Source organism: Enhydra lutris, unplaced genomic scaffold (assembly GCF_002288905.1).
Source record: "Enhydra lutris kenyoni isolate GAN:26980312 unplaced genomic scaffold, ASM228890v2 scaffoldscaffold48, whole genome shotgun sequence".
NCBI classification, from domain to species: Eukaryota; Metazoa; Chordata; class Mammalia; order Carnivora; family Mustelidae; genus Enhydra; species Enhydra lutris.
Window position 1 is genome coordinate 8,381,573 of NW_019154132.1, and position 72,089 is coordinate 8,453,661.

Genomic DNA, 72,089 nt, shown 5'->3' on the forward strand with positions numbered 1-72,089 from the left:
TTGAATTAATTTCAGATTTATTAGAAGAGTTAGAGTACAGGCAAATCCCACATGTGCTTTATTCAGCTTCTTCTAGTATTAACATATTTGTCAAACAAAACACTTAGCAAACTCAGAATTTGGGACTGGTTTGACATTATTGACTAAACTACAAAGTTCAGGGGCGCCTGGGTGGCTCAGTGGGTTAAAGCCTCTGCTTTTGGCTCAGGTCATGATCCCAGGGTCCTGGGATCGAGCCCCACATCGGTTCCCTGCTCAGGAGGGAGCCTGCTTCCCTCTCTCTCTCTCTGCCTGCCTCTCTGCCTACTCGTGATCTCTGTCAAATAAATAAATAAAATCTTTAAAAAAAAAAAAACTACAAAGTTCATTCAGATTTCATGAGTTTTTTCACTATTGTCTTTTTCTGTTCAGGGATCCAAGGCAGCATACCATTATGCCTGTCCTGTCTCCTTGCCTTTCCCCCTTTCTGTGGCAATTTCTTTCATTGGTCCTCGTGAAGTTTGCTCCTTCTAAAGAGGACTGGTCAGTTATTTTGTAAACTCCAAAAATTATCCTAGAATTCTTCCTCTCCTTTCCAATTGCATATTCATCACCTCCTAAATATCTCTGATATTGGTTCCATTCTCTCCAACACCAATTTCTGAGTGCTTATTTAGTCCTTATAATTTCCTACTTGTACTTACTTAAATACCACTTCTTAGAAAGTCTTTCTGAACATTTCATATGTATTTAAATCACAGAAATTATTGTCACATTATATAAATGTTTATGCCATAACTCTAGGCCTGCGTCTCTCTTGTGGGATAACTGAGTGAGGGAGCTATGCCATTTATATATCCTATAAATATTCTAGGAGTCTTTCAAATTGCTCAATATACATTTGTTGAATGGATGAAACAATGTGACATTTGGGTTAACAGATTTCATTAAAAAATTACAATTTTCTCATTGCTTATTATAATTGCAATTGTAATAATTGTAGTAAGTGAATATCTTCTCATACTTTTCAGTGGAAGCGACTGAATGCTTCTCATACTTTTCAGTGGAAGGGATATGTGGGTTCATGGATTGTTATTTATTAACCTTTCTGAAAAGTCGTTAGTCCAGATGGCACTATTAATATGAACCAATGTCACTTTAAAATAGAACATGAACCATTTATGACCATCTCTGCTTTCCAGGAAAAGTTTATGTTCATGTGGTTTTTTTTTTTCTTTTTAAGATTTTATTTATTTATTTGGCAGAGAGAGACACAGGGAGAGAGGGAACACAAGATGGGGTTGTGGGAGAGGGAGAAGCAGGCTTCCTGCCCAGCAGGGAGCCCAATGCAGGGCTCAATCCCAGGACCCTGGCATCATGACCTGAGCCAAAGTTAGGCACTTAACAACTGAGACACGCAGGCGCCCCTGTTCATATGGTTCTAACGAAGCCTTCTGAGATTATAGCCACCTCATTTGAATATTCATGTCTATTTGGAAGATAAGTCAAATCATACTACTATTGAAGTTGTATGTTTAGAAAAGCTTAATGTTATTTGACTTTTGAATATTATAATTTCAAATTATATACTACTTATTAACAAAACTGTCATAAGAAAGAAATTTCAGTTCTGTGGTGAATAGGTTTTGAATTATCCATTTTTCAATGTGGCAGGTGAAATACAGTAAAATCAAGCAACTGATGTTAAATCCCATCACATTCCTCACAATAATTCAGAAATATTGATTCCAAATTCTAGATTCTTGATTTTTCTTTTTTATGGTGATGACATTGTTTTGAGCTAACATAGAGGAGTCACATAAAATCATCAAAGCATAACTTCTGATCTGGCTTTTATGTGTCATATTTTTGAAATTCTCGTTGTTGATGACCTTTAATCCCTACCCCAGCTTTAGACTTAGTCCCTTCGGGATCTCCTGTTTGGAGAGACAAATGGACCTTGGAGTTCACAGCTTAGCAAGTCATATTCTACTTAGTTTTCCTCTGATCCTGGCACCTACATTCTCTATTTTTTTCCCTTGTGATTCAGCTTCTACCATGTGTTCTACCTGAGTGATGTCTTCTCAACCTTGACCATACTTTCTTTGGCTGCGTGCTCAATATTTCTACTAAGACTCAAATTCTGACTAGTCCTTTGAGTCTATCCCCCACCTCCTCTTGCCCGTAAAACTTCTCCCTGTGTTTGAGTCCTATTACCTGCTGGTAGTCTACTCGAAGTGCCTACTTGTAACGTTAGGCATCTCACTGATGAGGAGGATTTACTTAAGCAGGGGCAGCAGGAAGAAAATCCCTTTTTTCACCACTGCCCAGGCATCCCTCTAAAGCCTAGTTGAGCTGGCCAGTCTCCTGAGATGGGTTAATAGGTAAACCAGCAGAATCGTCCATAGAACCCCTTCCTTGGAAAAAGTCTTGCTCAATGTTAAATGGGCCAGAGAAAGAAGGCAGCATTAAGTCCTTTGGAGGAGGACAAAGAAACAACGGAGAGGATACCAAGCCTCATCTGGTGGTGTGGTGGCTAGAAAGAGTAGAGTTTCAGGAATGGGTTGTCAGACAGGCATTAGGATCCAGAGTAAAAGACACTTGGATTTGGGTCTATTCTGTCTCTTATTACATGTAAACTTTACGTACATTTATCTTGAGGAGGCCTATTCCAAGTCTGTACAATGGAAATGATCTCTGCCTTTCCTGTCTCCCAGGATTTTGTACAAGTGATGATTCCTTCACTGTGCATTAGACAACAACACAACTGGAGAATCTTATAAGGTATATGAATCAGTATCGTCTCAAATAATCAAGGCTTTAGGTGTAATAACGTTTTCCAATTTCAAACAATTATGCATATGTATTAAAACAATCTTATCTAATATAAAATTTAAGATTGACTGATTTCTATATTTCCATTACTTAGTTTTCCTTCCAAAATATTTGAGATCTTTAAGTTGTTAAGCATTACAAATCTTACTGCTCAAATTTGAATTTTTCTCAATTTAAATTGGTAAATGAGCCAGTATTTCTAAAATAAATTCAATCAAAATAGCAGCCAACCAACTATTATTTATATGAGTTGCAATGGCAAATTAGAGAACCACTGCAAGGCAAATCAGTGAATCAGTAAGACAAGTAAGAACTTTCTAATTAGTTTTGGCTCCTATCAAGATGGTGAACTAGCATAGACTGCTGGCTTCTTCTAAAACAACCCTGGGGAAATTACAGAAGAGAGAGGCAGATAGATAAACATACGGATTCTAAGAAAAAACAAAAACAAAAGCAAAAAATGAGGTGTCCTGGGGTGACTAAGACTGTTTTAAGCCTTTCAGTATGAAGGAATAAAGAGTGTGTGTGTGTGCGCGTGCACGTGTGCGCACAGGATGGTGTGGGAAGGAGGGGGGTGCATTGTGTGTGGGGGCAAAGTGTGCAGGGGAGAGCTGTATGTTGGGGAGTGGGGTGTAGTAGATAATGAGAAGGCTTGGCGGGGGGCAGCGGGGAGGAACAGGAAACAGCTAATGCCTATACAAAGGTGTGTAATCACTGTAAAACAAACATCAGAAACAGCATGATTCAAACAGAGAACTCAGGAATTTAAAATAACCATGATAAATATAATAAGGGAAAATACTGCTAACATCAAGCAAAACCAAGAAATCATTAGAAAAATCCAAGTGGAAGTATTAGGTATGAAAATGTAATAGTTGGAATATAGAAAAACACCACCACTACACTGCATGGGATAAATAGTAGGTTGGGTAGATGAAGAACAAGTAGAAAGATCAGACTGAGAGTGTCTCTGAGCCAAGAAAGAAAGAATACAGTAAAGAGAGGAGTAAAGAGAAGGAAGCCGTGAAAGAACAGCTCAGGGATATGTGAGACAAAAGCAGAACCGACATCACTTTTAAGAGCCCTAGAGGGAAGGAAAAATAAACTATTAGATCTTAGAAACTCTGTAAATAGACAAGCCCTCAGAATTAAGGGGAAACAAACAACACCCTCCCCCCCCAAAAAAAAAACTGCTCATGCCTGTGTTTTATGAGAATGGCGAACTGCTAAGAATGGAGTGATTAATTAAATATATGCCAGTAAGAGTAAATTTGAGAATTTATGAGATAGCAGGGACACTGAAAAATGAGTTTCTTTATTCAGCGTATGACTGTCAGCTGGTGTACGGCACCATTTGAATGAGTCCCATGACCACGCACTAGCTCCATGAACCAGCCCCCCAGCCGCGGCACCACACTCCTCCGGTGCAAGCCTCTTCTGAATCCCACAACAATTCTTAGTGGTTTAAAGATAGGCTTGAGGGACACCTGGATGGCTCAGTCACTTAAGTGCCTGACTTAGTCTCAGATCATGGTCCCAGGGTCCTGGGATGGAGTCCCCGGTCGGGCTTCCTGCTCGGAGAGGAGTCTGCTTCTCCCTCTGCCTCTGCTCCTTCCCCCTCTCACGGTCTCTCTCTCTCTCAAATAAATAAATAAAATTAAAAAAAAAATAACAATAGGCTTGACTGGCTATGGATGTGTTTGTGGGCATTTTACAGTAAACTACCCGCACCCCCACCCCATCCTATTAGAGCAAACCTTAAGATCAGATGTTGCTATCAACTTCTTTGATTTCATGAGAGTTGTTCAGATACGAAAACAGTCCTGATAATGTGGGAAACAAAGGCAAAAGAAACGTTAAATTTCATTATTACTTACAGCCCATTTACAAATCCTTGAAACAGGCAGAGTGACATTCCTCTAGGAACTCAGTTGCCTTGTTGTTAATATTTTGCTAAGGGCAAAAGGCAATCTTAGCCCAACACCCATGACCCTCTAAGTCTACTTTAACATATAAAAATTCCTTTGGAAACTTCCTTTATCTCTGTCCCCCAAGAAAATATGTTGGCCATCATCCCCAAGCATATGACCCACCATTATATATCTGAAGGGTCTCATGACTAAGGTATTATTGGACAGTAATAAATGATAGCTAGCCACCTCAAGGTCCTGGAAACCTTGCTTCCAAAATTCCTTAGAGACTTATGCTATTCTTAACCCCCTCCCAAAATGAATGTAAATAATCAGCTACGCCTCATGACCCCAGTGCAGCAATTTCTACCCACGGGTCCTGTCCCTGTGTTTTAATAAAACCACCTTTTTGCACCAAAGAAGTCTCAAGACTTCTTTCTTGGCCATTGGCTTCGACCCTAACATCTTTCCTACATCACTAAGATTGGCATATACTGCATACTAACATTATATCAATTAAAATGTGGTTAGAAACTAGAGAAAAGATTACCTGAATTTCTCAGTCATCCCTAGGTAGGGGTGTGTGTGTGTATGTATGTATGTTATACATACACCCACACATACAAAAAAAATCCTATGCAATTAAAATTAAGATATATGCTTTTTTCCAAAACATATAAAAAAAATCAATCCGCAAATGTTTATATTTTGTTGAGTCAGAAATAAAGCACAATATACACTTGAACTCATCTGCTTTTTATTATTCCTTTCATTGTGACTGGCATTAGGAGAAAAAAAAAGGGAGAGAGTCCTGCAAGGAAATCTATAATAATGACTCCAAGGTCTCATTTCTATCATTATCTATTGTGAATAATTATCCACATTTTACTTATTTCATCTATTTAAATCTTATCAATTGTGTTAAACTGATTAAAATGGACTAATTAATTATGTTTTAGAAATTTGGGGGTATCATAGGATTAAGATATTTAATAAAAACATTTTTGTGATTAAAGTCTCAGAAGAATCCCATAAGTGTTAAGTCCTACTTCCCAAACCCCTTGTAATACACAGTTCATTCTGAAGCAGGAGTAAATCACTGAAGTGAACATTTTCTTCATAATGTCACTACAAAATATCATAAAAAGTATTCTAACTACATGCCATGAAATTAAAACAACAGACCATGACTGGTAGGAAATTATAGGTTTATCTTAGTTTTGTGAAGATTTAAAAAAAAGTAACATTTATGGAGAAAGTAATGAATATTAAATCTTTCATACACCTACAATGATTAAAGAACTCTTTTCAATTATGCTAGCAACTCTGCAACATGGTGAGATCTTTGGTCGGTTTGAACAAAGAGAATGAGAGATGTTAATTAGTGTCAGGTCACACAGAATGGAAGTTTGAAAAGCAAATGGAAGGGAATCAGGTGGAAGTTGTTCAAGGAGTTTAAGATGTTCCAACACCAAAAATAGGACAGGGATCTGGTACTCCAAGACTCTGATACTCAAGTGTGGTCCACAGACCAGCAGCAGGAGCATACACAATCCTATCAAATTAAAATCTTTTTAAAGAAGATCCTTGGGTGACTCATATGCGCATTTAAATTTTGGAAACACTACCACTATGGGGAATTATTTTACAACAATTTAAGGCTAGTAAGATATCTATGACTGGAAGAAAACAACATAGTTTCAACATAGTTTCATGTATTTTTATGTAGCAATCACAGTAAATCTTCTTTAGAATGGGTATTCCTTAAGAGTGTTTTTTTTCTGTTTTGTTTTGTTTTTTTTGCAACCTCAGCATCTGGTATAATGCGTGGCTCATATGTGCCCAGTGAGAATGGGTGAGTAAATTATGTTAAAGCAAAAATAGAGTAGTCAAGTCAGTGACGCTACACTCTTTGTTAAAAACATTAAGATGGTTGGCTCAATGGGCAAGTATAAGAACTTTTAATAGGGACCCATGGAAAGCAGAGTTAATGAAAATAGGAAAAAAAATTTTTGCTCAAACACATAATGGTAAAAAAAAAAAAAAACCTGTCATCTGCTTATTTAGGAAGTAAGCACACAAAGGTTTTGGGCATCATATGCATAATGTGATAATTTGATAATTTTAAAGGGCAAATGTGATACTGGAATGCAAAAATATTTTCATTATGCTAAGCCCTCTTATTGGCCCATTATCCTGGTCAAATTTTTCTAGAATTCCATGCTCTTTGCTCAGGACGAATCGAGAATGTGAAGTGGATTTATGATAAAAATCACTTGAGAAAATTAAAGAGACTGAGAGGATAGCCCAGAGAATGCTCACAGTATTTTAAAACATCTGTTCACCATAAAGCCAGCAGTGCAGTTCTGAAAACCCAGATTCGGTCTAGTTTTGAAGGCAGTTTCCAGGAGACTGTCCTCAATTCCAACACCAGCTGCAAGCTCTGAGGATCCCAGGCCACTTTGTTACCAACAGGGTACAAATTGGGCAGTCCCCACTATGCCCTCAGGGTCAGGTTCTAGGGTGCCAGAATAATTTACAGAACTCAGGGAAGTGCTATACTTTGTTATGAAGTTTCCGAATCAGGACAAGACATAAGAACACCCGAGGGTGGGGTCTGGGTGGGTTACAAACATTAAGCTCCCACGTCCTCAGGACACATCACCCTCCAGGCACATCAATGTGGATCTCCAACCTGAGAAGCTCTCCTGAGCTTTCCTATGTCATTTTTATAAAGCCTCACTACAGACCCTTGATGGCTGAATCACTGATGACACAAACCCTGTTCTTCTCTGGAGGTTGGACTGACATCACGAAGCTCAAAGCCCCAACTCCACAGCTGGTCATTCCAGCATGGCCAGCCCTTACTTTGGAACTATCTAGGGCCCCACCATGAATATCAAAGACATGCCTGTTACTTCGGAAACCCCCAAGATGAGAAGGTCCTTCCCAGGAACCAAGGAAAAAGGCCAGCTAAACTCTTTATTATACAAGTTGGCCTTACTGAGGATTCTGGCTAGGCCGGCTTACGTCCATCCAGGTAAAATCTAATACGGTAATCCACGGGAGACCACCAGATTCTTCTACTGTTACTTTGTTGCACTGGTTATACCAAAAAAGGGGATAGAAGATGGCAGAATTCAGAACATATTGTCCAGTGTAGTTTTTGGCCTAATAGTATTCTTTGATCACTAGTCGTGTATAACACAGATATTTACTGGGTGCCTACTCTGTGACAGACACCTAATATGAACACTGCTGAAGAAACAATTTATATGTACAGATTGCTTAAACAAAGACATGTATCTGCATTTAACTAATGTTCCAATCAAATGATCCTTGTCTATTCATTAATGTCTCACAAACTCTTTACTAAAAATATTTCATCATCTATTATGTTACTTTGGCCTACTTCTGTGCTCATAGTGGGGTATGGTAGACAAAAAATGCACTCTGGGGTGTGACCGAACTGGGTCTGAAATCCAGTTAATCATGAGCTAGTAAGTACTTACTCTGGTCCTCAACCTCTGTATCTGCAAAACCATGAACATAATCACATCATCTTAGAGAGGCTACAAAGTTGATTAAGAGCCTGACTCTCAGAGTAGGCTGCTTGACAGCTCTGGTTCTTTCTAGCCATGTAAGGTTAGCAATTGTCACCTAATCCCACTGGCCACAGATTCCTCATCTGTAAAATGAGGGCAATACTTGCCCTCATAGAGATGTTGTGAGAATTAAATAATTTATTGAATATTTCACTTATAACAGTGCCTGGCACCTAATAAGCACTTAAATTTTAGTGATTATAGCAATTACTATTTTTAATTCCCTTATTAATTATATTTATTATATTTCTGTTGTGATCACATAAGATTTATGAATGCTATTATAAAACGTGACACAAAGTATATATTCAAATGTTGATTTCCTTTACTATAGCAATTATTGGGTTTCACACTATTCATTAAGAGTACTCCATGGACACAAATAAGTGAGATGAGGTTCACCTTCATTTGATGGGAGGTTAAAAAAAAAAAAAAAGCAAATGGGAGTATAAACGGTTAGGCTGGCAAACCAATTTTTGAGCAGTGTTAAACTGCTTGAAAGTGGGGGGTAGGAGGAAGAATTCTTAATAGTCAAAGGTTAAAAAAAAAAAAAAGTGTGGGCATAAAAGGATGCTTTGAAAAGTTAACATCATAATCTTTTATCAAGAACCTGGAAAGGGGTGCCTGGGTGGCTCAGTGGGTTAAAGCCTCTGCCTTCGGCTCAGGTCATGATCCCAGGGTCCTGGGATCGAGCCCCGCATCTGGCTCTCTGCTCGGCGGGGAGCCTGCTTCCTCCTCTCTCTCTGCCTGCCTCTCTGCCTCCTTGTGATTTCTGCCTGTCAAATAAATAAATAAATCTTAAAAAAAAAAACAAACCTGGAAAATCGTTTTTAAAGCACAAATCCTTACCATTTTAAGAGTTTAAGAAGGCATAATAAAGTACCAACTAATATTTCTTTCATTTCAAAATATGGAAACATAAATATAATCACCACTTGGGGAAAAATACCCTCACAGTATTTTAATATATGACAAACGAAAATCAGTCAGAATTCCTTATGCTAAATCTTTAAATTATTATAGGCTCTGTTGTACCCACGTATTCACCTACTAGTAAGGTCACCATCGGAATATAATGGAATTTTAAAAATGACATTAAATATTCCAAGTATATCATACTCACAAAATGTAAGTGATATCACTAAGAAGGCAGAAACTAAGCTGTTTTAAAACCAGAATCACTTATACTGAAAATGAAGATTGAGATGATTTTTTTAATACACTGGAAGCAATTCCAAACCTCACTGCTAAAACATTAAGGGCCAAAAGCTTTATGAGTTTTGACTCAAAACTGCAGACTACCTATTACACAAATTTGCTAAAATCTACTTGTGTTTCTTACATTTACCCTATTTAATCTTCAAGCTGTCAAATTAAAATTTCAGTTTTATGAGAAAAACTATGATAATTTTATTATTTAATTATAATTTAAGACATGAATTATTTTTTCTTTAATTAAAAAACCCAAATCATTAAATCTTTTAGCACTTCTTTGATGGATAGTAACAAGTTTTTGTGATACATACTTACAGGATGCAGGGTGATGATTCCTTTTGTTAGACGGTCTATATTCCACAGAAAACTTAAATCATGGTTTCTCTAAAGAATACTTTTAAATGATCAGAGAAAAGCCTAAGGTTTGAAGTTCACATAAAGCCTTACTACCAAAAAGCCTTTACTTCCCTCTTCATAACAAAAGGGAAAGCCTTCACTTCCCTCTTCATAACAAAATTCTAACAAGATATTTATTTAAAAAAATCACAGAATAATTTTTATTTATAATGAAGTTATTCTTTCTAGACTTTAAATCATCTGTTCACTCTTATAACAGAGAATCATTTAAATAATACCACCAAAATGAATGAAGACCAAACAATCTAAATTGATATTACTATATCAATTTCTTTGAAATGTCATAATGATATCCAATTAGTTTTGCAACATGGTCCATTTCCAGTGAAATTCTCAACAGAATGCTAAGAATTAGTACTTCACACTGACATTTTATTCTAAGGTGTGGCAGATGCTCTCTTGACTGCTTCAGAAGTCAAACAGTTAAACAAGTGCTCTGTGAAAGAGGCTGACTTCATAGCTGACCCATCCACAAACGGAGAGCACACCTTCAGATCCTTTGGTTTTTATAATAATCCCTTTGGAAAATTAATTATTTGATGATTGTTCCCTTAGAATTCTATTTTAAGTAGGATGAATTACTGCCTATACAGTTTGTGCCAACGTCCTTGACTTCCTCATTTCCACTGTTTTGTTTATCAGATCATATAGTGATGGCAGTCTTATTTTATCCATATTTTTGCTGTAAACATTGAGAAATATACCAAGGACAACTAACAAACCAGACCACACGTACCTAAGAAGAGAAAGAAGGAAAAAATATTAATATCAAGGTAACAATTTATTGTTAACCACAGAACTTGGTGATAAGTTCACAATAATTCTGCAATAAAATAAAATTTTGCTATCGGAGGCCTACAATGGCATTAAAATAAAAAATGGTATTTTTAGATCAGATTAGATAGAATTCCATCTCATTTATATTAAGTATCTACAGAGAGACTTTACAAAATCCTAAATGTAGATCACCTGAACTTTGAAGATAACAGCAAGTTCAAGTCCACGTCCTAATCAATAGTCTAAGAGTATACTTAAAGCACCTAGTATGTCAATCTGCGATGGCAGTCCAGCGGTTTATCCCAGTTGGGTAGCACATAAGAGATAAAAAGTTGCACATGCTGAGAAAGTAGGGGAACTGACACAGATTGCTGTAATGTATACCTAGCATATAGGGAAAGAGAAACTAATTTATAGAAAACAATACAGACTGAAATTTATTTTGTGGTTATCTTTAAGCTTACACAATAATTTCTAGGTTTGAATCTTCTCAATTACTAAGCAGCACAAATTTAAATGATATGATTTCAAACGCATACTAGACAACTGAGAAAATAGTCTATGTTTTATAGGAAGCCATAAACTAAATAAACTTACAGCATAATTCTCTACCTCAAATCCTTTGTGGGAGAGGATGACAAATAACAACTTTAAAAACTATGCGTATGGTTTCATATGTATGTGTGTATGTATCAGGGCAAAGTGGAATCCTTTAATCTCAAGACATCACTCACATTCATTTATATTGGAAATGGGGTCACAATCGCATTGGGACTCTGGTTAGGCAATTTAAGTGTACAATTGATTTCTTCAAAATAATTAAATTTCTGAAATAGCAGAAGACACATCAATAAACTAGGGCTCTAGATGAAACATTTTTTTTTTTTTAAAGAAATTAAGGCTGCTTAGGAGGAAATATGAAACCAGGTATTTACAAGTAGAGAAACTTGTTGAATTAAAAAGTACTTACTGAAATGTGAATGGTTTAGCAAAAAACATAAATGAAAGTACAATGGTCATGGCTTTTCTTCCTGTTGTCACTGTAGGAAGAAAAAAAGGCTGGTTTAGAATGTGCCTACCATCTTGGTAATATTTTGGAAATTACTTTCAACAAATATTTACAGACCCTACTTTGTACCAGATCTATGCGACATGCCAAGAAAACGATGGAAAGCAAAAACCAAACAGAAAGTCACTGTTGCTGCTGCTATGGTGTTTACAGTCTAAGAAGGGTATAGACATTAAATCATACGGTTAAATGTTAAGAACAACTGTAGTAAGTACTTGATAAAGGCCATGACACTAGGGAGGCAGGTCATCCCTTAAAAACACTCAGTCTGGTAGGAAAGATATGTATGTATGATTAGGTAGAGCAGGGGCTAGTCTTTAAAAGTAGTAAACTGAAGCACACACTAATATCTTAATCATGGTCATTTCTGGGTAACACCATGAATAATCTTTATGGTCCTCTTTACACATCTGTATTAACTTTTACCTTTTAAGTATGACCTTGAAGTCTGCCACCAGGTTTGAAACCCTCCTCCCTGTCTCACCCTTGTAGAGATAGGACCTTGGCAATATGTCTCCATCATGCCTTCTGCCCCACTTTGCATTATGCGTTGCTATCCTCCTCTAGATGCTGAGCTTTACTTAGTTTCTTGTCTTAGTCATCCTATATCTCTGGATTCTACAGCTCCTGGCACTTACTATCTAAGGCATAAAGAAATGAACTCCAAATGAAGAATCGGTTTCGGAAATGTGTCAGAGCCGAATTCCCCAAATCTGTTTTTCCTTCTGTGTTAGTAAAATGGACTCCCTATTACGGGCATACCTTCCGCCTTTTCTGCAGTTAGGTGTTGTCATGTGACAAGGCCTGGGTCAAAGAAATAGCAAAGAAATAGTCTGTGCTATTTCTAGGAAGTGTGCTTTCTAGGAAAATTCTATAAAGTGAAAGGTGTGTCCATCTTCTCCCATCCTGCTGCCTGGAAAGAGGATGACGATGGCAGAGAAGACAGAAGAAGCCTGGTTTCCTAATGAGTGTGATGCCACCACACCAGGTCAGGAAGGAGGATAACATGTGGGTTAAGAGCACAGGATGGAGCCAGACTGCCTCGCTTGGAATCCTGATTCTGCAACCTACTAGCTGGTTGACCACTGGGCAAGTCACTTCACCTCCCTGTGCCTCAGTCGACCCTTTGTAAAATGGAACAATAACATATGGGATTATTGTGAGATCAAAACGAATACTGCATGTACAATGGCTCCTGGTACATAATAACAGATATGCATGCAGCTACTATTACTACAGCTGAGTATCTTCTACATGAGACAGAAATAAACCTGCCTGCACCTTCAAGATAAGGGCGGCATCTCACATTTTTTATACCAATCACAGGGTTTAATCAATGCGTATCGACTGACATCAAACCCTTTCTGAACAGTTATCTTATGAGCAAAACTGGAACCCAAGCTAAGTATATGAATTTGCAACCTTTCTTGGTAGCATGAGATGACTTGACAGATTGTGGATATGGCCTGATCTACAATTACATGCCCTCTGTTTACCGTTAGCAATGTAAACTTTAAAAAGGAGAGTCATAAAATAAGTAAAAAGGGGAATCCTATGTGAGTAAGTAAAGACAAACGTTATGAAGCAAATAAACTTTTATAGAGATAAAGGTATTTATTCCTTTGCTTAATTTATGCTATAGTATTAGAATAAGTATTCCCCTAAAACTATGAAATATTAAAATCAGGTAAATGACTAATGCATGCATGCATTATAATGTAAATCCTATGTATCTCTGATAGAAATGGTCAAGTCCAACCCAGTCTCTTCACAAGAGAGAAATGAAGCCCAGAGAAGAGGAGAGAGTTATTCTCCAAGTGACGTGTCGTTAAACATCACTGACATCTCAATCTAGCGCCCTTCATGACAATGCCACACTGTTCCCAATCTTGGGCTTCACTCAGGGCTCTCTCCATATGGAAGAGGCTGACAGCATTTGTTATCTGGACCATTCACTGGGCAAATGCTACAAGGTTAGCACATGGAGTCATCTGTCCTCCTCATGGGGCCTCACCTGTAGCCCCTCATCTGTTTTCCTGACTCCTCCAAAGCAAAACCAGTACAACTCCCATTCCCCTAAAGTGCCAAAGTTCCTGCATGAAGCAGCTGCATGATAACTATTAGGGACTAGAAAGGATAATCTGACTAATTCCCTAGAAAGTGTACAAATGAAAGGTCCATCCAAAAAACTTTGTTTAAAATATACCTGCCATACTTTAAGTGCACCAAAATGGGAGTTTTCAGTAGTAAATTAAAAGTGCAGACAAAAGCACGCTTTTTCTCTGAGGATATTCAGCCCATCATACTTTTTAATAAAAGGTCCTTTTAATGTATTTAAAAGTTACTATTTAGATAAATGTATATATTTGATTTTAAAATTAACCCTTCAAATAAAAAATTATGAGGAAACATCACTGTCTTTAGAATTTTAAAATACCATAAGCCAAAAAATAAATTGATGAAAATATAACAATTTTCTTTCTAATGCAGAGCAGATGCTGCCCGTATCTTTTGAAAAGCAGTATCAGAGAAAATTTTAATGCTTATTTCACAATCTCAGCAGGTGTATCATTCCTACCTGTTACAGCAAGAAGTGCACCGAAAATTTTAATCAGAGCCAGAACAAAGGAGATTCCAAAATACCCAGTGAGGGAAAAAAGGAAAGCATAACCGTAAGTCTGAATTGGATTCTGCAACATATAAAAAAGCCCGTTAGGAAACTGCAAAACAAACCCTGAGGTATTACAAATGAAATAAAACTACAGATTTTAATCAACTTCCTGAACAATAATAAGCCATTCAACAATTCAGTCAAGCAAAGATTCTTTAGTTCTGATTTAATGGAAAACAATGATGAAATTAAAAATCCCCAACTTTTACATTATGAATCGCTTAAAAATTAACTTATAGGGTAAAGAAAGGATACAGTAAGTTTAAATACAAGTCATTTCATTTCTGAAATAATTTCTGATCTGCATATATTATATTAAAGGAGTTATCAAATTACATAAAAAATAATCTTTTTGAACAAGAAATACAGAGGGAACTATTTAATGGAAGATGTTTATTTTTAAAAATGTGATTAGTGTTTACCTTTGAACAAAATGTTACTGCAGGGCCTAATCCACTAGTGCATGTCAATCCCAATAAAATGTACACAAAACCGATTGAATACGAATACAAAACCTATGGTAGATAAAAAAATAAAGTGGAAAAGAAAATGTTATCAAACCAAAGGCAGAAAATGAAGGAGTCACAATATATGGCTCAATTAATCTACTCAATTAAATCTGAAGAACAAACCATTTTTAAATGACATCCTTGTTTCGATATGGCTTAGCTTTCTGGAGATAATGACTGAGCCTGTTTATAAAAGTTTATGGTTTATTTTACGTACATTGTAACATAGCAGTACTGATCCTTCCATGAATATAGTTATATAATATTCATTTATTTGCCTGGCTTGCTTACGGAATTCAAACCACATCTGAATTTTGGGGTTCCAAAAACACACATAAAACAAAAAAACCTTCAAAGCTACTTATTAAACATCAGAAAACCCAAACATTAAGTTTCTAAAGATATTAACAGATAATGAAACTAAGCAGGGGCATATCTATTGCTTGATTTCTCAGTTTTCCTACAATCTTCCTAACCCAGCTCCTTAAACTCCTCTTATGCACAATCAGCAGGGGCATCGTCATCATACTTGCACACCTGTGGTGAGTCAGGTATTAATAATGCTAATAATGTGCCAAACACGCTCTACATGAATTATTTCACCTGCTTCTCACAGCCAGCCTATGAGTTAGACACTCTTAAATGATCAATCCTCAGTCTGCAGATGAAAGAAACTAAAACTTAGAGAGAGTAAGTCATTTTCCCCCGATAAGAGAACTTGTAAAGCTAGGATACAAATGAAGCAATCCCAGCCCAGACTCTAAGCACTTAACCGCTGTATTATAGCAACTTTCTACCTACTTATACTTCCTTCATTCTCTGATCTTTACCTTATCTAGGAAGAGTGGTGATGAATTTCAAGAAAACTTCTGACCGAGATTAAAGACTCCTTAAAGATGCCCATTCTGCTGCCAAAACAAAGTAACAGGAAAGACCATTCCTATATACCCTTCATGTGGTATGCTCTCTGTCTAGCAAGGGGTTGGCTGTGAAATTAATGTACACATACACATGATAACTTTCCTATATTCAAACACCAACCAGGTAGTAGATGTAAGGAAAGAAAAGGCATTATTTGCAGTAACAACAGCAAAAAGATGAACCCCCTAACAATAACTTCAATAAGAAATATGTCAGATTTATATGAAAAAAGTTTAATAAGAATCTAAGGGACATTTAAAAAAAGCCACTTGGATAAAAGCAAAGTCATACCTTATTTTTTTTTTTTTAAAGATTTTATTATTTATTTGACAGAGATCACAAGTAGGCAGAGAGGCAGGCAGAAAGAGAGGAGGAGGGGGAAGCAGGCTCCCTACTAATAGAGAGCCTGATGTGGGGTCAATCCCAGGACCCTGAGATCACTCCCTAAGCCAAAGGCAGAAGCTTAACCCACTGAGCCACCCAGGCACCCCAATCATATCTTATTCTTGAACTGAAAAAGACTCAAGTGTATAGATGCAATTCTCCCTAACTTAACTTACAGTTCAATGCCATACTAATCACAATTAACAATGGGGTTTTCTAGTTTATTTGGGGGATCTGAACACCCAAGAATAACTAATGGTAGTAATATTCTAAAAAACAAAAGGAATACTCCTGGCTAGTCCTAGCAGATGGCAAATGTATGGTAAAGCTGCTGTCATCATATGGTTTTGGTGCAGAAGTAAATTCAAAAGAATACTACTCTGAATCCTACATTAGAATATTATATGATAAAGAAGGCACTTTTGCTGGAAAAGTGGATTTTTCAATAAATGATACTGGGGCAAGTAGATAGATAAAGAAGAAAGTTTTTTAAAGTTCTGGTTGGATCAAAGATTTATTTAGGGAAGCCTTGGGTGGCTCAGTTGGTTAAAAGTCCGATTCTTGATTTTGGTGAGGTCAGTCTCAGATTATAACACTGAGTCCCAAGTCAGGTGCTGAGCTGGGAGTGGAGCCTGCTTAAAATTCTCTCTCCCTTTCTCCATATGCCACCCCCTCATCTCTCTCTCTCTCTTTAAAACAAAAGAACAAAAACAAACAAACAAAAATTTAATTAAAAAGGCAAGCATAACAGGAGTAGACAACATGGGTAAAATCCTTAAATCTTCAAAGTTGGGAAAGCCCTTTTCAGTCATAACAGGTAGTCAGAACCCATGAAGAAAAAGGTAAACCACATCAAAATTACAAACTTCGAAATGGAAAACAACACCAAATACAAAGAGAGAAGAGTACTGAAGAAAGCAAATTTTTAATATGTAAAAAAATATCCTACAAATGAAAAAAGTGATCAAATATTATACAATAAGCTCTCAGCAGGGTAGCGGTACCTCTCCGTTCTACTCTTCATGATGCCTGAATGCGCTCCTTTTACGAAAATGATGATGACTAACTAGTTTTAAAATGCCATACAAGCCCTTAATACCGTAACTCTTTCATCAGGTTTAAGCACATCACCACTTCTGCTTCTATCTGCTGTGAAGAAAAAACGCTGGGGTACTTACCATTTCTGAATTAGAAGCATTATGCAGTTTCATAGCTTTCTCTTGAACATTTCCGATGACAGCATCTGCGCACAGTGCCAGGGAAATAAGGATCACACCTTTAAGAAAGCATAAGAGAAACACAACCTCTTTATTTAAATAGGCGAACGACGATCAAGATTTATCAGAGATTTAATTGGGTTAAAAAAACAAAAGCAGATCTTAAATCACCCTGTTTCAGTAGACGTTGATGATTTTTATCCACGACAGCTGTAATGGGCACAGATATGATGATGTTAAAAACACAAGTAACCGACACTAATAAACTACCTTCAGGCTTATTTTGTTTCCCTTTTAGATCAAATAATAGTTCTGCTTCTAAATAGGATGGAATGTTTGAAAGGAATACTATATTAAACAACTACAGAAGAAATTCTTGGGAGCACTACCAGAACTAGCAGTTAGTCGGTTAATTGAAAATATCAGACGAGGAGGGAAATCATAAAAAGTGTTACCTACATTATTAAAATCATTTCATTCAGAACTCAAAAACATGCACACAGTTGCCAAGGTCTTTTCTCCGAGTACAGGTCCTAACTAAAATTCTGCATGTTCTCTTCTGTATAAACCACACTTGCAACACACACTGTTAATGCTTTCCTAGTTGTTTTTGTTAAAAAGCACAGGGAAACGCAGGAACTTCTCAAACAGTTGGGTGAAAGTGAAAGAATTCTTTCACACTTGTATGATTTTTTTTTTACAGTTGTTTCCTAGTGATTTTATTGACGAGTCAACCAAACTGTTTCAATTAACTTAACAAAAACTATTCTGTCTCTCTTCAAATTGTTTTTGAACACTTTAAGTAATATTATTACATAGTTATTGGAATAGGTACAACCGGCATAAGCAAAGCTGGAAATCAACACTCATGCAAATGAGCAGGTCTACCTGAGAAGCAGGCTGTTAACGGCCAGTGTGTGGGACCCTGGTCACCAGCCATGGTGCTTTACAGAAAGAACAAAAGGCAGCGTTGGTTACCTCAGGGAGTCTGATGGGATTTAAGGAAGTTTTCCCTTTTGCATTATTTTTTAACAATGTATAAGCAATTACAGGGAGCAGAAAAATATATGTGTGTGCACTTAATTGAGAACTTTCAAGTCTTCATACTTATTCTTCAATTTGCCTTTTGATCATCTCACTTTGTGGCATTTATTATCAAATCATACATTTTTATCCACCAAAGTTGATTTTGAATGCTCTTTTCCTCATTTCAAATACCAAATTTGTCGAAACAAAAAGACAAGCTGCTGTTGAAGACCCTGAATACAATATCCTAGCTCCTAACAGGCTATTCGAAGACATTCCAAAAATGTTCTGAGCAATGACAATGGTGTGAAAATACCTGAATTGCACCCTGAGGGGAATATTTAAAGGCAGACATTTATCTGAATAAGTAAATTCAGATATATTCACTTTATACATTCAAAGTTTTATTTATGTCTACCTTAATAGTTAATCTAATCTCCTTTAAATAATATATTGTCAGACTAGTGGCTGTGATAAGTGCTCATCAGTTATTCCTAATGATGAAATATTATTAAGTTCCAATTCTCTTACCAAATATTTCCTGGGGAGTCAGAATGGGTTGGCACTACATCACCATGAGAAGTTGCAGGACTACTGTCACTACCTCATTCCATCATTGTCCCCCATGTGCAGCAAGTGTATACAATTTCCTATCCATTATTTCATCACCTCAGTCAACCCTCCCACTGGCCTTGTATGAGGCAAGCTATCATCATTAGCTCTGTTTTAAAAGGGAAGTATAAAGGAGTCTGACAATCTACCCATGGTTATAATTTTAAGTGACCTGAACAGAACTGGAAGCCATGTCTCTGACTGCAAATTTTGTGCCTTCTCTAAAACTGCTTTTTCATAAAAAAGAGTCAATTACCTCAGTTTTCATATACAGTCTTCCTCTTCGTGTTGCTGACATGAAGTGTTCCTGAAAAATCTAAGCCATGTCAGACACATCTATCACTATAAGCTTTCCAGAGTAAAACTCATCAAAGTAGTAATCACTTGTACTCCGAACAATCAAAACTGAAAGAGATGTAATAGGTTCCACCAGAATCTTCTGGTTGTCAAAAGGGTTGCTCCAAGAGGCTGTACTGGTTACATTTAAATCCATTAACCTAGCCTGGTTAACAAAGTTAATAAAGAAGCTTGACTCATAGCCAAATTTTGATTCTTGGAAAGAACAACAAAGCTGATATAAATGATTTTCTTCTTTATGTAATACTTTCCTTCTCATGAATAATTAGAATTTTTTCCCATTTTTCAGGGTTTCTCTGAACACCTTTTTATTTTCTTCCCCCCTGCTGAGGATCTACTGGTGTAAATGCAACCATATAAAAGCATAAGTTATGAAAACCAGTCACGATGTGACCTTCCCAGCCCAGACCCTTAAAACTCCCTGAGATGGAAGAGAGGAAAGGAAAGCCCAAAACTGCCTTAGAAGGCTGTAGCCCTGGGCCCATACAGGCCTGGCCTGGTTGGGATGGGAGAAACTGGGTGCCACCAACAGTTAGGGGAAAGCTCACAGAGCTTGCCCATGAAGTCCATGTCAATGGTGAAGTCCAGGTCATGATTATTCTTGACACTGGGCCACAGGCCAGTGATGCCAAAGCTCTCCTCACCAGTCTTCACTGTCAGGTAGTCTTCCATGTAAAACACTGCTCCACCATACGTATAGGGACTTGGGACTGGTGAAGCCTGCCCTCTTGCAGCAGCAAGGGACTCGATGTTGAAGTAAGCCACAGGTCATTCCACTTCACTTGCAGGCAGAAGCTCTGGAGAGGTGAGAGTCAGGTCTTCTATCTTGATAGTGTAGATGCCCACTCCTTTACGAGGTAGGCCTTGGTGACCAGCTGCATGGGGTGCACCACATCTACCAAGGGCTCCTTGAAGGACACATCTTTAATACAAGACATGTCAGAGCCATATACATTCTCCCACCAGTGGCTCTTGTCATCTTTATACTGCCTGTCTTCAATGGCTGTTATGTATAGAGTGGCTTGGTATGGGAATATTAGGCCACCAGGTGCCTGTCACTTATCTGGGCACCACACTGAGCACTGATCCATAGAAGAGGCAATAGCTCATCCACTCTCTGATAATGATGTCCACCTTCTCCACCAAAGTGCTTCCTCTGCCTTCCTCTTGATGGTGGTCATCATGTGGTCCAACTTGGCTTTGACAATCTTCACCTCATGGTCAGAGATACTGGAACCCTTGTTCCCAATGACCTTATGGGCGCTAGCCTTGGGAGCAAACATAGAGGATCCCTGTGCCTGAGCCCACATCCAACACCACCTTGTCCTTAAAGAGCTGCCAGTTCTGAATTGGAGTTTTGGTATGTGAGGCTGTGCACCTCATCTTTCAACATTTCTTCCTGAAGGCCGAAGTGCGCACAGGAATCAAAGTAGTAATCTCTGGACGTCATCGTCATGTCTTCAGCAATGGGCTTCTTGTTGCTTTCTGCCTGGTTATAGGAGACCTCCATGATGCAGTTTGCTGCCTTGGGTGCCACCATCTTCATCCATACCTACTCCTCCTCTTGCTCAAAGAGGCCCCTTCCAACACCTAAGTATTTTAAATACTGTTTCTGTCAGGCTAGTAGACGGGATGATAATAAGCTTATGAATAAAACTCAGTAGTGTAAGTATGATAATATTGTATACATAATAATTTCTCTTTAAGGTCTTTAGAATAAAAACAATATTATAACACACTTATGCTTATTTAGTTCTAAATATACTATAATACCTATTCTGCCTGTGAAGAATCTAAATTTTATTTACAAAGGTCTACCTGGCACACTGTAAGGTAACTTCATGGTGGAAAATTCAGGCACTTTAAGGTTCTAACCACACTGAGAGCACACAGTTCAGTATTAACATATAGCATAACTTTCCCTCTTCAGCTAAAACAATGACAAATAAATGTACAATTTCAATTTTAAAAAAAGAGAATAAAAAGTTACTGATGTGATTTGTCTATAATTCATGTGTAAACTTCCAACTCCGCCCATGAGAAATTTCTCTACCGCGCACCCAGTCGCAGAAGATTTTGACTGGCCGAACATCCTCCTGTCAGGTCAAAGTACAAGAGCACTAAAAATAACTCTTACATTTCCAGGACCATAATATTTTTACTGTATCTTATATGGAAAGTCTGAAAGCTTTATGTTAGATATGAAAATCACAGATGTCACACCATCATTTGAAATTCTTATGAAATTGCAAAAGTTCTTACTCTTAAGCCAAAATACCTGCAAAATCCAGGAGCACAAATAATTTCCTTACCTGTCAGGTTGAAATTAGGTGCAATCGTGCTGTCAGCTAGGGTGAACCAGATCAGGCCAAGACTCATACATACTGCAGCAGACACATCTGCAATGTTGTAACGCTTCCCTGTGTAAAATAAATGAAAGCCAAACTCATTACGCACATGCCCACTTGGCTCAGTTTTAGACTATGTGTCTAACCAAGTTGAGCAGGATCTGCTCTTTATATCCAAAGTCAAAAATGTATGAAGAACGCTTAGATCAACGCCTGAGACAGTCACAGAAGAAGGGCTTCTGAGAATTAATGACCAGTGAGCACCAACATGTCCTTGTAAGTCAGATAGGAGATCCTACTTTACATGTTATAATAGTGAGTAAATAGAATATTTAGAGTTTGTGGACACGAGTGCCTCCTTTACTTCATATATAATAGAAGGTATTAATTTTCTTATAGTTTATACATTTGCAAAGTAACCAGAGCAATTATTCAGGTTATATAACTGTTTAAGTTTACAACTACCATAATCAGATAACTTCTAGGTTGGTGAGAATTAACCTGTTATAGTATATCCACATTTCAATAAAATCATGTACTATAACTTTTTCACAAGGATCGCTAAGGAAATATTATACATGCATGTGGTTTTTAATGGGAATTGGTGTCAATACTTTTTCCTGCATGAACATTTACCCTAAAATTATATATGAAGTAGCCAACAGACATACTTTCATTACAGAGGGCCTCTGTGGAAAGGCATCAAATGTAAAAAATGAAGTTGGGCTGTATAGGAACTTCAGTGATACAGGAGCGCTTGAATACCAATCTAAGTATTTCTCATGACAGTGACATGAATAACAAAAACTAGTTCCACTTGCTATTACAATTTCTTCTTTACTCCTTTTTCCACATAGCTTGTAACTTAGTTGGGGATCTAGGAAGCCAATAAGCCAGCAGAGTTGGTAAAAAAGCAGTTCTGCTCAGGTTAAGCTTACTTCATAGTGAGAATTGCCCATTTGTATAATGGAGGGAGAAGGAGGAGCCCTGAGGAGCAGAAGAATGAAAGAACTGAAAAAGGGAGTTTTCCAGGTATTTCTGAGCTATGTCTTCAATACATGAACACAGTATTTCTGGAAATGTGGTAGATTCCAGATTAAAAGAAAAAAAAATAATAAAATACTATTTTTATGTTTCTTGAGTCTGAATTACTGATTTCTAATACTAGGAGATATCACAGAAATATCAGTGTTTTTATAATACCTTATTTTTATAAGATGTCACTCAGAATTGTTCTAGTATTGAGAATGTTTATTGAAAATATTAACTAGAGTTTAATGTTTTTCCTAATGCTAGATGCCATAACATATCCTATTAGTTTCAAACAGTATGAAAATATATCATTACTATACCTTGAATAAAAACTCCTCCTAGCATAACAGGAATCAATTTGCAGCACTTGAAGATGACTTGGGTAGGATAATTCAGGTAGCCCAAGGAAGTATTTGATAACCCCATAGTACCCACAGTTAGAAAAGCTATTATCATGTAGGTTTTTCCTGGTATTCTGTAAAAGACAATTTTTAAAATCTTCATTTTGGGACCCAATTCATACTACTGTAAGATAATGTGTTTACAATGTGTAAATGCCTAATTTCTGTTGAATATTTCTAACAATATTGGTGAAATAGCACTATTTTAAAAGTTATCACACTTATATAAAAGAATGTTGGTAAAAACAACAATTTACCCTTATTTAATCAATCACAAGTGAGAACTTTCAATTGTGTGAAAAAATCGTGTATCAGAGTTACATAGATTCTTCCAGATGGCATAAAAAAAAATGTTGGTAAGAAGTTTTGTTTTTTTTTTAACAGCTGTTCTACCATATATATAAAAACTATCTTGACTAAATTTAGGAAAAAAGAGTTGAGTTTTAAACAATATTGGCCCCCATAACAGTAAAAGGCACCTTAACTAATTTTCAACTTCTAAATTGTTGTTCTGTTTCCTAGTGTTCCCATCTAGCATTAGGAAAAATACATTCAGCCCTTCTGCTAAAATAACCCAAGCAGAGTATCTCCAGATATTCTGGAGTGGCAGCTTAAAACTCTAAACACAGTTTTTATTACCACGATGTCAACTTTAACTCTGTATTCCACAAGATGTTACAATAATCAACTTCAAGATGGAGAACCTGATTCTCTCCTCATGATCCCAAATCACTACTTTGGGTTCTATTTGAATTTCCTAAAGGGGTTTTTAATTTGGCATCTTCAGAATTTTGCACTATTATTGCGAGCATATGCTCACTTTGACTAGATATTTAATGGTCTAAAATAATCTTGTACACTGGTGTGACTAATACATGAAGTACTATTCACATAATCAGATTATGCTGCATACTTGGAAGTAGCTTCCACTTTGGGATTTGTGTTCACATTTAAATCAAGACAACAAAATTCCTCCTTATTTTTTATTTGGCTAGATATAAGGCAAAATAATTTACTGGAAAATTCAATTAAAATGTATCTTTTCCACTTATATTTCAATTTCGAGGCCTTTCCTACTTAACTACTAATACACTAGTCAACATTTAAAGTCCATGCAGAAATAACCTGGCATGCACATATGCATCAGTGTTACCCAAACAAGGATTTCTACGCCATCTGCGGGGTTTAATCTTCAGTGAGGTATCATCAGGGAAGGACAGCACTGCTCCTCCAATAATGATAGAAGTCACAGTGGTCCAATTTCCTCAGACATAAATTGCACACAGTGGCCAGAAAATAAATTTTTTTTTCTGTCTCAAGTCAGAAAAAATCACAAGGAATGGTGATTACAGAAGTAACAACCACAGGTAGAAAGAAAAGGGACCTAAAATTCAGGAGGCCTATATTCAGAGAGTCAAAACTCTGACAGCAACCTGCTGTACAGACGCATGAAAACCCCAGTCCTCCTCGCGGTGTGTTCATCCACTGGTGAGACCAGGACATTAGATTCATCATCTTCCTCTTGAGTGCCGCGTGGCTGTTTTATTTAATATCCCAATTTCTTACTTCTTTAGGCAGGGGGGTGGACTGTGACTTTCAACAGCCCCTTCACAACCAATTTGACAGATCTCCTTTATTAAAACCTCATGCAAAGTAATAATAAAGTTACAAGGTAACTTTGGTGAAAAATAACAAGTCATGTATTTAGGGTGTTAAGGCTTACAATGCGCTCCCCACACATTACCACATTTGATCCTCAAATGTCAGCGAATTTAAGCAACTCCCTCGAGGTCTAAAGAGAGTTAATTAGAGGCCATGCCAAGACTCAAATACATGTTTTCTGACTTCCAATCCTTTACTCTTTCAAGTATATAGTATTCATATAAACATAGGAAAAAAGAAAGAAAAAAAGAGAAAACTAAGCAGAGTTTGGCTACTTAAAGGTCTAAAGAGCAGGGCCACTTAAATTCAGAAATATGTCATTTAGCATATTTTCATTGTAACATACCTTTAAAGGCTTTTTCTAAAAATATTTTTTAATGTGCCGTGGAAATGAAAAAGTTTCGATTCATAATTATATTTATTATATGTCTATAAATTCTTCTATTCTCCTTCATTTATGTTTAAATCAACACAAATTATTTTATCTTTAAAAATGTTATAGTAAAAAAAAAATGTTATGGTTATTTGGTTTAAGGGTTGGGATAAACATGGCTGGAGACTCACTCCCTATTTCATTTGGGTAAATGAGAGGGAGGTGTATTTTTTCTTTGTAAAGTAGGCTCCATGCCCAGCATGGAACCCAATGTGGGGTTTGAACTCAGGGCCCTGAGATCAAGACCTGAGCCGAGATTAAGAGTCGGACGCTTAACTGACTTAGCCACCAAGGCACCCCAGAGGTGTATTTTTTTTTTTTTTTTAAGATTTTATTTATTTATTTGACAGACAGAGATCACAAGTAGGCAGAGAAGCAGGCAGAGAGAGAGGAGGAAGCAGGCTCCCCGCTGATCAGAGAGCCAGATGCAGGGCGCGACCCCAGGACCCTGGGATCATGACCTGAGCCGAAAGCAGAGGCTTTAACCCACTGAGCCACCCAGGCACCCCAAGGTGTATCCTTTTTAAAGGAGATATATCTTTGTGTCGCTTTCCATTTTATAAAGATAGCATTAGATTCTTTTACTTTGGAAACAGACGTCCAGCAGTTTGCAATTGGTAATGAATCATCATGCTTTCTTATACATTAGTCTTGACAGATATTTAATTATTCTATCACCTATATGGCTGAGTACCGCAGCTTCAGAGCATGAAAATAATATAGACGCTAACCTCAGATTCAAACATTTTTTTTTTACTATCACTGCTAAAATAATTTATTGGCAATAAAGAGAGATTGAGAGGCAAAATTAGAACTATGAAGGAATACTGTTATGACAGACTTAACTATTTAAAATTTTATAGTTACCTTCAGACGGATACCAAAAACATTTTTGTAAGAAAAATAGTAGCTGTGAGTATTTTTAAATTTTTACTGAAAGACTAAACATTTCTATCATTGAAGACAGGCTATCAGTATTATGGTCCCTTGCTGCATTTAAACTGCTCAGTGTCTACATGAAATATTTACATCTTAGAGCCTGGTATGACAGGATAACCACACTGACATTTACTAAGAAGGTACATTCAACTTCCTAACCTCCTCCTGTTCATAATCAGGTTTTTATTGCATATTGTTCTGTGTACCATTAAAAGTATTTCAAGATATTTCTCAAATCTAGATGGTTAATGCAAAATGTTATGTCAACAAACTCCTTTGGCTCTGATGAAAAGGTGTGCTTCTCTGATGTCTAAACATGCAGTCTCAGTGACTGCACACTATAAAGAACACAATGTTAAACAGAATATATCCCACAAAATATTAATCGTGCATTTTAAAAACCACTATAAAAGTGGCATTGATCATTCATCACTTTGATCTTTCTTAGCACTGTAAATCTTTCAGTAATTACACCCATTTCAGTTAAATTTATAAAAACACGTATGTACATCTGAAAACTTTGTCTCAAGAAGATACATTTATCGTAATTTGATCCTAAACCACATTTTTCTGATAACATTACACTAAAAGAGAGACCACTTTCTTCACTGTACAACTGAACTATATTTAATATTTTTTGTAAGTTGATTACACTGATAAAAATTATTGGGTATTAGATATATCTTAACTGCAAATGCATATATTTCATGTATAAGATACTCCATATTTCCAAACAAAACAAAGAATTTAACTACTACTAATGAACTGTCAAAAAAATAAAAACAAACCACATACCTTCTCCTTTTGTCCTGAATAAGCTGAAGTTCTATTAGGCCAAATATGGAGTAAAATGCAAACTGTACTAAAGTAAGGTACCAGCCATAGGACTTAAAACCCTCCATTGAAAATATTAATTCCTGTCAAAAGATACATGAGTACTGTTAAATTCTGGGACAGATCAATTTCCTCACAATAAATTCCTATAAACACAACATTTTAAAAAGAACCCAAAGCTCACCCCCAACAACAAAAAATAAAAAGCAAAAATATACCCAAATCTCAAGGCTTCTCAGAGGTAAAATCAGAGAAGTTCAGGAGGCCATTCCGAAGAACTGATGTTAGATATTCAGATGAGAAAAGCAAAGGGACGGAGGGATAACTATGAAGAAATGTTATCCCAGGCTTTTCTTTAACAACAACAACAACAACAACAACAACAACAAAAAAAAGATTGCCAAAATTAAGAATTGCCCCAACAGTGAGAAAGATAGTTGGTTCAAAGACTCAATTACTGTATAACAAATATATTTCATTAGAAGTCTATTATCTCAGGCTTGTTTTTCTATAGGAATTTAATCAGTTCAAACTAATAATGTGATTTTTTGGAATATTTGTGCCACAGATTACATAAAATTTTCTACATGTAAAGGAACTGGCTACTTTGTCAAACATAATGTTATATTATGAAGTAACATTTACATTAATTATTAATAACCCATTAACAAGTCAGTAAGAGGTATTCCAATACTGGGCTTAATCGACATTTTCTTTAAACTATTTTAATGTGCTATTATATGTAAGAGTTAATAGCAGTGTTAGTTTTCACAAAGTAAAAGCAATGTTTATTTAACTTTAAAAGCTTTGCATTGTTATAAATTAAAATCCAACAATTTATCAAACAGAAAAAGATTATTAAAATTTATAAATTTCTAATTCATATTCCTTTTGGCAATGGCTAACTCTGCTCCCAAATTATTTAAAAATGGCATTAAAAAAAAAAAATGTTTCTCAACAAAAAATTAAAACCTGTGTTTGATAAAATTTACTATTTTTCATTGTTCTTCATTGTGATATCTGAATTTTTCTATCATCCGCCAGTGGGGAAATTAGTTTTTATAAATATTAAGATTTTTAATTCAAGTTTTTGTTTTACACTAATACTCCTTATAGAATTTTTACAATCTAAGGAATAGTCAATTCTACCATTTTCTTTATTTATACTTCCTTTTATATTTCATCTCTATAGGACAATGGAAAAAAGTACAATAATTTTTAAGATCATTCTAACTGATTAATACTAAACAATACCAGAAATATTAACTGCTTCAACAAAACACGTCTATTTCCATTTCTTGAATTATAAAAAGTTTTCTTACATTAGAAAGCTGCCTAAAAAAGCAAAATGGTTAATGGCTGAAAATACTAATGAACTGACCATTAAGAAAAGTAGTCCCCAAACATTCTGTTTACACTAGCCTGGCTCTTCACCCACCCAGCCCATGTCCCTGAAGGTCAGGAATTTGCTGCTAGTCAAAGGTATACAACTATCCCATAACATAATACAAACAGAAGACAATTTGTAGCAATGTCAGAAATGTTTTGCACCAACAAAAATCACAGAAAAATAAGGTTCTGACAAAATTAGATTTGAAGAGGAAGGCAAAAAGAATGAGAACACAACAGGTACTTCATAAAAAAAGCAATTCAGATAGTACAGGATTAAAAAGCAACTCCTGGAAAATGTATAAAGCATCCTTTTATATAAATATAGTATAAATATAAGTATAAATATACTTTTGCAAAAATTACCTTTTATTATTGAGCTCCAAGAATCAACAACAGACTAATTTATGGCTTTTGCACTATCATTCAATTTTATTGGAGAATTATGTTCCAAAATACCACTGAATACTTGAATCATTCTCATCGCAATCATCACCTACATTTTGTTAATGTATTTCAAATTTTTTCATAATTTTAGTTTTTTTAAGTTTGTCTCTGCTCCCTTCCCCCCATCTGAAATATTTAACTGTGAAATTTTGATCCCTGCTAAAAGTAGCAGACTAACTTTTTCTATACTAAAAAACTCAAAAATGTGAATAAAGTTGTATCCTATAAAGAAAACAATCTTGGGACGCCTGGGTGGCTCAGTTGGTTAAGCGGCTGCCCTCGGCCCAGGTCATGATCCCAGTGTCCTGGGATTGAGTCCCACATCGGGCTCCTTGCTCAGCAGGGAGCCTGCTTCTCCCTCTGCCTCTGCCTGCCATTCTATCTGCCTGTGCTCACTCTTGCTCTCTCTCTCTGACAAATAAATAAAATCTTTAAAAAAAAAAAAAAAAAGAAGAAAACACTCTTGGACAAAACTATTAGTAATGACCACATTGACCTCAACTGTTATAAATAGCATCTTGTAAATAAGTAACTGTTTTTTACCTGTAAATATCCATAAATTAGGTAAAATATAAAAACTCCAGCAACACATATGAAAAACTGAGTAAGTTTGTTAAATCTGCTGAGATTTATGCCAAGTACTACAATGTCATCTATTGACTTGATGTGTGGTGACATTGTCTGTGTTTTGGGAGGGACAGTGATAGAAATATATTTCCTGGAGTTGTTGAACTTGAGATCCATTGTTCTTGTTTTGCTGCATTCAGTGCTTCTAAAATTATCTTTATTCGTTTCCTCTCCTTTGTTCAGTGTTTCTTTTGCTTGCTGAGGTAAGTCCTAAAGAAGGAAATAAGCAATTAAAGCAAAAACATTTGGATCATAAGATATTATGCTCAAAATATTTCACATCACCCTTGAAGAATTATATAGGTAAATCTCATTCTTTCTGGATATTAATATATTAATTCCTCTATACAAGCTTCCAAGCAACCAAAAACAATGTCTACTCTCCAATTTATCTTCTCTGATAAAGACCAATACATCACTAAATATATGCCATTTTCATTTCCACAGCAAAAATCAAAAGCTAACTTGGAGTTTACTTCATCAAAGAAGTAAATGTGCTTTTATTATGGTTTTTGTATGTATTAAGGATATCATTTGTAATTATCTATCCATGATAGTTTATGAGTGACATCTTCAACATTAGTGTCAGTCTTTGCAGAAATGAGCTGATGCTCCTTTAAATACTAAGTCAACTGTAAAATGTATTTGTTAATGATGTTTTAAAATAAACTCAAAGAACTTAAGTTATTTAGAAAAGCTAGATTTATCAGACAACAGAAAGAAAAATATGCTTTAGCAACAGCATTTCTTAGGTTAAAAGGAAAAGTTTTCTTCCTTTTGAGACAATCATTTTAATTTAAAAAGTCTTTGGGGAGTTGTTCAATGAATATCAAATTATAGTTCTATAAGATGAGTAAGTTCTAGAGACCTACTATATGACATAGTGTCTACAGTTAAAAACACAGTGGTATGCACTTAAAATTCTGTTAAGAGGGCAGATACCATGGTAAACATTCTTAACCACACATACACACAAAGGGGAAAACATGGAAGCTTATGGAGGTGACAAATGTGTATTACCTTGATCGTTATGGTGATGGTATCACAGGTATACCTACACGTGTCCAAACTCATTAAATTGTGTATGTTAAACATGCAATTTTTTTTGTGTGTGTAACAATTATACCTCATTACAGCTGTTTTATAAATAAGAAATAAAAAAGCCTATAGAATTATAAAGGGCTGGAAAACATCATTTTTTGTTAGTCTGTGGGAAAAAAAAAAAAAACAAAAAACAACATGAGGGTCCCATAGATGACTGTCCATTTCACTTTGGATTTATATATACCAAAGAATGAGTTCCATGTGGAGGCTGAAGACAGAGTGAAGAATTATGACAAAGAACAACCTGAGGATGAAAAAATTATCTTCCTAGAAAAGACCTACTATCTGTTACAATCCCAATGGGAACTAAAATTTAGAATAGCTGAAGAAAGAGGATATATAAGGATAATTCTGACAGATCTAGAAATCTTTTTAAAAGAAACTGTCATGATGGTTTAAAATGGCAAGAATTAGAATCACTTCTTCACGATCACTTCTCCTTTGCTGTTTACAGAGATTAAGCAAGCTATCTGCAGTAATTTAAACTGGGATCAAGGTTCTGAATACAACTTGTAACTAACTCAGGCATCAAAGAACATTTATTTTACAGGGCATGTGTCAAATTTCTAAATAGAAAAAGCATAATTTTAACAGGTTTTACTCTATTTCTTTTCTTTTACCTGTTTCTTCTTCTTTATATATTGCTCTTCCTTCCCACACTGTTTCAATCAGACATCTCTGAGTTAAGACTTTTTAAGTCATCTTGCAGGATACCCTTCAGATTTGACTTTCCTTATAAACCATGCTTTACATGATCTTGAATGGAGAAGAAACAAAAACCTGAGTAACTACTTTCCATGTGTGTAGGCATGGATACAGAGTACCATTCAAATAAGTCTCCTCCCTCCACCCCCTTCAGTCAAGCCCTAAACTGCCCACAATGAACTATTAATACATTCCTGAAAAATACCATGAACTTTCAAATACCCTTGCCTTACGTTCCTGATGTTCTTTCAGCCCAATGTCTTCTTTCAGGATTTGAAATAAGCTTATTGTTTCTTCCTCTGTGATACCCTCCCTAAATCCCTGAGCTGGGGGGAAGAGCACTGGAAAGGCAAGACTCAAATCTTACTTGTCTCTGCATCCTTGATACCTGGCATACTCTGCACATATGCACGCATACTCTGCACAAATACTCTGATGAACCAAATAAACTGTCCCTTCCCCTGAATGTCCTCAAAACTCCATCCTGCAATCACATGCTGTCTATCCAAACATGATTTTTCAAATGTACTCTGGTGCTGGCAAACTTTGTGAGCAAAACTAAAAATCGTATAGAAAACAGAGAGGTTGGGGGAAATGTGCAAATGTTTATGTATTTACACAGAGAGAATAAATAAAACTTCTAGAAGACCTCTTTCTTACCTTATTAGTATCAAAAATTTATCCCCCACCCCACTTCTGCTGCAGGTGTTTGTAACTTAGCAAAATGGCTGGCATACTGTAATGATCCAATAAAATTACAGCTACTATAATGAGAAGCCTTTCCCCAGGGTTTGGATTTTGACAGATCTGAGTTCAAGACCCAGTTTTGATACTGATAGCTGAAAAGCCTTGCGGAAGTTACTTAACCCTTCTGAACTTTAGGTTGTACATCTTTAAAAGGGGGGTAAAAAAAAATGTGCCTATGGTAGAATTTTTGTCAGGATTAAATGAAATAAATGTAAAAGTGCCTAGAATATAGTAAGACAGACCACAAATGTTGGATGCCATTCAATTTTTTAGAACTATTGCTAGTGTGATACGGTCTGCTGACACAGATTCATCACCCTTTTGATATGCAGCTGGAAATATGAATCCGGATTTCCAACCCAGACTTCTCTTCTGGGATCCAGATCTCCATTTCCAAATGTTTCTTTGAAAGCATTTCTACTCATGAGTTCCAATGGCAACTTATTTTAAAAGTGTCCAGGGCTGAACTCATTATGTTCCTCCAAACAAATCTGCTCTTCCTATAGTCCCAATGTCACTTACTGGTATTATGCAAAATATCTGGAACTTATTAGACTCTTTTCTTTTCCTCACATTCTACATTTTGCCAACATTCCTGTTGACTCTACATCCATAAATGTACCAAGAATCTGTTTCTGACCCTACCATTAGCAGCTGTTTTCTCTTGCCGAGATTACTAGATTAGCCTGTTTATATAATCTCTTCTTCCCTTTCTGATCCCTCTTTCACACTTAACATGAATGCTCATTATGCTTCACTTCTGATTAAAGTCCTACAAATTACAAGCTGGTTGATTCTTGGACTCTCATAGCACTTTATAAAGATTTTTACAAATGCCTAGATCATAATGGCCTAACTTTTTGTTTTTGCGTCTGCTTCTCTCACAAATTTATGACATCTTTAAGGGAAGAGACAAGACCATCTTCATAATATTTTCGCACATAGCAGAAGTGTTAAGATATGAAATGAAGGACTCTATTGCACTTTAGTAAGCACCATTCAGTCAGTAGTATCCTGCTCCTTTCCGACAATTTGCTGCTTTTAACACACCTATTGGCAATCTTAGGAGTCGCAGATCTGTGCCAGACATGTAGAGTTAAATCCCTTCAGCACTGTCACTTCTTGGATATCTGTGCCAAAATACTGACATCTCCACTGAAATTTCCCACAAAGCATCTGAAATGAACATGGAAATAAATTCACTTCCTTTGCTTACTTGAGGTACCAGCACCAGAAAATCTGCCCTACAAGGCCTTGCATTCAGAATGCACTTTTATTAATCAGAACATCACTGGTCAGTTCACGTGACAGATGAAGATGCTGTGAACTCCGATACCTGGTAACCGTGATCCTTAATGCTTGCCACATGCCTTCCATTTCACTAATGATAGATATTAATCAACAACTAAAGAAACTAGGCCAATGTCCTTTTGGTGCAGGAAAACTAAAATCAAGCATAAAAACTATTTTCAAATTAAATGAGCAACATTTTGCTTTGCTTTAGAAATTCACAGTAACCCCTTGAACTAAGAACAAAAAACTCACAGATGTGAATCACTGGATGAGGCCTCTTCCTAAAGTCAACACAGATATTTAATGTTACTTGGGGGTACAAAATAACTGCTAAAGTGGAATAAAAAGGCAGCAATTTCGAAAGCATATTGATATTTAAAAATTATAAATAACTGGTGGTAACACTGATTTACAATGACCTACTTAAGTCAAAATTATTTCAGTTAATGTCTTAATCTAGTTTTTTCCAATCTTCAGAAGAAAAGTCTCCCACTACAAAAGGGTAGAATATGAGGAAATCATGTCATCACAACGTAAATAACCAGAACAAACTTGATTCCATTTTGTCACACTCAATGTTACAAATAAAATAACTCTGCCACTATATATAAATTAAGTGAACTCTAAATATTGTGACCTATGGGTCGTGATTATAAAACAGTGAAAAACAAGAGTCGGTCTCATTTCTTTGTACACACTTCATTACACAAAGTTCAAGAAACAGTGCGCTCCTTCTTGATGGTTACTCTATTTTTTTCAAGGGATAAATCTAAATTTAGGAGTTGATCTATATTAAGAAATTAAGTACAAATTAAGTACAAACGCTTATGTAACTTATTTTCAAAATGCTGCTGTATCTCTAAGTTCCAAACTATCCCAATTCACTTAGGAAAGCGTTACTCCAAAAACCAATTCTCAACATCTGAGGTCCTACCATAGAAGAAGCGCGTATACCCAACACTAAAAAACCCTCCGTGAGCACACCAAAGCATTCCACCTTCTTTCAGTATTTCTTGGAAAAAAAAAAAAAAATAGGTGGGGGAGAAAATTAAGCTCCAAAGACTGGAGAATCTGCATAACTTCCAGTGGAAATTTATCACCTAAGCTTAATAACCTGGCAAGAACAATCACCTTGCACTACAAATTAAATGTTCAGCAGAGTAACCTGAACCCTATCTAACAGAGAACCCGGAAGTAGCTCTCAACTAAGATGCGGTCCTGGGAACGCAGGCGACAGACAGTCCTCCGGAGGCCCCTTATTATAAGCCTAAAAGGCCCTCCTGGAAGTGACCTCAGAGTCCACAGACGGGGACCTCAGGGAGTTCTAGCCAGCTACAGGGTGGAAAGGGGGCGAGGAGGAGGACATAGTCCTCCCTAGAAACCCAGCCAGTAGGTATCCGTTGTTTAAAAAAGAAGTCACCGATGCCTTCTATCCCGACCCCTCCCGCCCGTTATTGATGAAGATAAACTCTGTCCAGATTATCTGGGGAGAGGGGGTGTCTGGGTCCCAAACACGGCGAAGGGCCGGGGGTCACACATCTACTCCAGAGTCGGTATGTCACCTGAAAGGGTGACCCCAGCCCGAGTGGCGCCAGCCAGACGGAACGCTCCCCCGCCCCAAGTCCGTCGCCATCACCTCCTGCTTCTCCTGTCCGCCTACTCCCGCACTTTCCACAGCGGTCGCCGCCTCCTCGCAAGGTGCTCGCATCCCCGGCGCCGCGCGCGCCACTTCCGCCTACGTGTCTCCTTGCGCGAGCGCACTTGCGCGGCCCCGCCCCCTCCGCCGGCCTGGGGCTGTCCGGCGGCGGGGGCGCGGTTACGTCTCGCGCATGCTCTCTCTTCTCCCGAACGCGGGAAGAGCGCAAAGTGAGCTTGAGGGTGCGAAGGATGCGCTTCTGCAGCCTCTGAAAATGGCGTAGGAGCCGCGAACGTCGATCGCGTGGGGAGTTGTCAACCTACAATCGGTGTTCGCTCGTTGCTGGTGTCTGAGCCTCTGCAGCTTTCTGGGTTGCTGCGGCCTGGTCTTCCCCAGGCCCTGCCACCCTGTGGGCCACCACGCAGGAGACCATGCAATGGCCTTGCGCTAACTTGTAGAAGGAAGTCTAGTGAGGAATGTTGAATCTGGATTTAGAAACCCTTGGCTTCCCTCTTCCCTTTTCTTGATCCAGATGAGTTGATATGGCCCCTCTGTCTCTGGTTTTACGCTCTTGCCTGACTTGCGCCTGCTTTCTGGTGAAGGTGGACTGAAGGCGCACTTGGGTTGCTTCTGATGTTGTAATTCACCTAGTAGCTACAGCAACCCCAGGCCTTGCAACGTGACGAATGTTGCCAGCATTGTTTCGACAATGCCACTTACTGCTCCGAATGTAAAGCCCATAGCTTTACCAGCTATCAAAACTGGAAACATTTATCATGCATTGAAGGCTGCATCTATAATCACTGGGATGTATTGAGATAAACACCACGATGGGATAGCTGTGATATTTTTAGGTAACAATAAAATGACATGGAAGGCAAAGATTACTGCAAGGAAGCCGGGACATTTTTGAGTGCATAATTTAGATAGCCAGAAAGCGATGGACTGGATTAATATATATGTTAGAATCCAGTCAGTTATGTGTAGCTTTTAAAATGTCACAGGACTTATACAGGAAGGGCAGCACTTGTATTTTGTATTGGATGTGAGGGTTTATATAAAAGAGTAGCAGATAACTCACCACTCACTATAAGTGGTGAGTCTGGCTTGGCTTTTTTATTTAATCCTTACTAATTATTTAACACCAGTGTTACCAGCATTTTATAAGTGGTGAAATTAAGACTTAGAGAATTTGAATTTCCTAAAGAAACAGTAAATGACAAAGCCTTTAATGATGCCATACTGTTACCTGAATAATGTGGATTTAAAAGCATTTAGGCAACATTTATTGAGCTCCTATTAAATGGGCATATGCATGGGTCATATACATAATCCATAAATTACAAGTATGGGCTCCGTGCCCTTAAGGAGTTGTGGATATGCAAGAAAAGGTAAACGTCGGTATAAAACAACTTAGGGTACCGGAGGTGTCATAAGGAACCATCTACTCTTGTCTGGACAGTTCTGGTAGCCTTCTGATAGGTCTTTCAATCTTCCCTTTATTTCTCTGCTCCCAATTTCTATTCAACAGCCAGAATGATTCTTTTAGAACTTGTGGCAGAATATATCCTTCCCCTGCTCAGAACGCTTTAATGGCTTACTGTTTTACTCTGATTAAAGTTCAAAACCCTTACCATGGCTTCTAAGAAAGAACTTGATCTGAAAGGCTCCAACTTCCTATGGCTACACTTCAGAGCCCATCTACCCCTCTCCAAGAACACCAACATCTGCGCTCTGGACTTAGCGTTCCATCTGCACAGAACACTAACCCCTCTACACCCAGACACCGTCCTCACCCTGCATTTCTTGTCTTCATAACAGTTATGATAGATTCCCATATATTTGATGTTTGTGCCTCCCCCACATATTTTTCCCCTACTCAAACGTTTGTTTTATGAGGCCAGAGATTTTTGTCTCATTCACAGCTGTAGTACCATCATCTAGAACAAAGTGCTTCGTACACAGTCTGCACTTGGTAAATATTTGGTAAATGAATGACTAAGATGAAATGCCAAATGAGTGTTAGGACAGTAGTATGGGAATCCAGAAAAACTAAAATATTGGCTGTCATGGTTTATGAAAGCTTCCTCTAAGAGGCAAAACCTAAATGATGAGGATTCCATTGGGTTTGGAATGAGAGAAAGAGGGGGAGGAAAGGCAGTCCAAAGAGAGTCAACCAATATAAACAGAGACATTAGACAAGGCAGTAATCAGAGCTACAGTAATGCTAATATGCTGAGCTCCAAAAGCAAAACTAAAACAGGAAAACTGCTAATAGCTGATCTGTGAAAATTCAGCTTTGTCTCACTGAGGGCTAATTTACTCTTTCCCCTCTTAGTAGCAAATCCCATTCTTCCTAGATTTTATCTTTCAACTAGTGTCAAGTCCAAACTGACTGGAAATATATTTAGAGAATAGATGGAATTTGTTTTAAGCCATGAAAAAGAAAATAATGAAAATAACATAGAATTTAATGTTTAAATTAAGCATGAAGTTACACATATGAAGATTTCTCATGTGCCTGAAAGACAAATAAAATAATAAAACAGTAAAAAATCAGCTGTAAAAGGGAAAGGATCTTTATGAATTCAGAGTAATTTTTTTAAAGACTTTATTTACTTATTTGACAAAAGAGAGAGTACAAGCAGGGGAAGCATCAGGGAGAGGGAGAAGCAAGCTCCGCTGAGCAAAGAGCCCGATGTGGGGCTTGATCCTAGAATCTTGGGGATCATGACCTGAGCCTAAGGCAGATGCTTAACTGACTGAGCCACTCAGGTGCCCACAGAGTAATTTTTGTATTAATTCAAATAAGCTGTACTTTAACCTATTATAAGTATATATTTTTATTATAAAGGTCAATATTAAAGGCTGAATTGTGTTTTCCCCCCAAATTCATATGTGGACATCTTAGCCCTTAGTACCTCAGGGTGCGATTGTATTTGAAGACAGGATCTTTCAAGGGGTAACTAAAGGAGAATGAGGTGGTAAGGGTGGGCCGTAATCCAATCTGACAGGCATCATCAAAAAAACCCCCAATAAATTAAAAAAAGAGGGAACTGGGAATTTGGAAATATCTGCATCCAAGGAGCTGGCTGGAAGTCTCAGAGCTTTTTTCCTAGGGCAAACGGGGGTTTGCACATCATCTACCTGGATGTCTCTCTAAGAGACACTCCAAGAAAGAACAGTAATCATTTAACAGAAAGCAGAAAAGAGGAGAAAATGGTGAGGTGTAGCAGTTGTCAAAAAAAAAAAAAAAAAAAAAAAGAATTTGAGAACAGACATGTACAGAAGGAAGGCCATGTGGAGACAGCCACGGAGAGGGGCCTCAGAAGACACCAACCCTACCATCACCTTGATCTCGGACTTCTAGCTCCAGAACTGTGAGGAAATAAATTTCTGTGGCTTCAGCCACCAGTCTGTGGGATTTTGTTATGGCAACCCTAGCAAAGCAATATAATCAGTGCCATATTTTTACATGTCCAATGTGAGGTGTATGTAACAGACTACCTGAGTAGAACTTACTACAGAGTAGGTGTTTATAGATACTGACTCCATTACATCACTGTGAGACCCCAGGGGGAAACTAAAGTTTGTGTAGCTATGAACTGATTATCAACCCCTAAGAAATTCATAGTCCTGTTGCATCAAAAGCCCTGACTCATATTCGGACTTGGTTGTGGGGACAGTTTCATGCAAACTTGTCACTTTTCCCTGACCGCTTCCTTTCTCTACAATTCTCTGCTTTTTAACCTGAGGCTCCTCTGACTTTGCGGCAACACTAACCCTCTCAGCTCACACCTTGCACACCTTTGAAGTGTTGGTGAGTTAACACTCCAGGGCCAGCTTTCAAACAATGGGTGACAGTATCCAATGGACAAAGGCTCCTGCCTCTTACCTTTTAGCAAGGCAGTTCTGTGAGGCCATTCCTTGTGCTTCTCAAGAGGTCCTGGGGGAATTGTGTTGCTCACAGCAGCAATTTCAATACCCATTCTTGTATTATCTTGTATACAATTCTCTTTATCCCCTCATGGCTTCTCAGTAGGATGACATTCCAAATGACCTGGCCACACACAAGTACCTTAGATTACGCTTTTGAGGGAAATCAGCCTAAGAAAGTTGACATAGGAAGAAAGTGTGAAATGCAGCCCCTCAGGTGTCCAGGTTGCTCAGTAGTCAGATGGCAACAGGAATATTCCTGGTGTGCTGGGGTATCACAATTACTCAGGCTCTTCTTACCTGTGCTGCATAGAAGATGAAGAAGAAACACTGTCCTGCATGGTAACTCTAGCCCTTGAATGGGAGTAGACAATGACACTTTACAAGGATAGCAGAATTTGCTGGCTTTTTTTTTTTTTTTTTTTAACTTCCATGATCAGCCAACTATCGACTTAGGGCTCTCATGAGAGGTAGGAAATCTTCCTATCAGCATCTAAAGAGATCTTCAACTCTTGCAGCCACAGGGCAGAATGCCAAAACCCCTGTTCAAGATTTAATTATAAGGGTGGCAGAGCTGATTGGTAAGTGAATGTATATCTTTGGCAGATCTCTGATTTTAGAGTCAGGGTCTTGATAGGGGAGGTGAAGGATCTAGGAAGGGGAAAATTGTGTGGGTGATCTTAGGAAACTTACACTTCGAAATTCCCTTGAGCCCTTTGGGCTGGTCGAAATACCCCCTTCCCCTTGTGCAGAGAGACCCACTCCCACTCTCACCTGAAGACAATGAAAAGATCTCATCAGAGACAGTTGGTTGACAAGGTCACGCTTATCCTCAAGATCTCCTCCAACCTCCCCTCATTGTCTCCAGACTAAAAATTAAGATGAGCTCTTGGTATAACCTGAGTGGGGAAGTACAGTCCTTTCTCTTGGAGGAGATAGTTGTGTCATCCAAAGAATCACTAGATCTAGCTGATAAGAACTGGCAGCTACTGGGAGGACACATGCCAGAATCCTGGAGTGGATATTGCAGGTTTTGGACTGGGGGGCTGGGGACAAAATATTAGGCTGGATAATGGAAGATTTGATGATGTAGGAGTTACGTCCATGACTCAATTTAGTAGCTAAGCAAGGTTACCTAGAGGCAGTCCCAGTGCCCTGCCAAGATGGTTCACTGAAGCTTAAATGCAGTGAAGTCCACAGTAAATGAAGTAGGTTTGGTAAAATGGCCTTGGCAGAATATCGAGGAAGACATCAGGAGATGGGTATTTTTGGAATGAACTTATTATGTGAGAACAAAGAACCCAACACCTGAGCATTTTTCCTGGGAAGGCTGGGTGGGCACTGCAATAAGGAATACACTGATGAAAAGAGCATTGGTATCTTTGAGAAGCTTGGTTTCCTCTGTAAGCCAAGGCTGAAGTAGGAGATGCTTCCATGGAACTAGAACCCCTAGTAAACAGTGAGGACAACAGGGATGATAGGGTTCCAGAAGAGCAGAACCCTGTGGCACCATTTAGTTAAGGTGGTTGTGATTACTAAACTAGTAGCAAAGCCAGAGTACCAACCAGGTTGCCTTGGCCTGGAAGCTCACAATCAAAGTGTTCCCAACAACGAGGCAGATGTGTACCCCAAGCATATTGTTTGCCTTGAATAGCCATAAAAACAAACAGAAGTAGTGAGCAAAAGGCTGACATTAACTACCTTAATACAAGTAACCTCACACCCAGACCCATCAGCTGAGGTTGAAGCCAGGTCCCTTGAGGAAGAACACTACAATGCCACTACAAATTACTACAATAAATGTTCCCAATATATTCCCCAAGGGACTGAAAGCCATTTGCCCAAGGAGGAGCATGCTGTGGAAAGTGAATTACACGGGGATGAAATTGACACCAAAATCTGTGTTATCGTGTGGCCAATGTGTCTATGGACTCCCCCAGGTGTAATTGGTACTGACGTGCTTAGCAACTGATAGATCCCTTTCTGACCTGTTGTTAAGAGTTCTTGTGCTAGGAAGGGCCAGGTGAAAGCTCCTAAAATCATCTGACCTCCCTGGACCAGAATAAAAAAATCAGAAGCTTATTGTGCCCAAGAAGGATTGCAGAGATTGTACCAGGAAACACTTAAAAAATGTACAGATGATGACCTCCATCATAACCCATTTAATTCATCTTTCTGGTCTTTGAAAAAAAAACCAGGAGTGTCATGGTGTTATTTTGGTAGATTCTGTAAACTTGATGAAGTGGTAGCTCCCATTTTTGTTAAAATACATAAAACAGCCTCTCATATTTGTCATATGGTTACTAAGCTGGCAAATATCCCATCCATAAAGCAGAAAAAAAGCTCTTCGCTCCCTTGTGAAAATGACTTCAGTACACATTACATTCACTGTCTTTTTCTAGGGCTAGGTTAACCTTCTCATTCTCTGCCAACGTTGAATCCTGTAGGAACCTTGATTGTCATGAAGTTCTCTGTATCATTGACATCATGCTCATTGGACCAAGAGAACAGGAGGCAAGTGCTCGATATTCCAGGAAGATATTCTAGGAAGAGTGTCACAGAGTGGGAGATAAAACCTATAAGGGCTCAGAATCTGCCCAATTTAGGGGCATCTAATGATTTATGAGTCGGCAGCATCGTCTCTTAATTTGGTTTCACCTGACATTAGACCTCGAGACAAGGACTTGTGTGCAAGTAATTTGTTTGGAAAGCCATCTCAGGACGCAGAAGGTAAACAAGAAGGAGAAGAGGTGGGAGAATGAGCAAAGCCTGCAGGACTGGAAAGCCTGCAGGACTGGAGTTTGGATCATTTATCTACAGCTCCTATCCCTTCAACTTGCAAAACATACATGAGCATTGTCTAAAAAACACATGTGGTATCCAGGAGACCCTGGAGCAGGAGTCAGAGAGACTCACAGTGTCTGCTGGAGCCGAAACATTGCAAGTACCAAGTGGATCTGAGCTCCCACAAAAATGTTCACCAGAGCTGTGGCTTAAATCAGAGATTGGCTGAAGGAAAGTCATGTGAGACACAGAAGATTTGGCTACATCTTTTCAAGTGAAAGAAAATCTGTTGCACTTTGCAGTCCTTACTGAAGAGAGAGAGAGAGGGAGAAAGAGAGAGAGAGCGAGCCAGCACCTGATGGCCCCTCGATTTTGGAGGTCACATATACTACCTTTAGGAATAGTTTCAATCCATTCATGAGGTGACTCAAAAGATTTTCAGCTCTGATTGTGGCCTGGATCTGCTTTGCAACAGATTCAGGCTGTACTGGAGTATCAGCAGCTCTGCCACTTGACATGTGTGACCCAGTAGATACATTGGGGGCTGGAGGCATCAACTGTAGAGGATAGGGTTAGGTGGAACCTCTGGAAAGCACCAAGACGTGAATCACAGCTCAGACTGGCAGATCAGAAGAGCAGTGCATGCCTTCTATAGGAGAGCTGCTTGATTTTGACAAGCTCCTGTGGTGCTCCCAGGACCTAGCAGAGGCTGGGTTGTAACCTTGAGACATGAAGTGGCTATGAAAGGGGTGAATGCCCATCATGACCTAGCTGTCGTTAAATTCAGACCCACTGAATCATAAGGTTGGACAGGTACAGCAGCGATATGCTGTAAGAGGAAGGTGGTACCTTAAGGTTCAGGCCTGAGCAGGTCCCGAGTGCAAAGTAGGTTAGATATCACCTACCTCTGTTGCACCAATACCATTCCTTCAGCTCACACCTATGGCCTCAGGACAAGCTCAGCAACAACACGGACATTTTTTAAGGATTGGTTGGCTGAATAGCTTGGTGGGAGCTGAAAATGCAATACTGTTCCACTGCAGCCCTCCTCACAGATAGCCCTAAGAAGGCATTTGGGTGTCTGGGCACCTGGGTGGCTCAGTCGGTTAAGCATCTGCCTTTGGTTCAGGTCATGGTCCAGGGGTCCTGGGATCGAGCCCCACACTGGGCTCCCTGCTCAGTGGGGGGGTTGCTTTTCCTTTCCATCTGCCCCTCTCCCCACTTGTGTGCTCTTTCTCTCTGAAATAAATAAATAAAATCTTAAAAAAAAAAGAAGACATTTGGGTGAAATGTCCCCATGAGACAGAGCTGTGAGCACTTGATTGTCTACCTTGCATGGAGGGAGAAATGGCCTCTTCCGTCTTAATTAATGTCTACTCTGGTCAGGGGTCTAGAAGGTACAAAACTGACAGATTGAAGACAGGGAACTCTGGAAGAGGCATATGGATAGATATAAGGGTGTGTACACAAAATTCATGAATCTTTGTCACTTAAATTTATGCTTCCTATAGAATCTTTTTTTTAAAGTTTTTTTTTATTTATTTGACAGAGATCACAAGTAGGCAGAAGTAGGCAGAGAGTCAGACAGAGAGAGAGGAGGAAGCAGGCTCCCTGCTGAGCAGAGAGCCCAATGCGGGACTTGATCCCAGGACCCTGGGATCATGACCTGGGCCGAAGGCAGAGGCTTAACCCACTGAGCCACCCAGGCACCCCCTATAGAATCTTTATCACAGAGGAGGCACACAGTTAACAAGTGGACAGGATGACTTGTCCAATGTATGTTACTTAGCTTCTGTTCTCAGCTGCTTCAGTGTCTCCCTGATATGCTCATAGAATAGCCATGATGTTAAGAAGGGGTACATACCTGTCTCAGACAGCTAAAGCTCCCATTTACTAAAGCTGGTATAAGTCTTGGAATGTCTAGCCTGTCAGCAGCAAAGACTGATAGTAAATCCTGAAAGGAGAGCAGTCAGCTGCTTGATTGATTACAGAACAGCCTGTCTTTCCTGGAGAGAGCAGTGATTTGTCTTTATGGAACTGGTATCTCCTTTGTTATGAATTTTTCCTGTTCACATGGCTTTTGCCAGCCCTACAATCTGATGAACTTATAAAATACCTGATTTTCTGACTGCTTCTGACTACGGGACCCACTTTTTGGTAAAGGAGGTGTTACAAAATGATACATGATCATGGGTTCTACTGGTCTTACTGGGTGTTGCATCTCCTGGAAGCAGTTGGCTTGGTAAGACATGCTATGCTCTAATGAACATCAAATCTCCTTCTCAGGAACAATACCCTGATAGAGTTGAAGACTATCATCCAGGATCCTTATATGCCTAAGACCCACAGCTGATAGATATGATCTTGTGCCCACAGAGCTAGAATATATCAATCTGGGAAACAAGAACTGGAAACAATATTGGCCTTTCTCCCAATGCCTCCCAGTGACTTTGCTGGAGAATCTGTGCTTCCCATTCCTCTGCTAATTAGAGATTCTGATCTCCATGGAAGAACCAGAGCCACTGAAACTAGAGTTATGACTACACTTTGATTATTTGGGTACCTTATAGTAGTGGGCAAACAGGTAGAGGAGAGACCTGGATTCTTATCAGGACCTGTTCATCACGAATACTACTCTATTTAGTGGGGTCAAGGAGGATCTATGTCGACAAAGCTAGGGGATTGAGTGGGGTGTCTCCTGGCGTTTCCAAGGTGAGCAAAATTGCCGAAAGCAATGGCAGCAACATGGCCTGATAAGGGCAAAGCAACTAAGGGCTCAAATGTCTCAGTTACCCCACTAGGCAAGCAATCAACTGTGGTGCAGGCTAAGGGTAAAATAAATCTAGGATGGATGTTGGACAAGGAAGAAGATGGCCATCAACTATAGCCTCTGCACGTGTTGTAACAGCAGGCTCTCTGGTTGATTCTGTTAACCCTTGAGAATGAAATCTTCTGTATACACATGCATGCATCTGTGCACGCACTTGTGCATACACACACACACACACACACACACACACACACACACACACACAACTGTCCCTTAAAAGGTTTGGAGAAGTTAATATTCCCAGGCAATGTTCCTGGGGGAGGAGGGGCACCTGTAAGTATTTCTGCATTCTATCCCTCAGGACAATTCTTTATGGGAGGGCTCTTTATGCTTCTCAGGTTCTCAAACGTCCTGGCAAATCATCTTGGCATAGTGTTAAGACTTAGATTCTAGGGTCAGACTAAATTCATATCCTGGCACAGGGACTTGCTTATTGGGTGTCTTTGAGTAATACCTAAATCTTCTAAGTTCCAGTCTTCCAAGGTATAAAATGGAGATGATAACAGTACTTAATCTGGTTAGTTGCATTACCAAGTGAAAAAGGGTTAAATGTGGTTAAATGGTTAGCACAATGGGTATTATCTGTTAAGCCCTCAATAAATGTTAGCTATTATTACTATTACTATTTTTATATTTGGGAGGGAGGAACAGAGGGAGAGGGAGAAAGAGAGAGTCTTAAGCAGGCTCCTTGCCCAGGGCCAAGCCGTATCTCACCACTCCGAGATCATGACTTGAGCCAAAACCAATAGTCACTCTGGCTTAACTGACTGGGCCACGTAGGCACCCTATTAATTTTTTTTAGTATCATTATTTTTTTTAATATCACCTACTATTGTTATACATCATTGTTAACAAGGAGTCCTGTGTTCCCCCACCTCCATTCTTGAAAGAATTCAGAGCAGGCAAGCTTTTAATAGTGGTCAGAGAGAAAGTACCCTCTTAAGCTGGGGGGAGTGGGCAGACCCAGAGGTGGCAATTGCTCAGAGGTTATGGGTCCAAGCCAGGACAACCTCTGACTGAGGTTGCCTCCAATCATCTAAAGGATTCGTTGTACAGATGGGGAGGGGTTGATTTTGGACCTATATGGTCCTTGTGGGAATGATCATGGCAGCCATCCCCTGAAAGAGAGCAGGGGTCAAAACCTCATTGTAAATGTATTATAAGGAAACTATGGGTTGTTTTAGGACCATTATATGGAAAAGTGCTTACAAGTTCCCTGGGGCTTCTTGGCTGTGATCGGAGGTCAGTGGCGGTTTCTTTCTCAGGTCATGGAGTCCTATTCCCTGTGTACTCTATATCATCATTTACATAGTATTCTTATCGGTCATCTCTTTTCTATCTTTGCCATAAAGAATAACTTCAATAGCATTTCCAAGCTAGACAGTTCATTGGTAGATGTGTGGTTCCAGGTGCACCGAACAGAAAAAGGAGCACTTACAAATTATACTTGCATCTGGGCACTTGGACATGGCCCTGAGTAAGACAGACACTGATTCTTGCCCTCACAAAGCTCACAGTCTTGGGGTGGAGATACTTACACAAGTAATTACAATGTAATTAGTGTTAATGATAAGAGGATTAGTTCTAGGGTGGGATGGGAACTATGGATTATGCTAAGGAGACTATGGCTATACATTCAATTCCCCAGGAGGGTGATTGACTCCCAAGGCTACAGAGTTTGCTCTGCTCTCTCGCAAATGCACAGAGGTTCACCCAGTCTGGGCCACTGGGGACCTGAGTCCCCTCTCCCCTTCTTTCTCTGCATGAATAATTTGTGTGGTACAAAATTCTGCATGAAGAATTCACACATATAATGAGAAAGATGGGCTATTTTACTTGTTTAGCAACTAGTTTGAGAATCCCTTTTGTGACAAATTTTATTTTTATTTTTAAAAAGCAATTTGTTAAGCCTCTTACAAGATTATTCCTAAACTGCTTTCTGTGGAGGGTTAGTCTTTTTACCATTTGGTTCCTTTTACTTCTTAGAACAGTAATAAAAGAAATATAATATACACTATGTAAGGGCCTATTCAGCCAGAGCAGCCCCACCCCGGTTGAACTGCCATTTTGCTGTAAAGCTTAAATTGACCTTGCCCCCCCAGGGGAACTTATTTAAAAGCAGGTCCGGGAAACCAGTCCCAGGTAACAAAGTCCAAATACAAGGGTGGGTCAGGCCAGGTGGAGGTATTCAATCTATGGGGGCGCATACTGTCTCCTAGCTACCAAGGAGTATGCCCCCCCCCCCCATTTGGGAGCCTTTTGGCGCCAATCCTAACCAAGGTGTGATAGGCTGGTTCAAATGTCTACTAGGGTAAATTGTAATTCAATTGGTCACCTAGCATCACTGTGGAGTTTCCTGTGTGTGTTACAATCTCATTGGCCACCTGTGTGTGGCCAGGCCCAACCACATGGCCTTTGCTCTATAAAAGTTAGTCTGGAAAGCAGGAAGGGGTCGTCCTCTCTGTAGGGTGGCCCCGACCGGTCTGTTTGACGTTCGGTCTGATTCCTGATGCTTGGCGCGAAGTAAAGCTTTGCTTGACCTTCGCTTTGTATCAGTCTCCCTCCTTTAATCACGGCCCCATTATTGGGGTACCCAATTTTGGGGGGACCCAACAACTACATATGCAATTTTAAATTTCCTGCTAGTTACATTAAAAAGGTAAAATGGAAAAAGTGAAGTTAATTTTAATAATGTTTCATTTAACCCAATATAGATGAAAGATTATCATTTCAACATGTAATCAATATATTTTTAAAAATATTTTATTTATTTATTTGACAGAGAGAGAGAGAACATAAGTAGGAGGAGTGGGAGAAGCAATCTTCCCGCTGAGCAAGGAGCCAGATGTAGGTCTCAATCCCAGCACCCTGGGATCATTCATGACCAGAGCCAAAGACAGATACTTAACAACTGAGGCACCCAGGAATCCCTGTAATCAATATTGTTAAAGAACTAAAATTCAGCTTAGTGAAAGGGTCCGTGGACAAAAGGACGAGACTGATACAAAGGGAAGGTCAAGCAAAGCTTTATTTCGCGCCAAGCATCGAGAATCAAACTGACCGGCCAGGGCCGTCTCTTGCAAAGAGGCGACCCCTCCCAGTCTCACAGACTAACTTTTATAGAGTAAAGGCCACGTGGTTGAGCCTGGCCACACATAGGTGGCCAATTGAATTACAATTCACCCTACAGTAGTTATTTGAACTAGCCTATCACTCTGGTCAGAATTGGCACCCAAAAGGCAGGGCCCACATTCTTGGGTGGTTGGAGAGGTGCTTTCCTGATTGGATGTCTCCACCTGGCTTGGCTCATCCTTGGCGGGTAGGGAGGTAATACGTGCGCTTTCACTGATTGGACGTTTCCACCTGGCTGGACACGTCCTTGAATCTGGGCTCCATTATTTTTGCCCAGCCTGGTATCTGTGCTCCGTTATTGGGGGCTATTTGGCCGTATTTCACTAGTTCTGTTTCTAAGCGCTTTCCTTTTGGGGGGAAGGGGCAGGGTCAATCTAAGTTTACTGCATAAACAACAAAATGGCTCACTATGGCTAAGCAGGCCCTTACACTTAGTAAATTTGAATATCTAATTAGCTTTGTTAAGACATTCAGGAATCAGGCAGCATCCCATCTAGAAACTACAAGGGAGTTACAAAATGAAAGGTTTTTGTAAGAAGCAGGGTGGGGCAAGGAAATTATTAGCGAAAGAAAGGATCTGTTCCGACAAGATCACCTTCCCTGGGAGTCTTATTAGGTAGACTACTTCATTTTCCTTTGAGGGATAGAGAGGACCCATTGGACAGATTCATTCATTGGTGTTGACCAGAAAATTCCTGACTGACAAGTTAAGACTGTTTCTTGGGGAGGTTGAAACTGCAATTAGATTAGATATTAAGCCCCAGTTTGCTGACTTGGCTTAGCATAAGTGACTCCATCTTGAGCCTGTGCTTGCTTTGCTTTGCTTCCGCCTTTTTTTTTTTTTTTTTGCTTTTTTAAAAATACAATAAAAATTATTAATGAGATATTTTGTTATCATTTTTACCTACAGTCTTAAAAACCCAGTTTGAATTTTCACACTTCCAGTGCGTCTCAGTTCTGATCAGCCACATTTCAGCTAGCACATGGCTATTGTGTTACAGAAGTTTTAGAACATTTTAATCCATTCTTGTAGTACCTTCGGAAGGAGATGGAGTTGAGAGCCTAGAGAAAATCCATGAGCACAGATCAAAGCTGTATGGAGGAAGGAGAGAGAACACAGGATCCTCAGGGGGGTCTGGCTGAGAAGGGACTGTGGAAACAACATGGATATCTTACTGGAATTAATTAGTTATGAATGAAGTATCTAATCTGTAATTCCACACACCAAAGGTTAACATTACTCTTGTGAAATTCTGCTCTTATTGCCTCTGCTTTCTAGGCACAGATTTTGACCATCTAACAAAGGAAAGTTAAACTTGCATTCCTGTCTAAAAGCGATTGCTTTCTATTTTCAAATGAATTCAGTAGAAGAGGTCCTCATAGATACAAAGAAGTTTGAATTTTGCATATCCCTTGAACCAGGGCACTCCATTGTATAACTCCAGGGCCTCCCACGTTGGTGTCTTAGGAAACAATATTGCAGCAGGGAATAGAAGGCTGCTCTGCATTTTTGGAATAAAACAGCTGTTACTTAGCAAAACCTAGTGCCGGACAAATCAGTCTTGTACCTATATCAAGGGCAGAACTCTTCAGAGGAAGTGTTTATCAACAAATTTCTCCCAAGATGCTTTATGGAAATGGTAAGTTTTGATTCACTGATACAATTGAATAAGTAACAGTTTATAGGTAGTATCAAAACTTTGATTTGTCTGTAAAATCTATTATAGTTTGTTATTTTACTTTTTTTTAAACTGACTTCTGTAATAAATAAGTTGAAAGATTTTATTAGACTAGCCTGATTTGTGGAACTCACACTAATTTTTGGCTAATTGTAATTGTGGTTAGAGGCAATTTGCTCTGTTTAGCACTAGAAAGTAGGTAAAAAAATCAGCATGCAAAACACATTCTGGAAGGTCTGCCAAGAAACTAATAGTATAATATAAAGGTATATTTAATATTATAATATATAAAATAATAGCAAAATGTAATTGACATAAAAACTTCTTGCTAAATACACTGTATTTTTGCATTTCAAAGAACCAAAGAATCAGAACTAAGGGAATCTTTGTTTTATTCTATGCTATTTCAGTTTATAACTAATATTGGATCAATTTATGACAGATATGTTTTTGCTTATTTTTATTTTCTCTGTATTCCAGAGAAGAAGTTTCTACAGTTAAGTAAATATAATTAAATGAAGTCTGGAGAGGTATGTGACATGGCTATTTTCTTTAAATTTTTAAGGTATTGTATATAAAGTTTAAAGAAATGATTACTTCTTTCCATTTAACAGACTCTTAATCTTAGGAAACAAATGGAGGTTTGCTGGAGGGGAGGGGTGTTGGGGGATGGGGTAACTGGGTGATGGACCTTAAGGAGGGCACATGATATAATGAGCACTGGGTATTATATAAGACTGATGAATCACAGCCCTGTACCCCTGAAACAAATAATACATTGTATGTTAATTAATTGAATTTAAATTTAAAAAATAATAATAAATAAAAAAGTAATAATTATGAGTCCATACTAATATAAATAATTAACTGAATAAATAAATACATGATGAAGGGACAACTCTTTTTTACCAAAAAAACTCACAATCCCCCCCAAACCCTTCTTTTGACTTAAAAGCTAAAGCCCTTAAAATGAAATTTTATAATCAATGACCAGTAAAATAGTCCAAAAAAATTGATAAATTTAAAACCCTAGAAATATATTAGCTCACTTTTTTAATGTCACTTGTGTTAATGACTGAGGCCTCATTATTTTCCTTTGTTATACTGAAAGCATTCTGATGCATTTCTCCACAGGTATTTGCTTAAGATATTCATAGGCATTCTTGTTATTCTTATACAGAACAAGAACAAAATACCACAATGGTTTAATGTGATGATGGTTTTTCTCAGTTACATGAATTAGTCTTAAAAATGAGAGTTTGTCTTTTCTTATCAGAAATTTGTTAACATGAATTGTTTCTCCTTTGAATCAAGTCTATTATACATATGGTTGCCAATCAGATGATACCATATCATAAAAATTTAGTATCCTTCTATGGGAGTTGTTACTGGGTTATTGTTCATTTTGAAGGTATAATCAAGTCCATAAATTGCCAACATGACTATTGAATTTAAAGCAACTATTTGAAGTCTCTTTTTTTAGTAGCCCTTTTAGAAAGTCCTCCCCTCCTCTCCTTATGAAGTTTTTTTAATCAATTTTGGTCACAATCAAATAACATGTGAACATGATTCTGCTGCCTTTCGTTTTATTTCATTGCAATAATTTCTCATGAAATAAATTTTTATTTCATATCTATTTCTATGTACATATTTTTGTTTTCCCACTTAACCTGTGTGATTATTTTATTGTGATTTAGGTCTTAGCAATATAAATTCTTCTAGAAATAAAATATCTAGCTTTCATTCACTTAGATATTTAGTATTATCTGCAATAGAACTAATATGGAAAGAGAAATTTACTTAGACAGTTTCTTGTAACAATAGCTAATCGGATTCACCATGAAAAAAAGGCTGCAGACCAACATAACTTGGAGAAAAATTGTAGCATTTTGGTTTACTTCATTTTAGCATGCTGTGATGTGAAAGATGTGTTCTTCCTTACTTTTGTTCCCCCAGTTTTTGTCTTAACTTTCCAAAGAGATAATGGAATAAAAATGAGAAAACAGGAGAAGTTTTATTGGCAGGTATGATTAATATATACAAAGCTGAAGGACTGGGGAATAAGCATTGCTAGCATCAGGATGTACTCAAACATTACACGGAGGCTCTAGGTCCAAGGGCACGCTGCTGAACATAACCTCTATGAAGAATATCTGATTCTGGGGAGATCTAGGGCACATCACTTTAACAGATAATATTTAGTTGTTCTTTTTTTTTTTTAAATTTGTATTTATTTATTTGAGAGAGAGAGAGTGAGTGCACAAGGGTGGGGGGAGGACAGAGGCAGAGGGAGAAGCAATCTCCCCGCTGACCAGGAAGCCCAGTGAGGGTCTCCATCCCAAGACCCTGGGATCATAACCTGAGCTGAAAGCACTCAACCCACTGAGCCACCCAGGCACCCTACTCAAGTGTTCTTTTTTTTTAGATTATTTATTTATTTATTTAAATCACAGAGATCACAGGTAGGCAGAGAGGCAGGCAGAGAGAGAGATGGGAGGAAGAAGGCTCCCTTCGGAGCAGAGAGCCGATGCGGGGCTCAATCCCAGGACCCTGGGATCATGACCTGAGCCCAAGGCAGAGGCCTTAACCCACTGAGCCACCCAGGCGCCCCACCCTACTCAAGTGTTTTTAAAGGCCATTGTCTTGTCTTGTCTTGTTTTGTTTTAAGTCACATCCCTGTCTTATATGAAAGGCACTCTTGATAGGAGCCTTGAGAAAACCAAGAGTTGTGCAGGAGCTGCATCTTCTCGTTCAAATGGGTGGCAACATCCGGCAATCCTTATCCAATACCAGTACAGTTGACTCTGACACATTCGCATAGCCTCAGTACTCCTGTAGAGCTAGTGCATTGCTGCCCTACTGTCGGTTATCTGAAAGTGTAAAAGTGACATATTATATGGCCAAACTTGGTCTTTTACTACCTGCTGGGAACTGACACGAGGCTTGCTCCAATACCCCGCTTCTTAAGAAACATCACCTCAGAGGTTTCCATTGCTTTGCTTTGCATGCGTTTGAAGAGGATAAGGTATTTGGACATTTTAAGTAGCCAATTTAGTTTTATACTGCATTAGCTGCGTTAAAGCAGATAATCCCTCCAAAACACATTCAGTTACATAAGAGAGACAGCCGTAATGAAAAGATTCATCCTTGCTTCCAGTCTAAGCATCCTGCTGGGATAAGAGCTTTGTAGCAACACAACCTGACAGCTGGTTAGTTAATAAGCTTGCAGCACCAAAATCATTGTAAATAAGCTGAATTGGACTTCTGGTTTTGAAATAACACTTATCATTAGCTATGCATATCTGTTAACTTCTATGTAAAACTGCACACACATGTATGTCTATCATACAGTGCATGTGTAGAAGTGTTAAATGCTTTTGGTACAAGGTTTGAGTTGTTTAAAATATATATATATATTATATGCATATTATATATATATATATTTTTTTTATTCTGTGAGGTAAGTAATTGTTAGCATGACACATCTTAAAAACATTGCTTAAATCTCACTCCTCTGTCTGTGGGCTACAGCTATAAGTACTGATGATCTTTGATCAAGTTTTTAGGGACGGTGTAGCAAAATGAATGCTACTGGAAATCCAGAGATTTGAATTTTGAATGAAGTCTCTGCCATTGACATGCTCTCTACCTGTGAGAAGTAGCATCCTCCTAAAGATCCCTCCCCGTCCCCTCTTTGCCAAATAGATGAACAATTCATTCCTTGTCTTGAGCCACTGCAATTCTCATGAATCACATGTTGGCTTCTTTTAGAGCAGAAACCACAGTATTTTGTAGTATCTGTGCTTTCTCTCTGTTCCTTACTTAGCTGGGAGCTTTAAGAAAGCAGTGGCCATATCTTGTATTTATTCTCTCTGCGTAATACAGGGCTTGCTTTATGGTGGCGTTCAATGAGTATGAGCTAAATGAACAGATTTGTATGTAAGGAAGTTGGAATGGGGTATCTTTAATGGCTCTTAATACTTCTGTTTATAACTTGACACCAAGTTGGCATTGTTCTTGATCCAATTGGTCTGCAATACATGTGGTTGAGTGAATGGTTCATAAACCTATTGAATTATTTCAGGTTACAAATTCCTGAATTGACTGGGTTTGTCATGGACATCTGAAGTGCCTTATTCATTGGTTTGTGACTTATTAAGAGTAATTTGAATATTTTATAGTCACTCAGTCACATTCTGAACCTCACCGATGGAAGAAATTATTTTTAGGGCTGTTCATGAAACAGTGCAATCTGAAGGTTATTTTACCACACCTTTAAAAATGTATTTTTGATTCTTAATCTTATTAGATTAGTAAACACATTAGTTACTGATGTTGCTGAAAGGAGCAGCAGTGCCATAGTTTTAAATTTTTTTGAAACCTCCAACCGGGACATACATGCACAATGTAATTCTGGATGGTTGACATATATAAAGGCATGGGAATTTAAAGATAATGATATTTAATATACAAATGTGATTTTGAAAGTTGAATAAGAGGATTATTTTACTCCTTCCTTTTCATGTAGATGTAGGGAATCTTGGAAGAGAGTCAGCAATTTGGGGATTAAACTCAACTCTGGGATTATTTCATTTTCCCTTGTGCTTAATTACTAGGATAGGCTTGAGACTACTTGTCAGAGAAAATGCTCCAGACTTCTTTTATGCTGACATTGATGTGATTCTTTATTTAAATATTTATATATTTTTAATTTTTATTGCTTTCTTAATGTTTTAATGTTACTCATGACTATATAACATATCCACATAGTTAAAAATTCAAAAGTTGCAAAAACATATGTAATGAAAAGTCGATCATACACCATGATTCTCATTCACTTAGTTCCCTCTCCTGGGGAAGCTGATGTTACTAGTATCTTAATATGTTTCCAGAAATATTATGCATAAGAAGTATACACACACATATTTTTTTCCTTTATGAAACTTAAGGTGGTAGCATAATACATAATTTTCTGCATCTGGCTTTTTTCATCTAATGGTATCCTACAGGATCCTAGTTGAAAAATTAGGTTCAGGCAAAACAGGGGCTCAGGCTATATAAAACATGTAACTTATTTTTTTGTTCTATTCATGTATATTTACTTTTTAATTTCTTAGTTTTAGATATTTTTTCACTTATAAAAAATGGAAATTTATTTCTCACAGTTCGGGAGGTCAAAAGTCCAAGATCAGGGGGCTAGCACGGTGGGTAAGGGTCCTCTTGAGGTCACAGGCTTCTTATGGTATCATCACATGGTAAAAGAGCTATTTATTTATTTTTTATATCTGTCATTCTTATATTTATATTTTTTCATGTATATTTATGTTATGTATAATTTTCATGCATTTAATCATGACGTTGGGTAGGACCAACTAACTGTTCTTTTCAACCTGGGTGTGTGGGAAGGAAGGAAAGGACAAAGTGTTTGAAGGCATGATATAAGTTTGGACTTTGGGCTTCAAACAAAAATTTTTATGCAGAAGAGAGGGACTATGGGTGGACAAAGGTGAGGAAACTGTAACATAAGAATCATTAAAATAAACGGGCCCCTAATGATTGTCCTCAAATCATTAAGAGTCTGTTACATAAAAGGGAATTAGGCTTATGTGGCTCTGGAAGGCAGCACCGGACCTAAACTGAGATCCACAATACATCATTTCTCATTCCCCTGACTTGAAGCATAGTTGTTTTCCAAAATGAGATGGGCTGTCTCATGCACTGCACAGCAGAGACTGGAATGGGCTTTTTCTGGAATGATTTTATGCAAGGGATCCCTGAACTATAGATAACCCCTATGCATTCCCACCATGACACACTGTCTTCCAGAGCAGCGCTCCTGACCCCTTGGGGGCTGCCTGGCGGCTGAGACTGCTCCTTCTCCATCATGCAGCATCCTATAGAAGAAGCAATACCCACAGATCAGCCATGCCAACAGCAGCTCATGATTGTAGGCAGAGGTAATGTTTACAAATCTCTTACCTGCCAACAGATAAGCATACTAGACATAAAGGGGATTTCTTCTGTGTTAAAAATAATAGATAAATGTAAGAAACATTTCAGACCTAAACAGCACCATTTCTGTGCTGAAAGAAATTCCACATGGACCTAATTTTCCCTGTTAAGAGCACTTGGTTGTATATGTCAGTCTTTGTGGGTATGCAGTGAGTAGTAGAACAGGGCTGACTAGTTTCCTGGTCTAGTCTTAGGTTATAAAATCCTGTAATTCTCAGTTTCCAGCAAGCTTCTTGAGAGCAGAGTTGGTGTCTAATACATCTGGAGGTTCCATAGCATCCCACCACAGTGTTGCTTAAAGTATTTGTTGAATACACCCATAAATCACAAGCTCAGCCAAGGCCAATTTCTTCCCTGTCTTATACAGATGTTTATAATGTTCATTATTGGTAGGTAGTGTTTTTCCTTCTGAGCCTTCATTCATCCTGCTTCACTAGCCTAAACTATGTCCTTTTCATCAGTTTTTCTCTATGTTCTACAATCCTTCACATTTGGGGTCTGCTTTTTTACACATCATTATCTCTTTCTGTTTCCCCTTCTCTGTCTTTAGATACCTTAATACTTAATACCATTTAGTTTATACTAAATTATCATACTCTTTTATTATTCATTACATATACTATGCATTCTATATATACATATATAGTGTATATGATACTATACAATGCATTATATAATATATATATATATATATGCCCTTCGTACTTTTTGTATACCTGCTAAGTGTTCCCATATACCTCCTCCATAGTTTTTCCTATTAACAGCTGGTTTTAGAATGGTAAATTTATTACAGTTGTTGAACCAATATTGATACATTATCATTAAATAACATCTGTAGATTACATTAGGGTTCACTCTTGGTGTCATGAACTGGGACAAATGTATAATGACGTGTCATATATCTGCCTTTGCAGTATTATACAGAATAGATTCACTGCCCTAAAAATCCTCTGTATTCATCCCTTCTTCCCTCTCTCATGAGCCCCTGGCTTTTTTCAGAATGTCATATAGTTAGACTTATACTAGCACGTGGCCTTTTCAGATTGGCTTTTTTCACTTAGTAACATGCTTAATTTAATGTTCCTCCTTAAATGTATTGTCATGGCTTGATAGCTCATTTCTTTTTATTGCTGATAATATTCTAGTGTATGTATCTACCACATTTTGTTTATCCATTTACCCATTGAAGGCCATATCTATTATTTTCTAAACTAAAGAGTATTTTTTTCCTTTGTGCAATGTTTAAAAGATTAATTAAATAAAGGAGCAAAAACTATAGCTCATATATTTATTACTTCCAGAAATAAGACTTTAGAAAATATGCTTCATAATGAAACATTTAATTAAAATCTCTTTGACTCTGAGATCAATATCCATATTTTATCAATATATGACAATATTTAGATTTAAAAAATAAATACTCATTTTGATAGGAATTGCATTGAATGTGTAGATCACTTTGGGTAATATAGACATTGTACTATTTTTATTTATTTATTTTTTATAAATATTTTTATTTATTTGTTTCACAGAGAGAGACACAGTGAAAGAGGGAATATAAGCAGGAGGAATGGGAAAGGGAGAAGCAGGCTCCCAGCCGAGCAAGGAGCGCGATTCGGGGCTCGATCCCAGGACCCTGGGATTATGACCTGAGCCAACGTCAGACGCTTAACGACTGAGCCACCCAGGCGCCCATGGACATTTTAATAATATTTGTTCTCCTAATCCATGAGCATAGAATGTCTCTCCATTTCTTTGTGTCATCTTCAATTTCTTTTAGCAGTGTTTTACAGTTTTCAGAGTATAAGTCTTTCATCTCTTTGGTAAGGTTTATTCCTAGGTATCTTATACTTTTTGGTGCAATTATAAATGGGATAGATTCTTTGATTTCTCTTTCTGTTGCTTCATTATTGGTGTATGGAAATGCAACAGATTTCCATACATTGATTCTGTATCTTGCCAGCAGAAGGAAGGAAACAATAAAGACTAGAGCAGAAATAGGGGCACCTGGGTGGCTCAGTCGGTTAAGCATCTGACTCTTGATATCAGCTCAGGTCATAATCTCAGGGTCATGGGACTGAGCCTCACACAGGGCTCTGTACTCAGCACAGTCTGCTTATCCCTCTCCCTCTGCTCCTCCCCCGACTTGTACGTTCTCTCTCTGTCTTGAATGAATGAATGAATGAATGAATAAACAAATACACAAAATCCAAAAATTGAAAAATTAATTAAAATTGATAATGCCCCAGCTATACTTATCAAAAAGAAAAGAGAAAGGACCCAAATAAATACAATCACAAATGAGAGAGGAAAATTACCAACACCAAAAAGATACAAACAATTATAAGAGAATATTATGAAAAACTATATGCCAACAAGTTGGACAACCAAGAAGAAATGGATAAATCCCTAGAAACATATAAACTATCAAAACTGGAACAGGAAGAGATAGAAAACTTGAATAGACCAATAGCCAGCCAAGAAATTGAATCAGTAACCCAAAAAATTCCATGTTGTGTCCCAACAACCTGTGGGAAATCCCCTGTGGGAAGGAACTGAGGCCCCCACCAATGGCAAGCATCAAGTTGTGAATAGGTATGATGTGTTCCAATGAACCATTCTGGAATTATATTTACCTGACGCTTCGCCACCACCCCACCCCCGCCCCACCACCCCATGCCCTCCTGCCATGCTTTTAATTGACTGTAGCCCCGGTAAACATCGTACCTCCAACCTCATGGGTTTTCCCAAATGAGGACCACCCAGCTAAGCCGCTTCTGAATTCATGACCTACAGTACAGTAACTGTGAGACATACATATTCATTGTTGTTTTGAACCACTAGATTTTGTGGTGATTTGTTATGCAGATAACTGGTGGAGAAGGAATGTGTCAAATTGCTTTAGTTTCAAATAACATAAGATCCAACTACAAGCATCTTAAACCATGAAGAGTTTGTTCCAGTACATATGTCCAGAGGGTGGGCAGCTCGGGTTGGTCAATCCTGGGGCACCGTCAAGCACCCAGGGCCTCACCACTTTCTGGTCTGCCCTCCTTATCATGTCAGTGATGTCTCCTCCTCATAGAACCTCAGATCTGTAACTGGTGTCAGCCATCACCTGGACAAGAAATGCACTTTTTCCTGTGTGTCTTTTTACAGATCAGGAAAATCTCTCCCTCCACTTGGTGGCCAGAACTGGATAACATATTGCCCTTAAGCCAGTATCTTGCAAATTAGGTGGAAAAAGCAGGGGCTTTGGAAGATACCTAGATTTCTAGCTTAAGCAACTGGATGGAAGATAGTTCCTTTTTTTTTTTTTCCTTCTTTTTTCTTTTTTTCTTTTGGTGGTGGTGTGAAGGAACCTGAAGAACCTCAACATCTCAGAGCTGGGTACGAGAGGAGCCAGTGAAGTAAAACTCAGGTATTCAGGAGGTAGGAGGGAAGGCAGAGAGTGGTATTCTAGAAGCCACAAAGCCAGCAGGAGGGAGTGGTTAATTGTGTCCTATTTGCCCATAGGTCCAAGAAAACAAGACCCAAAAGCCACCTTTGGATTTAGCCCCGAAGTTTCTGTGAAGTGGTGAGGAAGGAGGCGGATTTGTAAGAGGTTGGAGAACACATAGGACAGGAGCAAGTGGAGACGGCATGCCAATACAACTTGTCAAATAAGCTTTGCCATGGAGGGGTGAGGAAAGCTCTAAGGGGATACAGGATCAAGGAGATGGAGGATAAAGTCCGAAGACTGGAGCACATCTATATGCTAATAGGAACTTTCCCGTATAGAAAAAGAGAATGATTGATGATATAGCAGAAAAGAAGGGCAGCTGAAGGTGTAACATCCCTGAGAACAACACACACGCGTGCGTGCACGCGCACACACACACACACACACACACACACCTATGCTAAATTTTAAGTTTAATTAATTATTATAGCACGAGTAGAATATTCATTGTTTGGGGAGAATAATTTAAATAGTATGCCGGATCTATTAACCATTTTTTTGGTGAGGCAATTTTGCAACATGGCTAAGAATCAAGACTCCAGGAGACAGATTATTGGGGTTCAAATCAGCTGTGCGACCTTCAGGAATCTACTTAACCTCTCTGTGCTCCACTCGTCTAACTCATAAGATGGAGATAGTAGTAAAAGTATAAACCTCATAGGGTAGTCTTCAAGGTGACCTGGGTACATATATGTAAAGCCTTTAGAGCAGCGTCTGGTACACTATAGCTGCCTGAAGTGCCAGGCACCTCCTTGGTGAGATTTACTGGGTTTGGTTCTGCTGAGCAACCTAGGATAAAGGTGCTGTCCTTAGGGGAAAAAAAATTGATTCAAATTATATTATTATTTTTACATACTTTTTCTGTAGAACTTTATAAAAAGTGTCCTATACCGAGTTTCAGTCTCCAGTGAGAAAGTGGAATTTACATTTCAAAAGACAGTTCTTAGTAAGAAACGACTGGTTAGTATTTGATACTTGTTATTTTCTGCTTGCGGGAACCCCCACCCTGACATATAAAAATTTGGAGCACGTGGTAGTTAGACATTCATCAGAACACACCCAAAGAATATTTGGGGGAGGCAGTCGAGGTGCCACATTAAAGAGGGTAGTGTGAAATGGAAGGCCCATACAGAAATTCCGTGCTCTGTGCACAGCACTTTCTTCCTCGCTCCCTCCACGGAATGTTAATTCCCACCCAGGACCGTCTACTTGTTTGCAGGAGTCTGCAAACATAGAACATTTATAGGAATTAATGCTCTGTGGGTATACAAGACGTAGACCCTGAAGAACTAAAAAAGCATGAATAAATGTATTCCAATTACAGGCTAATGCAGGTAATGGGTTTATAGTACTTATAACAGTCTGGATCTGTTCTCTGACAGCCTGCAGACATTAGGAGCCCCTCATGGCCCGCCTGCAATGCAGGCATTATGGAGTGATTTTTACTTTACTGCCTTTTCCATCAGATCATCCCCTTTCTTTCACACACAAGGTTAATTCACTTCTTGATCACATTATTTCCTCGCTGCTCTTTGACAATATAAAAATTCTGAGTGGACAGCTCAATCCCTCTTCCATCTCAGATTTGATTGTTATGGTATTGCTCGGCGTCCCTCAGAGGCCTCCAGCAGCCTTTGCTGCAGTTTATGACACTTAAATGGCCCCGTTACAATTTCTCCATCTATTCACGAAATGCTGTTAATAACTCATTTCCAAAGAGGCCCTTCTTTATGTCCTGGCATTAAAGGAATTTTTATTAGGTGCCAGGATAGGTGACACACAGCCCCAGTAACCAAAGAGTTAATTAATCTGTTGAAATTTATTGCCTTTTATACTGCACTCAGTGTGACAGTCCCTAAGAGAAACAGATACTATATTTACAACCCGGGTTGAAATATTCAGTAATATGGTCTGCATACTGACCTACTCCATCAGTGTATGCCTTCTGCTGGAACATCCATTAATCACAGAAGATGAATTTGTGTAATCTGTCTTCTTTCTTATTCTGAGATTCCAATAAATATTGAAATAATAATTTATTGATTACCTTGCAATATAAATGTGGAGTAAAGTCACCCGAGACATTTGCATGGTAATGCATTTTGGAAGTTCTTGGCATTCTGCGGGGACGAAAGGAGAAACGGAATGCTCTTGTGGGCAAAATCCCAAACTGAATTTCATACTGTGTGTAGGGAAATGATATGGTAGCTTTTGAACTACCAAAAATCGTAACCACAGTCATGATAATTATGTTCTCCAAAGTAAACAAAATGAGTATCGATCATCACATTTGCACCTCACCTTCTTTGTGTATTATCCCCAGAATATTTTAGGTCACAGATAATTTCTCTGTGGCATCTTCCACTTGTAAAGCCACTTCTTTCCTGCACTTAATACAAGCAAAGATGAAAAGGATATAGGAATGTCAAGTGCTATCTTCCATTTAATTCCAGTAAAATCTTCTGGGACCATTTTATTAATTCCTTGGGTTGAAACATGTATTTCCTAGGACTACAGTTTGGATCGTGCTTTGGGCTCTCATCCTAAATCTAAACTCAGTCCTATAATTTTCATGAGTTGTTGCTGTTCCTTATAGGGCTTTAGTTTTGACATAATTCTTGGATCATGATAATTTTTGTATCCAATCTGACTTGGTCCGGAAACACTGGAGAGGTGCATGGTGGGTGTTAGAGAATGTGGACATGCCCTTGTGGGTCATGCATAATTATTGCAAAGGACTCAAAAGCACGAAATGTCTTTGTATCTTAATATATTGTAGATGTACTTACGTTGCATTGGCTAAACATGAGCCGAATGACCAGTATTTCTGTTCTGCACGTGTACCACCACTAGCGGCATTTCACCTTTGGGTTTGTTATGGGCGCCATTCTTCTAGTTGAATTCAATCATGTATAGTTAATGTAAACCATTTCTGGTCTCCATAATAATTTATCTCAGTTTTGGGCAACTCTTTACGATCAGGGTAACTCTGCAGAGTGGATGAAATTCTAATGTGTGAGGTTTGTTTTCTAGTGCTTTCCAGATAAGGTTAACCAGATGGTGAAACGTAATAGCTTGGAAGATCCACTTTTGATATATGGTCAGTCATTTCTGGAATGATAATGAAAAAGCAAAAAAGAAATAGAGCTTTTTAGATTCTCTTCTTGGTCATGAAATTGGAAATATCCTTTTTTGGAGGAAAAGGAAGTGTCTCATTGTAATTCTCCTGACATTTAAACCTCTTGGCTATCTATTTCTAAAGGAAGACAAAGTATTCTGAAAATTTTTCTATAAATTTTTCTATATAGTATGTTTATATCACATTTTTTAGAGGAAAAATTGTGGAACTTTTTGATGTTACCTGAAACAGTGTTTCTGATGTAGATTTCAAGATAAAATATTTTCTTTACTATTATAATGATGTCATGTAAGTGATGTATTTCTCTTATGCCTGTTTTTTTTTCGATGAGACTTTAAATCAGTGACTATCATTATATTATAAAATTGAGCAACTCCAAACTTTATTCTGCTATAACACTAGCTAATTTGGCATAGGTATTATCTTTGAAAACAGACGTACGGTTTTTCATCAGGTTTGATTTCTGCTGATTTGAATTATTTTAAAAGTCTCTTACAAAGGAGTTAAGTGGATGCATTAGACTATTTCTTCGGTAGTTAGTTGTCCTATGAGATGGCATATGATCACATAATTGCTGTACTTACCCCTCTTTTTTGGGGGGGTCCTTTTTACTCATCTGTATTAATAGTTGCTCCTTGTTCTGCTCATATAAAGTTACATTCTGATTTAAGTTCTCCCTGGTGTTTGGCTAATTGGACTATTCATTTAAAGTATACTATGTTTTATTACCTTATCTTCCATGGTATTTTACATTTTGGATTGACTGATTCTAATTCCTGTTTCACAGTGGTATAATTTCACAGTAGCATAACCTTGGGAATCCATTAAATTTGGCCTTTAAAACACTGCTTTGTTGTTTTTCTCCACACAGTAGTGAAAAGCTGTGGCATTTTCTGGCACCCACATTGACTCTTTCCCTTTTTATAGCAACACTACTTTCCCTTCCCTTCTTAATTCAAGTCAGGGCAACACGCTGCATATTTATTAAGCATCGATCACATGGCACGTTCTGTATTAGGCACTGAATATATGATGTGGAATAGGCATAATTGCTACTTTCAAGCTGTTCAAACTCAGTCTATTGACTGAGACAGAAAAGGAGCAAATTAAGATTTTAAAAACCGTCTCCCTCCCCCATCACATTAAGTTCTTAATCTCAGAAATTTGAAGTTAAGTCATTGTGGAAGCTAGCCATTTATGTAGCTTTCGTCCAAATGAGGCCCTTGAAATGGATTATTTTACTCAATCTTAAGAAGACTATGAGTCGACTACTACCATTGTATCATTCCCATTTTATTGCTGAGTGAGATGAACGAGAGAGGGACAAGGTGACCTTCTCTGGCCCTGGATTCTAGTGTGCCTTGGGAGGGACCGGAATGCGGCTTGCTGACCCCAGCGATGGGGCCCTTAACCACTCACTCTCCCTGCTCTGCTGCATAGACATAATTTATTCTAAGACAAAAAATGAACCATTCTTTTTGTGTATTTATTGTTCCAACATTGATTAATGAATCCTCTCCAGGAAATTTTCCACGTCCCTCTATCATATAACAAATTCCCACATACGCGTTTCTAGGCTCTATTTTGTTCTTTGGTCATCTGTACTGATCCTTTGGTTTGTCTGTTCTTATCCTATTCCTAAAACTGGTAATTTTATAAAAGTTTTAATGTCTGATTGGGTGAACCTCTCCTTTTTCTGATTCAAAATGTGTTTTCTGTTCTTGGCTCTTTACTTTTTTGTTAAAGTTTTTTATTGTTAAATTTATTGTCCATACCAAAGAATATATAAAAATTTATGTCCAGTGTAAGAAATAATAATAAGAGCCATCATGAATCTATTACCCAGTTTAAGAAATAAAATATTGCCTTGATATTCTTTTTGTTATGATCCTCCTTGATTTCTTTCTTCTGTACTCTCTCCTTTCCTCTCAATAGCATCAGGTTTTTGTATTCTTTTTCCCATGACTTTCTTTATAGTTTTCCTATCTACGTGAATAATACATTATTTTGATGTACTTGTTTATGACATTTATATAATGAAAAAAAATTGGGTCTAATTTTCTCTAACTTGCTTATTTTGTTCTGTATTATGTTTTTGAGGCTTATCTGTCAATGTAGGTAACCGTTCATTTATTTTTACTGCCGTCTAGTATTCAATTGTATGAATATAACAAATTATTTTTCCATTTTGTTGATTGATATTACACCATTTCAGGTTTTACAATTATGAACAATGCTTTCAAGATCATGTTTGTACACATATTCTGTATATATGTGTAAGAATTTCTCTCAGGTAAATACTAACTAGTGGAGTTGCTGAATCATAGGGTGGGGACATGTTCAAATTTATTAGGAAATGTCAAGCTGTTTTCCAAAGTGGTTGTATCAATTTATGTGCCTGTCAGCAGTGTGGGGGAGATTTTGTGGCTCTACATTTTGCCAACACTGTGTTGTCTGAACTTAAAAATTGTTTTCCTATCCATAAGTATAAAGCAATATTGCATTGCCTTATGGCTAAGTTTTATTTCTCTGATTATTAATAATACTTTTGGTCTGCCTATCTACCTATCATCCATCCATCTATCTATCATCTATCATCATCATCTTTCTATATCAATCATCTATTTATTCATCCATCGAACCATTCATCCACCCATCCATCCATCTACCTATATATCAACCTATCTACTACTACCTACATACCTACCATCCATCTACCATTATTGCTGTTTTTACCCTGTCCAAAGTGCCTGTCCAACTTTTTATCTTAGGTTGTTTGCCTTTTTACCCTTGATTTAATAGGAGTTTTTGAAATATTCTCAGTGAAAGTTCTTTTCAGTTATATGTGTTACAATTATGTTCTCCTGGCATAGCACTTATGTTTTCACTCTATGGAAACTTTTAGTCTTCAGACATTTTCAATTTCAATGTCGTTCAAATTTATCAGTGTTTTTCTTTGTAGATTGTACTTTTTGTATCTTGTTTAAGAAATAGTTCTCTGGGATGCCTGGGTGGCTCAGTCAGTTAAGCCGATGCCTTCAGCTCAGGTCATGATCCCAGGGTCTTGGGATCGAGTCCCACATCAGGATCCTTGCTCCTTGGGGAGCCTGCTTCTCTCTCTGCCTCTGCCTGCCACTCTGCCTGCTTGTGTGTGCTCTCTCTCTCTCTCTGATAAATTAATAAATAAAATCTTTAAAAAAAAAAAAGAAATAGTTCTGTAACTCATAAAAGATACACTTTTGCCTTTTATTTTTTTATTTTTTTTAAAGGTAAACAAGTTTTTGGGTTTTTTAAAGATTTTATTTATTTATTTGACAGGCAGAGATCACAAGTAGGCAGAGAGGCAGGCAGAGAGCAAGGAAGAAGCAGGCTCCCCACTGAGCAGGGAGCCCAATGTGGGGCTCGATCCCAGGACCTTGGGATCATGACCTGAGCCGAAGGCAGAGGCTTTAACCCACTAAGCCACCCAGGCACCCCCACTTTTGCCTTTTAAAGTGTTTTAAAGTGTTATGCTTTTGTCTTTCACATTGATTTTTGATCAACTGGTAGCTATTTTTTCGTGTTTGTGTGTGTGTGTGTGTGTATGATATGATGGAGGAAATCTAATAACAGTTTTCAGTAAGGATAACTGAAATGCCCAGAACCTTTTCCCACTGATATGAAGCTCTAGATTTTTTATGAATCATTATCATTCATTTTGCATGTATTCGTTTCTAGATTTTCTGTTCTGTTGCAGGAGTTTATTTATCTAGTTATACTATAGGATCTTAATTACATAGCATTATAATAAATCTTCAAATCCATTAGCTGAAGAGTCCTTTGCAAGTTGGTGGCTATTTGGTGCTTTTGCTCTTTCAAATACATCAACTTGCAATTTCAACAGTAACACATTTATCTGGGATTTGGATTAAATTCTCTGTGAATTATTTGCAGGAGAATATACACCTTCATGATACCGAGTCTCTCCAAGAACATGGAATCTCTTTCTACTTAGAAATCTTTCAAAACTCTTTATAATTTTATTGCTAAGGAGTATCCTTATATTTAGTTGAATTTATTTCTGAATAAAATTTAATTTTAATTTTTTAACTGAAGTGTAATTAGCATACAACGTTATACTAGTTTTAAGTATCCAATATACTGGTTTGACAATTCTATACATTATTCAATGCTCATAACTAAAGTGTAGTTACCATCAGTGACTATATAATGTTATTATATTGTTATTGACTGTGTTCCCTATGCTTAAGTACAATTTATTTTTGTTTCTATTTATAAATTTTTAAATTACAGTTTTTGGTTGTTGCTGGAGTAAGATTTGTAATTGAATTTTTGTATTGATGTTTTGCCTACTAAAATTATTTATGCTAACATTGATAGAAAAAATTACCTATAGATGCTTCTGAGTTTTTGTTAAGAAAAAAAGCAGTAATCACTAATTCAGGGTAAGTTTTGTTTCTGTTTCTACTAGTTCTGTTGTCTTCTTATTCTTTTCTTCCCATCTTATTACACAGGCTGGGTCAGCCATTGAGTATTAAAAATGAATGAGAATAACAGGTATCTTTAGATTGTTTTTTACATTTAGTAATTATATAAAGGTTTGCTTTCTACAGTTTTGTAATATTCATCTAGCAAGTTTAGAAAGTTCCTTTCTACTCTCAGTTGGCCAAGAGTTTTTTTCTTTCTTTTTCCTTGCTTTAGTAGCCACAAATATATGTTGAATTTTATCACTTTTTCTGCATATACTAAGAAAATTTATAAGGTCTAGCTCCTTTAATCCATTAGTGTGATGAATTGCCGTAATCAGTTTTTTGATATGAAACTTATCTTGTATTCCTGGGCTAAATGCAACTTGGTCACTCTTATGGATTAAATTGTGTCCCCTCAAAAGATACGGGGCTCCTAATCCCTTGTACCTATAAATATGACATTATTTGGAAATAGGGTCTTTGTAGATATAACCAAGTAAAGATGAGGTCATTGTAGTGGGCCATAATCCAGTATGCCAGTTATCTTTATAAGATAACTGTCTCTGAGTTTTATTTTAATTTTTAAATTGAGGTGTAATTGACGCATAGCATTATATTAATTTCAGATATGCAATATAATGATTTGATATTTGTATACTGATAAGCTTTTTATTTTTCCTTCGTTTTGGAAGATAACTGGGTATAGAGCTTTTTTTGACCATAAAGTCTAATATGCTCACAATGAATGAAAATGTAGTAAACTTCAGGATAAGAACAGAGACTACGTAAAAGAACTGACCAGAACACCTAGAACAGGAAAATACAATGTTCAAATAAAAAAATAATCCTTTAACAGTCTTAACAACCTATATGAGTTAAAATGTGAGTCAGTTTACTTGAAAACTGATTAAATTATTTAATCTATAATTCAGAAAAAAATAATAAATGAGTACTTGTAAGATTGCTGTGGCCATCTCAAAACAATAAATGGATCCACCACCAAAAATCTGTTGGTATCTGAAAACAGTTTATTATTTATATAACAAGGCCATTTGGGAGACTTAGGCAGGCTTGTCAGTCTGCTGTGGAAAGAACTAAAGAGGCAGTGATCTGAGTATCCTGCTGGTACCTAATAAGGCTTTCTGACTAGTTTCTCCATATGTAGAACAGAAGGGGAAAAGAAGAGGGCTTAGTTTAAAAGCTGTCAGTAGTTAAACATAAAAAAAATGAAGCCAGACACCTGTTATAGAGACAATGTCAGAATGTTTGAAATACATGTGATTAGTGATCAGGAGGCAGAGGAAAAAGAGGATGTGACAGAAAAAATGTTGGAAGATAACACAGCTCAAAATGTACAGATTTGCTGAAGGTTTTAAATATACAGGTTCAAGAATCTTGCAAACTCTGGCAAGATAAGCACAAAGACAACCATATCCAGTCAAACTGCTGCAAACCAGAAGTAAAAAAGAAAATATTGAAAGCTGGTAAATATTATATGTGTGTCTTGTTGGGCAAATTCCTAGGAGCAGGTGAACTAGTCATATGTTATATAGCCAGTTCAATCAGGAGAAGAAACCACGTAGTAATTTAATCTATGGAAGAATAAAGAATTATTAATTATACACAGATGCAAAGGGAACTCTAGAGTGTATTCTAGGACTGAAAGTGAACACCCACAGAATGATAAAGCTGAAAGAGGAGAGTCTTCCCCAAAGCTGGAGTTAAGCTTCACTGGATAGGTTGTTATTGTGGCCTACTGGATGCTGAAGTTCACTGGGTTGCTGTGGTCAGAGCTGGTTGGTAATTGACAGGCAATCAGGAGATAACGTTCTGGGATTATAGCTGAGCTGAAGAAATGGAAAATATGCACAGAGGCAGTAGGGTTGCTGTTTTGAGCACAAGGTCTTTAGAACATTGTGTCTACATCAGGAAGGCCATAGAAAGACAGTTTTGGTCCAAGTTGTTGCTAAGGGGTTAAAAGTTCTGAGCATGCACTGGGGGCATATACTAGTGGTTACCCCCGACATAGTTTCTACTGATGCCTTATGCAGCAGGAACAAGAAAACAAAACAAAACAATCAGAACAGCAGACCAGAACAGAGAAAAGAAACCCCTTATTCCTGAAATATCTGTCCCTCTTGTGCCTTCCACTGACTGAGGATGAATTTGAACTTAAGACAGTACATTGATAATTAGCATGTATGGTAAATGATGTTCAAATTTATAAGAAATTGTGAGACTCTCTTCCAAAATATTTGTACCATTTTTCATTCATATAAGGTATGAGTCAGAGTTCCAGATGGTATTGATGTTCTCCCCAATGCTTGGTATTGTCAGAGTTAAAATTTTATCCATTCTAATGTGTGTGTAGTGGTATTAAATTACTTTTACTTGCATTTCCCTAGTGATTAACAGCATTTTTATGTGCTTATTTACCTTCTAAATATTTGCTTTGGTGAAGTGTCAGTTCAGTTTTTTTTTTGTCTGAATTTTGAAGTGGGTTGTTCATCTTTTTACTATTGAATAATAATTCTTTTAAAAGTATTCTGGATATGAAACTTCTCTATTTTTTTCTCAGTATGTGACCTATCTTTTCATTTGTGGTCTTTGGAAGAGCAGATAAGTTTAACTTTGGTAAAGTTCAATTTATCAGTTTTGAAGGTTTATGCTTTTTCTGTCTCCTAAGAAATACTTTGCTTAACCTAAATTCACAAAGATTTCTCCTCATGTTATTTTCTGGACTTTCTATTAGTTGTAACTTTCATATTAGATTATATGGTATAATAGGAGTTCACTTTTGAGAGGTAATGGTTGATATTTGTTTGTTTATTTATGCATATGGATTCTAATCATTCCAGTAAAAAACTTTTCTCTTTCTATTGACTTGCCTTGGTGCTTTTATTGATTATCAATTGGCCATATAGGTTTAAGACTATTGGTTAAAATTGTATTAAAGATTTTTGCTTAAATATTCAACAGGGATATTGTTCTGTACTTTCCTTCTAAGTTATTACTGGGAGTTGCCAGATTGCAAGGTTTGAGGGTACAGTGCTTTATACTTCTAAGTTTTTCCAAGGTTTCTAACACCCACTGCAAGTTCAAGGGGTTTCTCAAAATCAACTTCAGGTTTGCTAATCATTAGAAGTCATATAACTCATTGAAAGCTATGACATTCACAATTGTGGTTTCTTAAAGGAAAAGGTTACATTAAATAAGCCAAGGGAAGAGATGCATAGGGCAAGGTCTGGGAGGATTCCAAACATGAAGTTTCTATTGTCGTCAGGATATGTTATCCTCCTAATAGCAGTATCTGACAAGTCACACAAAGTACTGGCAATTAGGGAAGCTTATTTGAGCTTCTGTATTTGTATTTTGTATCTGTATCTTTATATTTAAAGTAGCTTTTTGGGTGCCTGGCTGGCTCAGTCAGTTAAGTGTCCACTTTCGGCTATGGTTATGGTCCTGGGGTCCTGGGATCAAGCCCCCTGTCAGGTTCTCTGCTCAGTGGGGAGCCTATTTCTCTGTCTCCTTCTGCCCCTCCCTCTGCTTGTGCTCTCTCATCCTCTCTCACATAAATAAAATCTTAAAAAAATAGAGTGTAAATATCATATAAATAGAGCTTGTTTTTTTTAAAAAATCTAATCTCATAGCCTGTGTCTTCTATGTTGAACATTTAGTCCACTTATATTTATGCAATCATTATTTTGGTTAGGTTTAAATGTGCCTTCTTTCTGTCTTCCATTTGATCTATTTTTTTTTCTCTTTTCCCCGTTTCTTATCTTTATTTGAATTGGTAGATTTTTTTTATTCCATTTTTTAGTTGTATTTGTAGTATGTATTTTTAACTTGTACCTTTAAATATATTACATCACTTCACTTATACTCTATGAATCTTAACTATACTTCCATTTATACTCTAGTCTTTTGCAATATTGTTATACATATTATTTCTAATTTCACTTCTATTTTTTCCATTAAACCACCAATTATCTTGTAAGAGGATTTAAAAAGAAAGGAAATGCCTTTTATATTTACCACATATTTACCACTTCCACTGTTTATCCTTTGTTTAGATCCAAATTTCCATACAGTTTCATTTTATTTTTGTCTGAAGAAATTTCTTTAACATTTCTTGTAGTGCAGGATTGCTGGTGATGATTTCACTCAGTTGCTGTCTGTCTGAAAAATTATTCCTTTCATCTTTATTTTTGAAAATTAAACACATTGATGTGCATAGATTTTGGAACTGACAGTTTTTCTATCACTTTAAAGATGTCTCTCCATTGTCTTTCAACTTATATAATTTCTGAGAAGAAGTCTGTTTTCATAGTTTTAAATAGTTCCTCTGTATGTAATGCATCCTTTTTCTCTAACTGCTTTTAAGATTTTTTTATCACTGGTTTTTAGAAATTTGACTCTGATGCACTTTGACTTACTCCTTATCACATTTCTACTGCTTGAGTTTCATGAACTTCTGGAATATGTTGGTTTTTAATTTTAAACATTATTTGGAAATTTTTCATTGATTATTTGTCCAAAAATATTATCTGCTTCCTTGTCTTTTCTCGGGTTCTATTTTTACATATGTAGCACTTGTAGATATGTTCCATGGATCACTGACGTTATGTTGATTTTATTTAATTCTTTTTTTCTTGATATTTTTCTTTGGATAGTTTCTATTGCTATAGACTCAAGTTCAATAATGTTTTCTTGTCCAGTGTATAATCTGCTGTTAATCCCACCCATTATATTTTCCACTTGAAATATTGCATTTCTCATCTCTAGAGATTCCACTTGTATCATTTTTGGTATCCTTTATTTCTTTCTTCATCATGTTATGGATATCCATACCTTCTTGCACATATTGAGCACATAGTCTCATTTAATGCTCTTTGATCGTCTGTATCATTATGGAGTCATATTTAATTCATTTTATTTTTAAAATTTTCTGTTCTGTGTCATTTTCATACTTTTTTTATGTGCATAATTAAAAAATTAAAATAAATGGATTTTTTAATAGAACTTAATTTTTAAAACATCATGAAACTCAAAAAGGTTGAGGAATGTTCTAAATCTGAGAAGGTAGGAATCATTGACCTAGGCCAAAATTGATATTAAAATATTAGTTTCATATCAGAATGTCTCATTTGTACGTGAATTTTTCTCTTGTACTTTCTGCTTTCATTGTTTTAAACGAGAAAATGAATATAAATAATTTTACCTAAATAATTCCACTCTTTATGTAGTCTCTACTGTTACCATGAGGAAACAGGACTCATTAATGCTGGACAATGATGAAATTTTTTGGGTTCCCAATCAGAAACTCTAACAGCAACTTGGCCTCATAACAGTCCAGTCGAGATGGAAGAATAGACTCCCCATGCAGCCTTTGTGGAGGGAGGACATAGAGCTAGAATAGAGTGTTGGTTGTAGAAAAATATTCTTCCTATTTCTTTGGTTAGAGAAAAAGAGCAGAATTTTCTTGGAGCTTTGTTGTTTTTTTTT

The 72,089-nt window shown here is 37.5% G+C and overlaps 1 protein-coding gene and 1 pseudogene across 4 annotated transcripts; both read right to left on the bottom strand.

Moving 5' to 3' along the window:
* Positions 1-9,792: 9,792 nt before the first annotated feature.
* On the bottom strand, positions 9,793-35,192 carry LOC111156726 (solute carrier family 35 member B3). 4 transcript variants are annotated; one of them, XM_022517774.1, is made up of 12 exons: positions 35,102-35,131; positions 33,223-33,348; positions 31,341-31,476; positions 29,533-29,826; positions 27,115-27,236; positions 23,205-23,359; positions 21,817-21,924; positions 17,471-17,568; positions 14,901-14,993; positions 14,386-14,497; positions 11,709-11,778; positions 9,793-10,697 (listed from the first exon to the last, which is right to left on the bottom strand). In XM_022517774.1, the coding sequence occupies exons 4-12, from the start codon at positions 29,731-29,733 to the stop codon at positions 10,547-10,549; spliced, it is 1,110 nt and encodes a 369-aa protein (XP_022373482.1). In that variant the 5' UTR covers positions 29,734-29,826; positions 31,341-31,476; positions 33,223-33,348; positions 35,102-35,131; the 3' UTR covers positions 9,793-10,546. The 4 variants fall into 4 exon arrangements, with proteins under 4 accessions (XP_022373482.1, XP_022373483.1, XP_022373481.1 ...); XM_022517775.1 differs by lacking the exon at positions 33,223-33,348 and having other exon boundaries at positions 35,102-35,192; XM_022517773.1 differs by lacking the exon at positions 35,102-35,131 and having other exon boundaries at positions 33,223-33,903.
* On the bottom strand, positions 19,964-21,044 carry LOC111156667 (annotated as a pseudogene).
* Positions 35,193-72,089: the final 36,897 nt, after the last annotated feature.

Coding starts and splice junctions, on each gene's coding strand:
- LOC111156726 (XM_022517771.1), bottom strand. CDS start 35,173: ATGCGAGCACCTTGCGAGGAGGCGGCGACCGCTGTGGAAAGTGCGGGA. Junction 27,237..29,532: donor TAATTTATGGATATTTACAG/GTAAAAAACAGT, acceptor ATCTTTTGACAG/GAATTAATATTTTCAATGGA. Junction 14,994..17,470: donor ATGCTTCTAATTCAGAAATG/GTAAGTACCCCA, acceptor TATCTACCATAG/GTTTTGTATTCGTATTCAAT.